General features: G+C 39.6%; 1 protein-coding gene across 4 annotated transcripts; it reads right to left on the reverse strand.

Annotated features, from left to right (window-relative positions):
• Positions 1–614: 614 nt before the first annotated feature.
• SLC12A2 (solute carrier family 12 member 2) lies at positions 615–55,617 on the reverse strand. 4 transcript variants are annotated; one of them, XM_053473699.1, is made up of 28 exons: positions 55,446–55,612; positions 53,644–54,313; positions 34,091–34,210; positions 31,807–31,882; positions 30,179–30,274; positions 28,433–28,572; positions 27,150–27,260; positions 25,897–26,005; positions 25,330–25,457; positions 25,104–25,188; positions 24,587–24,738; positions 24,049–24,156; positions 22,486–22,609; positions 22,292–22,393; positions 21,845–22,000; positions 20,254–20,353; positions 19,835–19,946; positions 19,598–19,738; positions 19,344–19,450; positions 18,365–18,444; positions 12,790–12,921; positions 11,705–11,752; positions 10,083–10,205; positions 8,949–9,060; positions 6,066–6,152; positions 1,769–1,904; positions 1,262–1,329; positions 615–1,079 (listed from the first exon to the last, which is right to left on the reverse strand). In XM_053473699.1, exons 2-28 carry the CDS (start codon positions 54,271–54,273, stop codon positions 944–946), a joined length of 3,519 nt encoding a protein of 1,172 aa, XP_053329674.1. In that variant the 5' UTR covers positions 54,274–54,313; positions 55,446–55,612; the 3' UTR covers positions 615–943. The 4 variants fall into 4 exon arrangements, with proteins under 4 accessions (XP_053329674.1, XP_053329686.1, XP_053329679.1 ...); XM_053473711.1 differs by lacking the exon at positions 11,705–11,752 and having other exon boundaries at positions 55,446–55,613; XM_053473704.1 differs by lacking the exon at positions 55,446–55,612 and having other exon boundaries at positions 53,644–54,421.
• Between the last annotated feature and the right edge of the window lie 16,472 nt (positions 55,618–72,089).

Genomic DNA, 72,089 nt, shown 5'->3' on the forward strand with positions numbered 1-72,089 from the left:
TGCAGATTAAAAGGGGTGCAATAATGTGAACCGAAAAGTGTTATTTTAGGCTCAAATGAAAAAACTCACAGAAACGTGCCTCCAGGCAGCTGCATATGCCGACTGTTAATCACAGGCAACACTACAGCGTTACATCAAAGGCCGGTTCCGAGTATAAGAGGAATGATAAATGCATAATACTTGCCGCATACCGAAATTCTAATTTTTCACCGGGTTAAAAAATATATTTAAAAAAATAAAATGTCAGTTGTTCACATACATCAATCGTGTTACTTGTGTATTTTTTTTTAGCTTTTTATTACTGAAATAACTGGCTTGTGTCAAACCCCCTTAGTATTACTTAACAGATATCATTAAGAACAAAGAGAACTAAAACACTTATGACATAAAATAGGCGAAAATAGCTTGATGGAAGACGGAAAAAAGCAGCATAAGTTATCGTCAAGGTGGAAGAGACTAGAAATTAGAAGGGTTTGAGCTAGAGTCCTAGTTGAAGGCAGATTGTACATTCTATACAAGTTTATAAAAAAGGGGTATGGATGAAGTTTGGTTAATTTCAAAAAGGCACCTCAAGGTCTAAAGGCTTTTACAAATCTAGAATCCTTTCACCGATCAAAATAAAAACACACTTTTATTGCTGCTGTTCAAGTAGCAGAGAAAATTAAATGTCCATGTATCCGAGTCCCATACATCGGAATCTCCCTTATGAAGCCAGGATCCACCGGTTATGTAACAGATGTCGTACACACTGTGGATTTCCAATACTGTGGAAATACAACAAAACTTTTCTTTGTGTGCTTTCAAGTCTGTGGAATCATGAAAGAAAAGAACAAAAAAAAAAAAAAGAGTCAAGTTCTGCCAAACTGGGATGCAGAGTATGTGATGCCGCTTGCACTCCAGCCGCTGAAGTACCGTTTTCTCGGGGCGGCGTGGCTGAGAGTGCTTACGAGTAAAAGGTAAGAACACTCTGATGGTTTCCGCGGACCAGAAGGACGGGGGGGAGATCTTTAGAGAGCGCCTCTATCCAAGCCATATAAAGTGCACTAGACACAGCCCCTTTCCTTGCAACGGGAAAGCTCCTGCAAAAAACCCAAAAATTAAATTATTTAAAAAACAAAAAAACAACCTGTCTATATATGATTGTGAACGGTGGTGCAGATGTACATTTAGCTAGATCTGTGCAGAGATGCAATTGAAATGACACGGTATTCTAAAGCCCGTTGTTAGGACCGTGTTGACTAATTTACTGTTTTAAACTTACATAACAATAAGATTAGCAGTGTTTGAATGCTCCTTCAGCAACTCGTTTAACCGGATTTGACGATGTGTCTAAATGCAAAGAGAAAAAAAAAATGAGTAAGTATACACAGACGCCAAGAGTCATTTTACACCATTCGTAAAATTATGCAAATAAGTCAATTATACGCAAAATACTGTGCAATAATAAAAAACGCATCCACACTATCTGCATATTTACAAATTTGATGATATATATAATACAACCTAAATACTCCCATATCTTAGTATGGTATTTGAGAGTATTTTGTCTGAAATTGTATTCCAAACAACATATTATAACCAGATAACCTGCATTGGAACTGCATTAACTAGTGCATTAAAAGCCCATTGATGTAATGAAATCCTACACCACATGGCATTTAAGCAAAGGCCGTAGTTAAACAGTTTATTCTTCGTAAATAAGATTTGTTTTAATTAGCCAACAGCTGACGCGAAATGGAGAACGAGTGTGGGGAAAAAACGCGGTTACCTTTGTCTTATAAAGTTCTAGCTCGTTATCTGTGATCCTCCATGGTTCTTCTTCTTTCATTTGATCGGCTACATCCTGTTCTCTCTCATCTTCACGCAGCCTGAATGGTTCGATCATCTGTTCAAAAGCTGCAACGCTGAAATGGAAACAAAATCACTTATACAGACGCATCCAGCATTAACCCAGACACGTATATACAATGAATTCACAAACGTATTATTATTATCTTTTATTTAGATTAGAGCTGAAACAACGAATCGATAAAATCGATAATAATCGATAACGGAAATCATCGATAACGATTTCCGTTATCGATTAATCGAGTGATCAATTCGTTGTTGGAGCACTCGGCTCCTTTTACTTACCTCCGCGAGCGTTCCCCGCTTCTGCTACACGCTCTGCAGTCTCCGCCTTCTAGCTACGTGACGGATGTGACGCGTTCCGGAGGTAAGTATTCTTCATGTCTATGTGCACGGATCGCACAGAGCCACTCGCACAGAGCGAATCGCTCTGTGCGAATGGAGCCACTCGCACAGAGCGGTTCGCTCTGTGCGAGTGGCTCCATTCGCACAGAGCGGTTCGCTCTGTGCGAGTGGCTCCACTCGCACAGAGCGGTTCGCTCTGTGCGAGTGGCTCCACTCGCACAGAGCGGTTCGCTCTGTGCGAGTGGCTCCACTCGCACAGAGCGGTTCGCTCTGTGCGAGTGGCTCCACTCGCACAGAGCGGTTCGCTCTGTGCGAGTGGCTCCACTCGCACAGAGCGGTTCGCTCTGTGCGAGTGGCTCCATTCGCACAGAGCGGTTCGCTCTGTGCGAGTGGCTCCATTCGCACAGAGCGGTTCGCTCTGTGCGAGTGGCTCCATTCGCACAGAGCGGTTCGCTCTGTGCGAGTGGCTCCATTCGCACAGAGCGGTTCGCTCTGTGCGAGTGGCTCCATTCGCACAGAGCGGTTCGCTCTGTGCGAGTGGCTCCATTCGCACAGAGCGGTTCGCTCTGTGCGAGTGGCTCCATTCGCACAGAGCGGTTCGCTCTGTGCGAGTGGCTCCATTCGCACAGAGCGGTTCGCTCTGTGCGAGTGGCTCCATTCGCACAGAGCGGTTCGTGAGTGTGGGTGCAGGGCAGAGTGGGGGTGCAGGGCAGAGTGGGGGTGGGGGTGCAGGGCAGAGTGGGGGTGGGGGGTGCAGGGCAGGAGACTGGGTGCAGGGCAGAGTGGGGGTGGGGATGCAGGGTGTGAGTGTGGGTGCAGAGCAGAGTGGGAGACTGGGTGCAGGGCAGAGTGGGGGTGGGGATGCAGGGCAGGGTGTGAGTGTGGGTGCAGGGCAGAGTGGGTGCAGGGCAGAGTGTGAGTGTGGGGGCAGGGCAGAATGTGGGGGCAGGGCTGGGTGCAGGGCAGAGTTAGAGACTGGGTGCAGGGGCACAGTGCAAAGTGCTGGGTGCAAAGTGCCAGTGCTGGGTGCAAAGTGCCAGGGCTGGGTGCAAAGTGCTGGGTGCAAAGTGCCAGGGCTGGGTGCAAAGTGCAAAGTGCTGGTGCAAAGTGCTGAATGCTGGGTGCAAAGTGCTGGATGCAAAGTGCCAGGGCTGGGGCAAAGTGCTGGGTGCAAAGTGCTGGGTGCAAAGTGCCAGTGCTGGGTGCAAAGTGCTGGGTGCAAAGTGCTGGGTGCAAAGTGCTGGGTGCAAAGTGCTGGGTGCAAAGTGCAAAGTGCTGGGGCAAAGTTTCTTGAACAGTAATAGTCCACCTCTTTTCAGAATGTTTGGGGTTATTTTGTTTCATAAATATTGTGTTTGGGTTCTTGTACTTTGAAAATATTGTTTTTTATTACATCATAACAAAATAAGAATGTTAATGTAAATTTTAAGTTGTTTTTTAACATCCAGTTCATTAAATTCTTTTAAATAAACGAAAAATTTGCATATTGTTTTTTTTTATCCGATTAATCGATTAATCGAAAAAATAATCGGCCGATTAATCGATTATTAAAATAATCGTTAGTTGCAGCCCTAATTTAGATAGCGCCAACAGTTTACGCAGCACTTAATACAATACATATATTCAAGGGGTATGACAAGACGAGAACTGACAGACTAACACAAACCGATACATTTGGTGGAGACAGCCCTGCTCACAAGCTTACAATCTTGAGGGAAATGGGGTGACAAACATAAGGCACAGAGAAAGGGTGAGAGGTAGTGTGGGGTTTGTATCAATGACAAGGAAGTTCTAGCAGCTAAGATGGTGCGGCTTCTCTGAAGAAGTGGGTTTTGGGATGTTTCTTGCATGTTGGGAGAGAGGGTGAATCCCAAGTTCCTTGGGAGTAGATTCCAGAGATATAGGGCAGCTTGAGCCCATGGGAAAAACATAAGGATCGAGTAGCAGAAATGAGGGCAGAAATGTATGGAGGAGCAGTGTAATGGAGGGCCTTATAGGTTAGTACAAACAGAACTACTTTTTATAGATACCCTTCTTTACAGAGATGAAACAATAGGGACTGCGTTGGGGCAGCAGCTGTGACACAAGCCCCAAAGTCCCTGCAGACTGCATTGATATTAACTCATGCATCTGAACCCATGGGCATGTAAACTATTGAACCTCATTTAGCTCAGATGGCCTAGGGCACTCGATGGAGTGGGAGAAAGGCAGTGCGAGGGGGGTCATTGGAAAAAAACAAACACAGAACACAATCATTTAGTGTAAAAAAAAAAAATAAAAAAAAAAAAAGGATTTAGAGGCTGTTTAAATCAATGTTACTTCTGTCGATCATAATTATACTGTCAGTTGGTTGTAATGCTACTATATTTAAGATATTTTAATCATGGGTATACTAATCATTTTTTTTTTTTTTTTTTTTTTTTTTTTTTTTTAAACAGAATTAAGACTAAAAGAGCATTTATGTTAGTTCACATTCATGGGAATTTCTCAATTCCCAGACAGATTTGCTTTGAAATAAAATCAACTTGATAACTTCAAGCTCCAGGAAAACATAAGGGAGTAATTTTTCAGAGGAATGAGCTCATTGAAGTGCTAAATCCCAGATCTGCCAAAAGTGATCTTACAAAAATGTGATGTAGCAATGCACTCATCTCAAAGACTTTATATAACGATCACGCGTGGAAAGCTACCTACGCTGGCTTAAAGTGGTAGATGAAACGTGTCGCTGTCAAATGTGACGCTTTTGTTAATATCGGTTTAATTAATGGAAGAAATAATAGCTTTTAGGTCACAATATTATTACAAGTCTAAATTGTCACAAATTATACATCCCAGTGCTTTATAAGTCACTGGTTACTAGCTGAGACTATCACCCCTTCTTTTTTTTTATATCCAATATGCATTTAGTTTTCTTCAGACTACTTTTTCCTATTCTATTCCCTCTGTCCCATCTCCTTAACCTTTACTGTTCTCTCCATTTTACTTCTTTAAACCTTTTAACGACCACCAGGCAGGCGACGGAAAACTGTCAGTTAACCACTGATGACGTGCCTGGAACGTCACGGCAAAAGTCTCTTTTGAGGCATTCAGCAACAACTAAATCTGCTTCAGGGACCCCCTGTGGCCCCTCTCTGGAGTGTCAACGCCCGGCATATAAAATATGGCGGAGGACTCTTGATTTAAAAGAGCCTCCTAAACTTAAACCTGTTTTTTTATACCAAATTATAGGAGATTAGATGATATGATCAAAAAGAAAGCCACTCTAGTTTTGAAAAAATATATACTTTTTGTGGGTACACAAAAAAAAAAATGAGAGAAAAGAAAATGACAGCTAAACCAGAGCACAGCAAAAATGTTAAAACAGCCTTGGCCGCATAGGGTTCAAAATGGAAAAAACAGCCCGGACCTTCAGCAAGTGTAATTGTCCAGAAAAGTACTGTCTGATCATTTCTTGAGGGAGGCGGTAGATAAGCTGCCTGGTAGTCTTTGCCTGTCTATGGACTTCATCGTTTCTTATATATTTTGTACAATGCTGCGAGGGTTCACTAAAACGTAATCTATTTACACATTCCGAAAAGTTGCTAATAAAGTGGAAAACGTGGACGCAGGTTCAATACTTAAAAACTGTGAAATGAAAAACGAGCCTCGATCTGCACACTCCCCTTGTTTTTGGTTTTATGAACGTGCGTGTACTTGCAGAACGAATGGCTCAACACACCCACGTAATGAAATAACACCGAGCGGCGGGTGATGTCTGGGAGGAAACCGCAGACTGCCAACAAGCAATAAGGGTTAACCGAAAGCCTGTCAAACAACTGAAACACGTGGCATGGAAAAAAAAAATACTGAGATACCAAAAATGAATAGCTTACTTTTCTTTTTTTGGTTTTGTATTGATGTCTCCAAGCACCATAATATCCGAGAAATCAATCCTGAACTTGCTGAGTAAGGTTGCCATCCTGAAAAGACATATAAAATATATTTCTTACACAGATACGTATACCTCCATTACTTACTACCAAGCATTCCAAACCAATGAAAATGGGATAATCCGGCTCATTTGTGATTTGGGTTCTAACCATTGCCGCAGTTTCTATTAGCACCGCTCACGTGGATTTAGAACCAAAGCTTACTTAATACTATTCAATTCAGGTTCCAATGTGCTGACAGAATCTCCTATAATCCAGCTATTCTAAGAAAGCATGCTTCCATTCTACAAAATCTTAGAACAAATAATGAAGGTGTGGGTGGATATCAGAATTTTTGAACCCCTTAAGGACAAGGCGGTCCCTAAACCCATTGAAAACAATGCATTTTGAACATGTACGGGCTTTGTCATGAAGGGGTTAACGTTTTCAATTGGCGGGGAATTTTTTTGCCCTAAGCTAGTTGAGAGGCACTTTGATTAACAGTAGACATTTTCTCACACTCCTCCTGCTAATGGTGATAATTGCAACTTCAACACTTAAACCGATTGACAAATAGTGATACGGAGTTATCTATTAGGCTAAGCTGCTGTAAAGTCTTCAATCATATCTGCCCCGACCCCCTCCATTTACGGGTCCTATTTATGGTTATATATAAATGTTTTTTTCTTTCTTTTTTAACTCAATTGTAATCCTGAACAATAATTCCTTATCTCTGGGATGTGAATGCTGCATAACTTTAACAAAGCTGAAGAATATCAGGGGTAACTGACACCATGTTTTCTGTATGTGGCATATTTATATAAAGGCTTGGAGGTCGCTAGCCACACAAATAGCAGAAAATCGTGACTAGATTAAGACAATAACTATAGGATATTAAAAATATGTAGGGCTGCAACAACTAATCGATAAAATCGATAATAATCGATAATGAAATTCGTTGGCAACGAATTTCATTATCGATTAGTTGAATCGATTATTATCGATTATAAAATGAGGGTTTTTTCAGAGCAAACGCTCTGAAAAATCCCCCTCATTATATAATCCGTTTAGTCTGACTCACCGTCTCACAGCAGCAGCTCCTACTTACTCCCCCTCCCTGTAATCACTGTGACAACTGGCCCCGCCCCTTCCTTCTCCAGGCCAGAACCACATGGCTGTGACACTCATCTAACTGTAAGTATATGTACATTATATATATATATATATATATATATAATGAGTATCTGTGTATATATATATATATATATATATATATATATATATATATATATATATATATATATATATAATGTGTATGTGTGTATATATGTATGTAATATATATATATATATTTGGGCTACTGAAAGTTAGGGGAGGTGGGGGTTAATTTAGGGGCAGTTATGGTTAGTGGGGTGTTTAGGGTTAATTTAGGGGCAGTTATGGTTAATTGGGTGTTTAGGGTTAATTTAGGGGCAGTTATGTTAATAGGGTGTTTAGGGTTAATTTAGGAGCAGCTGTGGTTAATGGGGTGTTTGGGGTTAATTTGAGGCAGTTGTGGTTAATGGTGTGTTTAGGGTTAATTTAGGGGATGCTGTGGTTGATGGGGTCTTTAGGGTTAATTTAGGGGATGCTGTGGTTAAGGGGGTGTTAAGGGTTAATTTAGGGGCAGTTATGGTTAATGGGGAGTTTAGGGTTAATTTAGGGGAATCTAAATCCTGGGGGCAGTGAAGTGACATATCTGGGGGTATAAGGCATATACAGTATATAAGGCATATGTTGGGAGGCAGTGTGGCATGTCTGGGGAGGACGGAGTGGTGTATCAGGGTGTATAAGGCATATCTGGGGGTAGAGTGGCATATCTGGGGGTAGAGAAGTGGCATGTCTGGGAGACAGGGTGGCATGTCTGGGGAGGATTGAGTGGGGTATCAGGGGATATAAGGCGTATCAGGCACAGTGGCATATGTGGGAGGCAGCGTGGAGTGGCAGATGTGGGAGGCAGCGTGGCATATGTGGGAGGCATTGTGGAGTGGCAGATGTGGGAGGCAGCATGGCGTGGCATATGTGGGGAGGGCAGGGTGGCATGTCTGGGGAGGATGGAGTGGTGTTTCAGGGGGTATAAGGCGTATCAGGCACAGTGGCATGTGGGGGGTAGAGTGGAGTGGCAGATGTGGGAGGCAGCGTGGCGTGGTATATGTGGGAGGCAGCGTGGAGTGCTGTGGTAGGCAGCGTGGCATATGTGGGGGGGCAGCATGGCATGTCTGGGAGGCAGCGTAGCAAGCCTGGGCTCAAATGTCCATATATTGGGGGGCTGGTTGGGAAATAAAGACAAGAAATGTATTATCAAAGTTTTTTTATTCTGCTGTTTGTATTTAACATCATTTGTTTAGTAAATTATTTTAAATAAATGAAAAATTTACATTCATTTTTTTTATCCGATTAATCGATTAATCGAAAAAATAATCGGCCAACTAATCGATTATTAAAATAATCGTTAGTTGCAGCCCTAAAAATATGGTAGGAGTACCTTTTTCTTCATATAAAGATGAAAAGTCTGCATGCAGTCACCGACTTTCCAGACAGTTTAGGAGCCAATGGGGGGGGGGATTTTACAAAAAAAAATATTTTACAGGGATCGGCGAAGCTAACAAGGTTTGATTAGTTCACTGAACGCTTTCAATGAAGTTTGAGCAGCGATTCAGTTTAAAAAGCCGCTGGTCCGCTTTCTGCCTCTGTAGTTTCACATAAAACTCGACAAACTTCACTTAAAACAACTTTGAACAAGAAATACTCATTACACGTTAATAAAAGGCTTAAAAGTTCAGAAAGGTACAAAAGAAATCCACGTACGCCCTCCTGTCATGGTCTATCCTGTTAATTTTTCCTCCGATGAACACTCTGATCTTGCAGTCCTTCCATTTCCTCTTTGTCGTCAGTAGATATGGTATTAGCAACGTCAGACCTGTACAAAGACGACAACAAAATGAAATAAATGGAATCTGCCATTTACAAGTACACAAAGCAAATGAAACCAACACATCTGAAGCTACTTATATCTGGGTTTGTCTGCTGCTGCAGGGATAACTATGGGTTAATTATAATAATATAATAAATAATAATATATCATTATTGTCAAAGTTTAGTACGAGGTTATATTCAATCACCTGGAAGAGCATTTGATTTCTTCCAGCTGTCATTTTTTTAAGTAGTGTAAACATTTACTATGTGGGCAGAAACATGGAGCCGCTGACTGTTGTTTATAATCTAAATAACGAGTTCAGAGGATAACTACTCTCTTTGACTACAGTTATACATTTGTTGTGAATCCAAACACCACAACGCCTGCTGAGTATTATGGCAGCCTGTGTCATCGTAACCTGCGAGAACGAGGGGCTTCGCGGCCGGCACGATCTCTTACAATAAAACGTTATCATAATACGAGCAGAGCTTTTCTGGTATGATTGTTTTGAGCTCCAGAGCATCTTCAGGCACATTACATGATTTATTGAATACCTGCAGATCTGTTAAAATTGGACATCTGGCTAGCGTTTAAATAGTTGCATGCAGATGTATTTACTAATTCTATCTTATAAATGCATACGTTTTCACGGGTTCACTAATTTTTTGGCATCAAAATAGCTTCTGCTGCAGGAAGAGCATGGCTGGCCAACCACAAGGTATAGTTACATCAATGAGTTGTCTGCAAGCTCTCCTTATATATTTAATTATACAGGGTCAGCTCAGGCCTTCATACAGGACAGACCTGCTAGCGTTTGTAGTTCATAATGAAGAGAATGGGTTGAGAAACATCTCTCTTGCAAACTCTATCAACACTCCATTTAGTGAATAAATCACATTTTGCAAATCTCAGAATTTTCAAACAAAAAATGTGTATTCTATTTAAGAATTACTGCTCACAATGTAATATTACCATATAATTCAAGTGAATCAACATACTCAGCAACATAACCAAGATTCGCTTACCGCCATCATCAAAAAGCCACCATACATCGATGGTTCCTTTCCCTTGCTTCCGCTGGAATTGCACACTAGCATCCATGAGTCTTTGGTCTGCTGTGTTCAGCGTAATACCTGGGTCTTTGGAATCTACAATTGGGGGGGGAATAATTTTAATAAACATATTTGTTCCACAAAATTCTTACTCTGAATGGACAGTTTTTCAGATGCAGAATAAGAAACACAGTAGTTAAACTAAATTGCTACATACAGAATAAATACAATATCCCTATCCCAAAGGAGGAAAAACACGTCCTTCAATGTTTGCTAGATCGGAAAATAAAGCATGTTCTTATGATAGTCACATACAAAGGCTACAGAAGCCACTTCTTCAGATGCAATCACAAACTAAAGACCTAAGACTTCCATACTTTAATTTAGATCTGACAAAAAGATAAATCTGAGGTCTTGTAAGTTATATATTATTTGATCTTATTCAAAGGGATCAAACTTCTAAAGACTCTAGTGCTGTGAAAGTATTTGACCCTTCACACCTTTTTTTTTGCATATTTGTCACACTTGAAACACAAAATGTTTCAGATCATCAAACCAACTAATATTGGACAAAAATAATGCGAGTAAATACAAAATGCAGTTTTAAATGATGGTTTTAATGTATAGAAGGGGAAAAAAAAAAGCTATCCAACCCTATCTGGCCCTATGTAAAAAAGTTATCCCCTTAGTTAACATCAGCAATTAAGCAAATGTAATTAATAATTGTATTCAATTTCACCAACACACCCAGACATGATTACTGCCAGCCCTGTTGAATCTAAACATCAATTAAATAGAACCTGTCTAGCAAAGTGAAGAAGGCTGAAAGATCTCAAAAAAGATGCAACAAAGTCTCTGACATCTATCAGTATAGAAAGGTTTACCAAGCTATTTCTAAGGCTCTTGGACACCAGTGAACCACTGGAGAAAAGATGAAACAGCGGTGAACCTTCCCAGGAGTTGCCGCCTACCAAAATACCTCCAAGAGTACACCAACAACTTTGGGTCCAGGAGGTCACAAAAGAACCTACACTAACATGTAACTAACCACAGGCCTCACTTGCAGTCAGTGTTTATGCTTCAAATATTTTAACTACAGTAGTTAACCCTAAATGTAAGGTGGTTTTCCATCCTTAGGAGTAGTCAAAGCTATAACAAAGATGCCAGTGACAAAATAAACTCAGTAATATCTAGATTTCTCGTTTAAAATTGAAATCCAGTGGTGCCCTATCCAAACCATAAGTCAAATTCCTTTCAATAAGGATTTTCTATTTGTTTCCATTTTGTCAATAGGTACGGAGAAAACAGGACGCATTCACCCCCTGACATTTCTGCTATTCTGAATACAACTCCACAAAGTAGAAAATTGATTGTTAAATACTTCAAAACAAAAAGTTTGGATTGGACACTCCAGAAACGTAGTTGGAATTCACAACACGCAAGATTTGTAACTAAAGTTTCTATGAAATGTATGGGTTTCATCGAGTTGGAAAAAAGGACACATGGTACACAAGAACAGAACACGAAAACAGAAGGATGAAAACAGGAAAAAAGTAGTAGGAAAGAATTAAAAATGACAATATGATAATGCCTGCCTTTTTTCAATAGTGGTTGTGTTGGAGTCTTGCCATCGTCTTCCTCATCTGTATTATAATGTTTTTATGAAAAAGAAAAATAATGTTAAAATGATTTAGTAATGATAATATAAGCAACCAAAAAAGAAATGAAAACAAAAGTACAAGGAAATCTAGAGATGATTGCTTTCCAGATCACTTCTCAGTCCACTGTGCACCCAAAGCTGGGTCACTGAAACAGGGAACACTTTCTGCTCCCCACAAATAAAATATTGCATATATAACACCATCCAACACCCAGTAGCCATATTTTGGCCACATAGTGAACCCAGATTGCCTGGAGAGAGCAAAACACGTGGGCGAGTAGCATACCTGGGAACTCTCCGGGTTTGACCCAGAGATTGCCGAGTGAGCACTGCTTCTTCGGGTCGCGGGAGGAGGGTCTTGGCACGCCCTGCTCCCCGCCCATTTTTCCTTTAAACAGGGGTGTTTCCCGCTGCCATCAGCTGGACCGCCCACCGACATCAGCGGGACCACCCACCGACATCAGTGCGCAGTCCTGGCCGCGTCCCGTAAGGGAAGGCTCCGGGTAGCCGGAGGCCCGGAAGTTCCCAGGTATGGTGAGTAGGAGACAATATGGCACAGCAATCATCTCTCAAAATGAAAACGTGGTTACGGATGATTATGGTTGTTGTGACACCGGCTCCTTACTACTTCCCTGAAGATCAAAACATCTGTAAATTTTTGTTTTTTATGTGGCTAACACTTAATCATACTCCAAACTAATACATATACCTCTGAAGTATATTTTACTAACAGTGGCATTGTGAAAATCTACACGTCATTTATTATGAGATACTTCTGTCTTCACAAAAATTGAAATTTTATTTTCTTTTTGAAGGCCTGGGACACCTTATAAATGAAAGCGAATACAAATACTCAACGACTTTTTAAACCGCGCCTACGTGACAGCTTCAATCACCCATTTACAGAACCCGATTTGCTTTTGGATAGACATTTGGCTGATCTGGCATGTGCAAAGGTCATTTCTAAAATCTCTGCGACACACCTACAGCCCCAAGCTCGGCTGTCGGCGCGGACGTTACCTTTTCTTGTCATAGGACTGCTGTCGCTGGAAAAGGGCTTCGACGACTCTGCTTCAGCGCTTTTGCTGTAGTCTACGTTTACTACAACATCTTTGGTAGCAGGAGATTTCTCTTGCGATGACAGCAGCTCTTCTGGAAAATAAACAAAACAAATGTTATTCACTGAAGCAGGTGCTACGATAGACATAACAGCGACAAAAAATACCGTATTTGCTCGATTATAAGACGACCCTGATTATAAGACGACCCCCCAAAATCTGAATATTAACTTAGGAAAAAAAGAAAAAGCCTGAATATAAGACGACCCTAAAGGAAAAAAGTTTTACCAGTAAATGTTAATTCATGTAAACTATTTTTTTTAATAAAAGCTATGATTGAGAAAAATATTTTTTTTGTTTTTATTTCCTTGTATTTTCCAACCTGCCCCCAGTTACGCACATCTGCCCCCAGGCTTGCCACACCAATATGGCACTGTGGCCCATGATATGCCTTTTAACCCTCTATATGCCACTGTGCCCCACGGTATGCCTTTTGACCCCCTATGTGCCACTCTGCCTCCAGAAATGCCTTATACCCCTATATCCCATTCTGGCATTTAGGGGGTTAAAATGCATATTATGGGGCAGAGTGGCATATAGGGAGGTATAAGGCATTCCAGGAGGCAGAGTGGCATTAAGGGAGTTAAAAGGCATTATATAGAGCACTCTGCCTCCAGAAATGCCTTATACCCCTATATGCCACTCTGGCATTTAGGGGGTTAAAAGGCATATTATGGGGCAGAGTGGCATATAGGGAGGTATAAGGCATTTCAGGAGGCAGAGTGCTCTATTAAATGCCCCCTTAACGCCACTCTGCCTCCTGAAATGCCTTATACCTCCCTATATGCCACTCTGCCCCATAATATGCCTTTTAACCCCCTAAGTGCCAGAGTGGCATATAGGGGTGTAAGGCATTCCAGAAATGCCCTACACACACACACACACACACACACTTACTTACCGGTGCTTCCAATTTCCTGCTGCATTGCCGGGGCAGCGGGTTGACGTCTCATTCCGCGGCAGCCGGGAGGAGGTGGAGTTGGCAGCGGGGGTTTGTATGCGTCCGTCGCAAATACCTTCCCCGGCTGTCAGCGATCAGGAACTCTGGAACTCTGATCTCTGACAGTCGGGGAAGGTATTTGCGACGGACGCATACAAACCCCCGCTGCCAACTTCACCTCCGGAAGCACCGGTAAGTGCGTGCGTGCGGGGGGGGGGGGGGCGACGATAGGAGGATCCAGGTCCCCTGCAGCGGTGCGGGGGATCTGGATCTTAGTCTCCTAATCAGACCTCTATTTGAGGTCTGATTAGAAGACGACCCCGATTATAAGACGAGGGGTATTTTTCAGAGCATTTGCTCTGAAAAAAACCTCGTCTTATAATCGAGCAAATACGGTAGAAGAAAAACAACATAAAACCCCTAAAACCTTTTTTCGAACGTGAACCAGTAAGGAAGAGATAATAAATCGTCTGTAAGCGGATCGGGAGGAGTGCGGCTGAACGCACGTCATTTGGCCAGTGTGAGTTAGTGTCAGTGCGGCTTGAGTGTTTGCTAGCAGTGTTGAGTGGGAGTTTGTGTTTCATTTAGCGTTGGTGAAGCTGAGCGTCAGCGTGAAGTTTGGACCGTAAGATGTTATCCATATTGCTGGGGTCTGCGCACGGCCCAACGATCAGCCCAGACACAGCAGTGACAAACACACATTTCAACGACAAACTGACAGACGTTCTCTAGTTAACAGGATTATTGTTATTCATTTATTGTTTTCATTTATCATCAGTAAACGATGATTGCTGCATCAAGCAGTATAACAAAGTGAGTGCGAGTAACGCATTATAAGGCCAGAACAAGTAAAGACAATGCAAGGAACAGGAACTCTACGTTATACCAACTCATTGCAATAAACAATGACACACTCGGGACGAGCACGGAAAGCGGCTGCTCTGCCTTACTTCTGCAGCAATGGAGATCTGGGCCACTGGGTTTGAACGTGTCCCTGACATCTACGCACTTGGGCAGCTATTGACAGCTTTATTGATCCTCTGATTTCCACAATGCAATGGAATTTGCACATTAAGAGTTTAATTAAAATGGTCGTCAGTGCGCTTAATCAGAACAAGAACAACAACAACGAATGCTGAATAATGTTAAAAAGGGATTTGTCACTTCCGTGGGTTTTAGCATCACCAAAAATGCCCAAATGTACCTAAAGCTTATTGTGTAATTGCCTTGATTTATATTTGAATGGGGAGCCAAAATGTGGCAAAACTGGTGGAACTAGCATATCAGTTTGTGTCTGGAGTTCTCTCCCTCCCTGACCTTATAAGTACTACAAGAACCAATCAGCCATGAGTCATTTGGGAGGTAAACCCAGCAGATCCAGAGTTAATAGATCCGAGGTGGACTTCTAATGCATGCACATAAATATATAGTAATGCAGAAGGTAAGCCCAAACTAATAACTCACTTTTAAACAGATTTATTCTTGGGTAAGAATTGCATTTGCACTGAGGAAGATATTGGTCCTTTCAAGAATAAAATCATGAAGAGAAAAAAAAAAAAAAAAAAAAACTTATACAAAAACAAATCTCAGCTTTTCATTTTATTCTTTGGTACTACGATTATATTAGCATGGCCAGAAATAAATATCAGCTCTTCTAAAGTAAATGGCCCAAAACCCGTAAAAAGAAAAAAATGCCTTGAAGAAGTAGTATTACATTTTCACACTTTAGTGATTAAGTGCATATTACGATGACATAGCCCTTGCCTTGTCTGTTATAGGAGTAATTGCACTGAAAAGTAATAAAATTGAATAAAAACCTATTTGAAAGTCAGCAACGGCTTCCTGAACAGCAAATCCCTACAGAACTGTCGAGCAGACAATAAACCGTGCTAACCACCAGGAAATTCCTTTGTCTGGGATGCAATTTAAAGGCCATTAATATAAAATGTAAATAATCTGCTGACGTGGAAAGAACTCAACTCAAACACTTCTGTACATTCTAAAAATAAAGGATCTGTGAATAGCTGCACTTAACACTACAATGACTAACAGAAAGAAGTTTAAAGGTAATTTAGAGGCAGGGACCAGAGAGGGATCTTAAGGAGTCCGAACGGATAATAGGAGTGAAGCGAAGAAGGAGTTCGGACTCCTTAAGATCCCGAAGAAGGAGTGAAGAAACCTACATTGAAGCAAAAGTGGTTTAAATATGTCTCGGCTTCAACAGGATAAAAAAAAAAAAAAAAAAAACGATAAACTGAAAATGGTTATTGAAATTTAAGGTATGCTAACTTAAGTCTGAAAAAAAAATGTGGAAAAAAATATATTAATTGATTTGAGGTGTCGCAAGAGGAAATAAAGTATTTTGACAGTGTTCCATAGTCCAGCCAAGAAAAATAAAATATACTATTGTAATGAAAATCAAACACTGACTTAAGTTCATTTTTATACTTACTGTTATATATATATAAATAAAAATTCCCCTAAGCATCTCTGACTAGACGGCAACGGGGAAAATGCATGTGGAGTACTAAAACAGTTGTAGAACTACATTCGTATGCCGTCAGATATTTTCCTTTCCTTAAAAATCAAAACAATAGATTTTTTTTCTTTAGCGGAAAGAAGCCCTTCCCGTAATAGTAGGCTCACTCTATAAATAAGTCAATGATGCAGCCGTTGATAGGGAGATGTCCCTCTGGGGAACCGTCTCCACAGAATGAGGAGGGACAATGCCAAACAGATTCCAAAACAAAAGCATTTCAATAAAGAAATCTTTCGTACGGCTTCAAAGCAACATTACTTTTTTTTTTTTTTTAATAGGTGGGAGATATAGGTGGGAGATATGAGGAATATAGGGGGGAAAAACAACTAGAAAGAAAACATTTTTTCTAGAAAAAAAAGATTGTTTGTGAAACGTTCATCCAGCTATTAAATCTGGCGGGCTGTATTCCATCAACACCAGGGGCATATAAGAGTCTATAGGAGGTTCCATTAAGGTTATGCCCAACCAACAAAGCTCAAGACTAATGCAAATGGTACTGCTTGTTTATACTTATTGTACTTTAAAATGCCAAGATATTCTGCATTGCTGCGTTATAGACATCCACCATAGTCTACCAAATTCTGAACATTATAGGCTGGGCTATAAGCAGAACCATCAACCTACTACTGCAGTCTACAATCTAGAAGAAACCGCAACATTTCAACTTCAAAGAAAAGGCAGCTATCAGCGAGATTCGTCTGAATATCACTTATTTAGTAAAGGGGTCAAAGTAAGAGGGTTACGTAGATTTTCCATGCGGTAAACATTCAGAACCTGTTACTGTCACTACTGGCCAGGGGCAACTCCTTCCTGCTGTAATACTCGTTATAGAAGGAGGTCCAAAACTGAGGTTACCTGCTTGTTAAAGTAAATGGTTTCTTTGAAACAATGCTGAACGTGAGAACAGGACCATTAAACGTATCTGCTGACAAACAGTCTGCTTTTTTAAATTATTTTCCGAGAATCCCTTTCTTCTACAACGTACAATGGAATTCGGTAACGAAGGGGTTCAACACCCTCTTGTGCTACGCCGTACATTCTTTCTATTGTCACACAAAGCCAGGCTGCTTACAGTACGGGAGGACAGACATATTCCAACATGTGCTATCAGTCAGCAAAATTGTCAACCAACTTCACCCACCCATGCAATTAGATCTTTTCAGCTATTTTGGCCTGGTCTCGGTTTCCTTTTGTTTGATGAAAGCTGTAAAATCCTTTGAATGGCTATCAAAAAGAGCAGCCCTCAAATAGTTTACTCTGACGCACACAACTCCTGCAATGGCTTTTCTTAACCTTTCAGCAGCTGAGTCTTGAAGGACTGTTTTTTTCACAGGCACAAAAAGACTTACTGCTACTTATTTTGGGGAGTTTTTAGTTAATTGTTTTTTTTTTCTGCAAAAATCAACACGCTAAACTGATCGTTGGCAGGTGATTCCTGCTTGGAGAAGCAACAGTTCCCTGAACAAAGGGCTTATAACAAGACGTAGCGGGCGGAAATTACCAATAGCAGATTTAGGTTAAGAATATAACCCCTGATAATTTGTGACACGCGAGCATACAAGCAAAATTAATTTGCCCTTAAAGATCGCCCAGGGAACACAAGACTGAAAACACATGTATAAGACGACATCCAATGTGAAAAAAAATACACATTCTGACATCAGCAGCATTTGGGAGCCGGATTAGGAGCCGGTATATTCAGAAAAGTTACACGGAAGGGGAAGTTTATGGAACCCTGCCGGAAGACTTACCAGCGAGCTATTTATCTCCAGAGCATTTGTGTCTGTGTTTAACTGACAAATTGTAAACACATAAGGAGCAGTTTAAGATTTGGGGGGGAAAAACCAAACGTCACCTTAACAAAAAATCCATCAAAGTCAGATATACAGCTACAAAACTGTAGCAATGGCACAGAGAAAGAATTCCACTCATCCAGTGGTATTTACTACCCAGGGATGCTTTCATTAATCAATAATCATTTTTTTTTTTTTTTGTTACCTTGTCCTTGGAGATGGGAAATGTCTAAACCTTCTCTCAATCTAATGACAACCACGCCATACTGGCAGTCAAAAGCATCACTGGAAAGAAAAGAAAAAGAAAAGTTTTAGGAAATTGCAGCTTCAAAATTAAATGGAACATGGAAATTATAAAATATATAGGTTTTAACATATATGTATATATGTTGCATCCACGCATTGGGTTGGGAACCAGTGGTTAGCTCTACAATGAAATAAGACTTTTTGGAATCTCGCTGCTTGTAAAACACATCAGGCTATATGGAAGTATATATTGGCCATCGCAGAAGACTATAAAATTATATTTTGATCATTTACCAATTAAAGAGACAGTCTAACATCCACACTGCATCACTTCGAAAGAATCCATATTAAAGTAATGCTGAAGCTTCTTTTTCACGTTGGGTGACTGGAACTCTTATGTGGCTGGCGGTAAGCCTGCACACGAGATGAGTTTGGGCAAAACACATCTATTGCAATACATAGCTTACAATTGGCGCTGGATTGTCCCTTTAACATTTCCTTCATGGGGTTGCTGACCATGTCATGCTTCCATTAAAGAACTAGGCTGATTATTGGTGATGTGACAATTTACCATATTTACTATATCATCTCCAGATCTGGCACAAAAGCCAAGCTTTTTTTTTTTTTTTTTTTTTTAACTAATTTATGGCTGAATCATTTATGTCCTATAATTGTTGTTTGGTTGTAAAACACAATTTCCTTTGCAAGCAATAGGGTGGTGGATGCTGTATTTACAAACACATTGGCTGTAGATATGCAGTTTATAGGGCCAGACAGCTCTTGAGATGTGATCGCATACCATATTGCAATAAGCCCATTCTGCAATGTGAGAAATTCCACACTAGATCTCAGATTCATGCCCTATCATCACTGGACGCTGGCACACACATGCAAACATTTCAGCTGCTATTCTCACGGCTTATGAAACCTCTACTTACTGAAATAGGTTAATGTAAGTATCCACTTCCTTCATATCACCCTGAAGCCAGTTGTTTTTAAAGCCAACCACCAGCGTATTTGGTCTCATCCGTCCTAAACCAGCAGCCTGTGTCATAAGAAAGACAAGAAATAATAAAAAAAAAAAAATTTACAGAGGTAACATGTTCACCCTTTAAGTGGTGGTCCATTTGTTCTAGTTTTGCCATGGTTATAAATGGGTGATAATGGCGCTTGCACATCGCATAGACTTCACCTGCATAAGATACTGTGCTCCGTCACGTAAATCTTCGGCAAGCACAGGTGCATAGAAGGCTTTCGTTTTGTGCTTAATAAGCCACCGTTGGTATTTGGCCTGATCTGTCAGCATTTCTTTCATAGCCTGTCTTCGAGGTCCCTTTCAAAAAAATAAATACAATGCAATATTTTTAGGCACGCAATTAATAGACTCAATCAAATGTTGCATTTCCATTGCCAGACACTACTTCCTTACCATATGTACGTGCCCACAGATCATCAGGCCAACGTTCTTCGTGAAGGCATGTACGAGGTTAAGGAGTGCGGGCCGAGAATTTGGCGCACCTATTAAAACAAGGCATTGCGGCCTACAACGGGAACAAAACACACATAGTAAGTGTCAAACATACAAAAAGGTCATTATTTCCTTAGATTTTCGAATAAACGATACCCTCAAGGTCAAACTACTCCATACAGTCGGCCCCAGCGTGAAGGCGACGAGACAAGATACCCCAACCAGTACAATGTGTGTGTATTAACAGGACAGGCGCATTGGGGAACAAATGCCCCTACGTGCAGATCACTGGGTCAAAAGATCTATATCAATTCAGAATATAGGTAAAAGCACACCAGCCCCTACACCACACAAACACATATAGCCTCCATTTAAATTACCTGAAATTTTTAACGTGATCTTCCACTCCAGCAAGGCGGATAGTGTGTTGCAACGCATTCAGATATGTCAAGGCTTGCGTTGAGGATCCCCAGTTCACATCTGAAAGGTTTTTGGTTGCATCGTTATTATAGTGAAATAGGAAGGTTTTATTTGTATTTTGTTTAATGATACTGTGCAGAAACAGTTCGGTGCCAGTAAACATAGAATTATTTCGAGTGGAAATGGCCTGACATTCAACAGATGAAATGTTTATTAGGTAAGCCGAGGACGCAAATGATGATTGATTTTTTTTACATAACCGTACAGAGGTATGCTCTGTAAAATGACACGGACCTTTATTTGCAAGCATAATTTTTTCTCTATGTGATCCTCATCGGCATCCATAGAATACCCCACCACACAATGGCTAACAGTTTTATAATGCAATCCAATTAAATGTTTCTTTTCTTATGGTGGTTTAGAAAGCTAGCGGTTGTATTTTTCAAAACCTCATTAACTTTAGAGTACCCTCCAGCACACGTCGCGTTAAACCCGCTGCTGCTTGGGCCCGTTCACAAATACCGGTCTACAATATGATGAACGCCCTTCTCCTCCCCCCACAGCTGTGCATTCACTTAGCCGTTTATCAATACAATGCAATGTACCCTGCTAGGCAAGAACACAGACAATAGCCCATGAAAAATGTGTTTGCCTTTATAGAACTATTTAAACAACTGCGCTGCTTTCTTTGTAAGCAACAGCGATCGGGGACCAAAATCTGAAAAGAGATATTCTAGAATAAATATATATATATATATATAAATATATATTAAAAAAGGAGAAAGCATCACAGTAAGGAATGATCTGGAGCGAATGGAGCTTTCTGTAAACTGCCGAGCAGCTTGACATTCTACAGTCAGTGACAAAATTTGACCACAAATCTATTCCTCTAACATATTTTGTCTGCTTTATGTTACAGGTTAGATTGACAGTAGCCAGAACTTCTCCATACACATTATACATAAAGATTGTTCAATAGCTACACTTGCAATATGTAAACAAAACATGCATATTGCACATACATAAAAAATGTACACACACACACACACACACACACACACACACACACACGCTTATACTCACTCTAAATTGTTTCTTTGTAGCTTTCAATTAGAGGTGGTCAAATTGAACTGAACTTTTTCTTTATCTCGGAAACAAGGCTTTATAGAATAGCTTAAGAGCTCTTGTATTCCGTCACAGCTTTGCAAATCTCCAGAGAGCGGATACAATTAAATGAGTCACAAAGCAGGAGAACTAACAGCAATATTGATCTGCTCTCTAAGTGCCTAGAAAACTATAGATATGCTATCCATCATGGTTATCTGTAGTTTATTTCCCACTGATAAAACGTATAAATGACTAAGCAGAGCAAGCAGCAACCTGTATTTATATAATATATATTACACATACACACACACATATACTTAATACACTAATATATCTAACAAAAGTGGAAAATGGGTTTAAAACTGATATCTTTATTGGGCCAACAAAGAAAATGGTGCAGTGTCACATATGCTTTTGGGACCTCCTTTTCCAACAAACACTCACCTGGCTTCTTGTAGGTGACATATATATATAATCCAATGACTATAACATAAGTCAAAAGGGCTGCCGACCAGTTAATGACAAACATGACTCCGCAGCAGAGAAGAGCTCCCACGAGTGACACCCACATGTTGTAGTACCTGAAGGCCGGGCGCCATCCTGTCAACGTAAAGCACAACGTGAGCCTAACTGCAAAGCTACGGACTACGGCAATGAATCCTGACGCCAAAAGGTTCTAGGCTGCGTGATCGGATTCAGCTTCTTGACATATATTTGTAAGCCGGATCCAATTCAATGAGAATTAGTATTAAAAAGTATGCCAGGGCATCATGGTTTCATTTTGAAACATTTCTGTGGATATTGGGGCAGTTCTTGAACAAATTGTATGTTATTTTTGGACTACACTTTCCATGACCATAAGCGTACAAAATATTCAATTAAACAGCTTACCCGGAGATTTGGCCAAAGACGCGTGAAAAACTGAGAAGTTTATTAAGGCATATGACGCCAGGAAAAAGTTGGAGATGATGGGTGCAATTGTGTTGAGTTCAGCTAGAAATGGAAGACAAAACAGGTAAGCATTAAGAATAAAATTAAAAAAAATAAACATACAAAAAGGAATGTAGTAGGATATAAAGACTAACCGATTAAAATGAATCCCAGGGCAATTATGAAGGTGAGGAGATAACCACGGAGGGGTTCGTTGTTTTTCCCGTATCCTTTAGCAAACATCATCAGACCAGGATAAATGTTGTCTTTACACAGGGCCTGGAAAAGAATCAATACATTTGTTGTTTGACTGCGTTATTTCCAGCTGATGGCGGACCGTTTAGGGAAAGGTTAAAGTAAAAGCCATAAATGAATGCATGAAAGAACCTGAAGCCATATTCGGGGAAACAAAAAAGGTGGGCCTCCTAAGCGTGTCCCGGCATGAGATTTTAGTTTCAGGTTTTCAGATATTTATTTTTGAGACATACAGGTGTGTACTTGTCAAAATATGAAACGGAAGACTCAATAACTGCTTATCACTATACAGATTTTCTTGTGTGAAAAATATGGAGTATTCTGATGTTTTTTTGAACCATTTTCACTCTTTTGGCTCAATCGATGAGAGCCGTCTCTGGAATCGGGTAACATCCCTGGAGAAGGATCAAGCCAAGAGACAAAAGCTGTCAAGACAGCAGCTTAGAAGAACAGATGTAACTCGAGAGAAATTGATCCACAGCAGACCATATGCAATCCAGGAAGGAAACGAAGGCAGAAATTGAGCAGACGCCAAAACGGCTGACAGGGCAGAGCTATCAGTTGACTTCAGAACGTACTTTAACTGCAGGGGTGGCGTTAAGTCGATTACGCCGCTGCTTAGGACCCGATACGGGGGGGGGTTTAGTGAGACGTGCTATGGTGATATAGATTATAAAACTAAACTTGAAAAACAAGGTGTTATTTTGCAGGTGGTAACTTTTCAGCTATACAATAATGCACTAGCCAGTTGGCTATAAAATGAACCTTAAATTTCTTCTCATTACTTCTATGTTGGCCTTAAGCTGCCATTGCGATAAAAACTACAAGCCTTGGCACGTGCAGCAATCATGTATGGGACAGAAGGCCATCTGAGTTAGCAAGCAGGTTTGCCCAGCACCCAGTCATACAGTACAATTCTACTTTATGGTAAGTTCAACTTTTTATAGATTTGCTAGCAAGCACTAATTATATATATATATATATATACATACATATATATATACGCGCCATACTTTCTTACAGTGGTCACACACATTTTAAACCAAGATTTGTGGTCTCAAACACTGTGCTTCTTATTTTATGTATAATTCTTGTTTTAGCATTGATATTATGGTGCCCACACTTTTCCCTTAGGGCAACCCTGATGTTTACCTAGAATTTAAGTGAAGATTTTTACTACATGCAGTTGTGTTTGTGTGGAGCATTTATGCTACTTAATATAAAAACACTTTATTGTTTCATGGGTGGAAACGGAGATTTGCCAAAAGCAATGTAGGATATTATTTTGTTAATTATACAATGGGGTACATGTCTAAAAATGTGATTCTAACGCAACATTTGGAAAGCAGAGTTGTCAACCAATAGGATGGTCCTTCTGAGAGCAATAAAGTCATAAAGATATAAAATATATAGATTATAAACAAAGCGGTATCTGCTGTCAGGCTGGATGTGTATATACATACCTGGAAAACCTTTGGCGCGCTGACCAAAGATGCAAGGGCAGATGAAAGAGTAGCAGAGAAGATCCCAGCAGTGATGAGGGGAGCGAACCCAGACACCATACTCATTACCTGTGAAAGATGGAATAAAAAAGGGTATACAATGGGTGTAACGTGCCGCAAACCATACTCTGCCCAAGTATCCTTCACAAAACACATTTTAACGGTAATATTTTACTGCCAACGTGTCGCCTCTACCAGCACAGGGAAAGGAGCCAGAAATTGCATAAACATCTCAATTTTACAGGAAAATAAAAAACTGGTATTTTTTGCACTCTAGCCTCACAAGAATCACAAAACATAAGCAAGTGGATCGCTGCCTCATTTACCCCTGCGGAGAAATCCACTAGGTGCGCGGAATAAACATAATGAACAAAAGAGGAACCTCTCAAAAACGTTACCATACCTTTAACAACAAGAGACATCCAACTGTATAGTAACAGAAGGGTACATGTATCTAAACCACTTCTTTTCTGAATAAAGAAAAAGCTAAACCTTTTACCTGGAAGTTGTTCATCAGTCCATATTTACAACTGCCGGAATTACACTCGGAAAAGTCATAATTGAGTTTACAAGCTGCCTCCGTGCAGTTTGAAAACATCGTGGAGAGGGTGTCATTAACATTCCCGGTGGCATCACGGACAACACACGAGCCTAGATGAGATAAAATAAGCAGGTGATGTGAAGACTCCACATTAACAATACATGACCATCGGTATTGGTGAACGCAAGGGGGAAAACAGGCATTCAGGGTTAGCGCAGTGACCGGTGGTATGTCCATTATTTCTTTCCCCTTCTTTACATGCCTCCAATTTATCAGAGAATGAAAAACACACAGCGATATCTTGATACTCTCCATTTTACCAGCATGGGCATACAACAGAGATGAAGCATCTGCCAACAGATGCACTGACCACCTGTCCCATTACAAATTATTCTCAAAACAAAGCATCATGCAAGTTCATTCTTTACGCAACCCCCAAAATACCACAGGACGACAGATTTGAATGTTTTCTTACCTACAGATACAGCAACGCCCATGTAGACCACAGTTGTGATAAGGATGGCTAACAAGGTTCCTTTAGGTATGGCTTGTTGAGGATCCTGAATTAAAACAACCAAACATATACTGATTGATAAAAAAAATATATAGTTACAAATTCAACTGCTAGCACCAGTAAAGTTCATAAAAAACATTTTTTTTTTTTAAAAAAAAGGCAAAAACAACAAACAGAAAACACTCACCGCTAGATCACCTGAGATATTAGCTCCTGCTAGGATGCCGGTCGCGGCAGGGAAAAAAATTGCAAAGACGGTGAAAAAGGTTTCCTCGTTCCGGAAGTTTGGCCCGAAGTTCTCACTGAAAATTTCAGCTGCCATAGAGAGAGAGAGAGAGGGAGAGATAGAGAGAGAGTTATTAATGTGGTGGCCGGGCTGGATAAATGTATCCATTAGTACATAACCATTTGGCTTCACTTACATGACACTGGTGAGACCACCAATAAGCAGAAAAATAAAATGAATTTAATTGAAATTGCGGTTTAGATCTACCGAATAACAGAGTCCTGGGTGAAAATGCATTGTAAAGAATATTTTATATTGACACTTTAACATCGTTTAAGAATAATAAGAACCAGGGATTTTGATTTAGCTTTATGCCTATTCCATGCATGTTATAAACAAGACCAAGGGCTGATTAAGTCTTGAGTTTTACATCAGGAGAAATGGGCAGACTAGATGGTTCTCATCCGCCGTCAGATTCTATGTTACTCCTGCATAATCCCGGGGTGGTGTTTACACTCGCCCATTTACCTTTATAACCAAAGAAGCCTTTAGGTTTCTTGTCCTCCATGGGAATGACCGATCCTATGAAAAAGTCTACGATGGCCAGAAGCAAAATTATCAGCAGCACGATCTGTGCCTATGAGGAAGGAGGGCACATGAGTACACGGATTAATATGGATTATCACATACTGGTCAACTGAGCCAACAAATACACACACACTGGCCAATATTCCTTTCACCACAGAAATAAAAAGAGGAACAATCTGATACATACACAGGCAGTAACAGAACGTGAGCAACATTATAACTCATTTTACTATTAGACCTGACAATCAACTTATAATTGTAATAATAATAAACCAGTCTAGGATCTGCAAGTATATAAATGGCATCTTATGTTAAGGTAAGAATTTCAAGATTTTGTGTTTCTGCAACTAAAAGTGATGTATATTTTTTTATATACAACTGAGTTGGTCCAGGAGATGGTTTAATATTATGGAAAATGAATATTATGGTCTAATATTAAAGAAGCCAATGAAGTCCTTGCTTTAAAAGTTGAATTGCAATCTCGCAGGCAACAAACATTTTATTTTTTATGAAAAAGTCTCTATAACATAACTGTTTTGATCAAAACATACACATTTATTATTGTTTACTGGTTTCCAGGTTTGAATATTTATTTTTTTGGTACAGGAACGCAACACGAGATTGATTTAAATGGGAACAAATTAAAACCACTAATGAGCTTAAGCATTTGGGCAACAAAACAGAATTCTAGTTAAGTGCCCTCACATGGCAGATATTGACGACACTGCGCTCGAGCGTCCCCGTAACCTCTTTTGCATCATTTAATTACATTGCAGAGCACTAATCAATGTCACGGGGGATGCTGCCCTATTTACAGAAGTCTTGATCGTTGCTCAAACATTGCAGTTAAACTAAGGATATAAAATATTAAACCTATATCAATATTTAAAAAAAAAAAAAAAAAAAAAAAAAAGGACCAGCTTGAAAAAGTTTTGGAAAAAAAAGTTGTGGATATGAACATCTTAACATGGAGAACGGATATATTTGGCTTAAATATATGATACGACACACATGATATGACAATCACTACAATAAAAAAGGAAGAATCCTAACTATTGAATGTTCTTTGACAGACATTTGGTAAAAACCTTCATTTAGTTTTGGAATACAGTTGATATTTTTTCATTTATAAAAAACGTATACATTTAAAAGTTCCTTCACCATCGCTGATCAAATCCAAATGAGTTACTTACTTTTGCTTCCCATTCCATCCCAGCGACTGAGATGCCCAATAATAGTACTATTGTGATCGCCCCTATAATCCGGGTATCATTTATTTCATCCACCATAATAGCACCATGTTCCTATTAAACGGATAAACAGGGAGTAAATAAACATAGCATTCTGCCGTTTCAAGACTCCAATAAAAAGGAGTAGCAATATATTAATGATCAAAATAACGTGTGGTTTATCCTTAAAGAAACAAACCCCATGAGCTCCTCCTGAAAGATTATCTTGGTTGGCCGTGTGTAATACATTGTTAAATAAGTAGCATTGCTTGAAATGATTGAACTATGCATGGCCTGCTCAGCCAATCTCGAAGGAGGAACGTACCAGGGTTGGCAAACAATGCAATATAAATGTCATTAAGTCATTTTCAGCCACCATACCATTATTGACAAAAGAGCAGATATGGATTATCCTTCTACTATGTATTAGAGCTATGGCCTTCATCAGGTGTCCATGGAAAGAGACGAAAGGCAACAGGAAAGTGTTCTACAGGTACACTTCTCATAATATAATAATAAACACTGCATTGCAGGTTTTGGGATAGCTCCTCACTTTACAATGGCGTGGTAGCGATGCATATCTAGTTCATGTACTTGATTACCCAAAGATGATACAGGTACAATACATGTGAAGTCAAACTATGATATATTCAACTTATGATGGGTCCGTATGTGAGTTGAGGAGTACATGTATACCAAAAAAAAGCTATTTATAAGACAAGGGAATGCAACTCATTTCATCAAGGGTACTCAACTTTCCAATCCTTGGGGCCCGGTGTACAAGATAGAAAAGAAGGTATCCATGAAATTGTTAATGATTAAGTCTCTGGTACTCCCTATTATTTGTTACTCACTATCAATTAAAAATATTTTTAAAGAAGAAAATCCAGTTATTTTCCAGTAATACATTTCCTACCATATTAGAACCACTTGTGGCATCTCACCTTGTTATATAAATACAGAAAATCCTATGTCAATCATGCTGCAGTGGATAATTGCATGCTGATACATATTGATATACATATATAACTGATGCAGAAAACAAGAATTAAAGTGGTTAGACGAGACTCCAAAATGACCATAAACTAATCAACTCTACCAGAGCTACACTGAAATGTTTTATTTTACAACATTTAAACGATTCTCTCTCTCTCTCTCCTAAAGTTTGTTGTAATATACAGTCACAACAAAGTGTTATGTACGTAAAATACTGCAAAGTTCAGTCAATTAGAGATTATTGTATTTACCTCGAGTAATTCAACCACAGTCTCGGAAAAGCCCACCACGTACATAGCAACAGCTACAGCATTGGCGAAGGCGAAGATCAGCCCGATCGCACCTCCGAATTCAGGTCCCAAACTCCGTGAGATTAAGTAGTACGCACCTCCTGCACACAGAATGTTAAACAATTAAAGCTGAAATATGAATGAGACATACATTTTTTTTACAAGCATTCCAAATGCTACAAGAACAGCTGGGCGCCAGCGGCCTTCCGGAAGGAGACGGACCTTAACTATGACCAGATCTCAACTATCGGCCATGTTTCCCTTGGTGGAACAGCAACTACCTTTATAGGGGCAGCCTATACGAGTTCCAACTTATATATATGTAAATCTTTCAGGTATGGTCACCATGATGTGAATTCTAGACATCTACTGGAAACACCAAATGGCCTTGGCTTTGACAATCCTAGAGGAACTATTTACATAAAATAAGTTTATACTACAGCATCACTTCAAAGCCATCCGGTGAAGTGGGTCCCTCCGTGCTCCATTATTCATGTCAATCTGCTCAAAGCTTCCTGTGCACGTGGTTAGGAAGGCTCTCATTAGACCCCCCCTGGAAATCTCTTGTGAGCCATTGCTGGAGCTGGCCGGCAATAAGTATGCTGCCCATTCAAAATAAAAATAAAACAAAAAAAAGCTACTCGCCTGGCAGGTTTGCAACGTACGAGGGGAATACATAAAAATGTATTGAGAGGTTTGCCTAAGTTACCCCCTACATAGGAACGCATGGTAAAGCAGGATTTGTTGGCACTTTATAAATAGCTAAGTATCGAAATAATAAGTAAATGCATAATGGAAGCAAACAAGAAGGGTAAAGATGTGACATTTTGGCTCCAGCCCGATACTGAAGACCAGAAATTGCTGATATGTTCTTTTCTTGGAAACTAAGTGCTTTTTGAAAGACAGGAAGTTTTAAATGGCACTGAAGAGAGCTATTCTTAAGATCCAAATATATAATGTATGAGTTGGTCTAAAGCAATACCGTTCGAAAGTGGCCCTAGTTCATTTAAAGGCATTAAAAACATGGGCAAAAATGACAAGCAAAAAACCCCCCAAAAAAACACACAAAAACGATGGGGGAGGCGACAATCTGGAAATTTCAGGTTTGCATAGTTTGTATTAAACACAAAAAGAAAAGTCATGGAAACCGCGTTTAAAGTGTAACAATCTCCTATAGATGGCCATGTCACGTAAGAGCTGCACGGTAATCTTGCATCACAATGTGACACCATATAGCAATGTTTCACAGTAATAATTAAGAATCAATTTGCATATGAAATTAATATTATTATTATTATTAATCGACAACTTGTAATTCTGCTATTACAATGCAAAAATGACTTTCAATAACCTATATTTACAATGTATATTAGGGGTTTCATGCCTTTAAAGTTCTGGGAACATATGCATAAATGGGAAGGATATGGGTGAGACAATGCACACAAACATTGTTTTATGGGTCTGAATATCTTCGATTAAAATAAATTATGTAATCTCTACTATACCAAAAGGGTTAAAGAAAATTAATCTAGATTAAACAGTTTCATACACGCGCAGACCATTATTTTTCTGTCCAGTATATGGAAACTTGAAATAAAATGGCAAGACATGCTAAATGTCAATGCCTACTTCAGCAAAAAACGCGGTTGTTCGTGTTAGAATACATTGTTTCACTAAGATACTCCAATAGCACCCAGGCTGACTTACCCCCTCTCACAAAACCATTGGTAGCAATAGCCGATGTAGACAGTCCTGTGATGGTGGTCACAACAGTAGCCATTAGGATTACGACAAGAGTTAAACCTGTCAGGAGAAAAAAAATATATATATACTGATAGTAATAGTGTCAAATTAGGCCCATCAAAGCCTATAAAGTAACACAAACAAAAGTAAACTTAACTAAACGACATTTTGTATCACTCAAAGTAGCAGAATGAACCTCTGTTTCAGCTGAATAACTAGGGCCAAGATTGCTTAATACGGTTGGTAATATATATATATTAATAGGCTGCCTATCAGGAGAGCGCTCGTGAAGAATGCTTCATGAAGTATGTGCCCATGACGCACTTATTGAGCAATCTTGGGAGGCTCAGGATCCCCTGGTATGAACCCACAACACCCAGGGGTCCACTTACATGTATTGGGAGACATTGCTTTTAGTATTACTGGAAAAAACATTAAGTGTGCTTTACAGCTCTCCTATCCAGAATTATTTTGAGTTCTGTTTGGCGACAGCGAAAATAATTGGTCCTTGAAGCCAAAAGAGCTGGGAACGTCTTGACTGGTAGTGGCAAAAACAATTTAAACCTGGCACCCTTGGAGTATGAAACTCAGAAACAGGTCTTCTTCACTTCATAAAGTCTCACTGCCTGGAAAATCACTGACAGAGACTCTATTGTCCGTCTTATAAAGAGGCATTTTATGAAGTTCCTGTAGGACATCGTTACCGTGTCTACCATAGTTTCTAAAATAGCAACATTTTGAATTGGCTAGGAGTTTAAATATACATCAACATGAAACCACCATTTGCTGGAGTTCAGAAATGCTGTTTCATGAGAGCTGAGGTAGCCTCAAACACCACCAAAGTTTGGAGTCACTCAGAACAGAAAAGCAAATTCCATCCAACATGAAATTGTTATTGTAGCTGGAAATGGCTAATTTTTAATGGAATATCTTCATAGGCGTAAAGAGGCCCTTTATCAACAACCATCGCTCCTGTGTTCCAATGATGGGTTGTGTTTGCTAATCTATGTTTACGTTTAAAAGGTTAATTGATCACTAAGAAAAAACATTTTGCAATTATAGCACAGCTAGAAATTTGCTCATTTCCCATGAGAACATCTAAGTGACCCCAAACTTTTGAACGGTACTGTATTTCTAGCCTGATAGTCCGCGCCACTTGGAAGAGAGATTTCAAGTGCACTCCATGGAACATTACAAAATGCTAATTCATCTCTCAGGAAGACATCAAAGCCGTCTTTACAGCACTTTGGTGAATATTACTTTTTCCATTCCTTTGGCCTGCCTGGAATTTCACAAGCAGGTTATACAGAAGACTAGATATGCACTCAAACGCTGACTTACTGTTAACCATGTGAATACCGAAAATCCACTGTATTTGATACAGATCTGTTTTTTTGCTTGTTTTTTGTTTGTTTTTTAGGACATGCTGCAGATCGTTGGGCACCAGTAATAAGTTTAGGAACCATGGCTACCTGGTTTATGCTTGTGCCTTGAAACGGTTCTTGGGAGCATGTTTCTAAAACGTTCAGAATTTTTTTCTACCTTCATCATAAGTTCTGGAGACAAAAGAAAAAAAAATTCCAGAAACCTACCAATGCCAGCCTGGCCAACAATCCATGATAACCGGATAAAGAGCATCACACCCCATATATTTAGCATGCATCTCACCTAGGCAGAGAAAAAGAGCAAAAAAGTACAAACAAAATATTAGTACAAACAGATGAAAGACCAGTGGGCGTAATGGACACTTACTACAGGGATTGCACTGAAAATGGTTGTACAGAAGTATGGATTTAACATTTTTGATGTGTGGTAAATAAGAGATTTTTGGTCTAGTGTCCCATAAAGCAGACACGGCCCTTTAAAACCAATGGGAGCCCTTTCCACACACGTGCACTGGGGTCCCACTAAATGAGCCACACGGCTACCATGCACGCATATGATGCTTACGTTTGTGACAAAGACACGGTTCGTTTATCAGGCGATCTTTAATTAACCCCCGTCATTACCGCTCAAACATCGCTACTTAGCAAAGAAGAAAGAATTTGTGTCATAGTAACGGGAAAACATCAGCAAAGTATCACAGATTAATGTATTTAAATGAGTGGTGAGAGCAACAGATCCAGCGTGTGAGAATGGTGTGAGAACGGCAAGCAACCGAGAAAGAAAAAAAAAAGAAAGTTTCAACATTGTTGCAAATAATATAAAATGAGCTTCCACCGCAGACGCTTGATTTATAATTGGTGAATGTACACAAATTAAAATGTATACTTTACTTGGATTAAAAAAAAAAAAAGGCTGAAGCAAAACGTGAAAGACTGTCTTCCAGAGACAAAGGAATATAAAAGGGCTTTTCTACCTTCTAAATGACTAGAGATGGATGATCATCAACGAGTCTCTGACTTACGTCCTTCTCGTTGCTCGGAGGGTCATCAGTTTCACCAACACACCGGATCAGGTTACCTGACCAGGCATCTGCCTCCAGTCTCCCTCATAAGGCTGGCCTGGACACCAATTACCCTTCTAACCCCTGGGCCAGCCTGCTACTGGAAATGCAATTTAAACCAACCACATCCTAAACCATTATCTGATCATGATCGGCTACACACCAGAAGATTTTCTCACAATGGCTCACTAATAATCTGTATAATCACACTGTATAATCCTGGGCCTCCTCCCCTAATCCATGATCCCATCCAACTTGCTTAAAATTCTTCTAATCTTTAATGAAAAGAGATATTCTAGGACATATCCTAGTCGGTTATTAATACCCTTATACGAAATAATTGAAGGACAATACTTAAACTGTTTTAAAAAGGAGTAATCCGGGGTAAAGGGGTAATTTCCTCTTGTGAAAAAGCTTGACATGGACTCTAGTGCCAATGCGGCTTTTAAGTATGTTTGCACAATAATAAAGTCAGCTTACTACAAGAACGATTCTTTCTACGTAGATATGGAAAACTAACTTCTTGCCAATTTCCCTTAATGGAAAAAGTCAATGAGTCTCCTGTGGGGAAATGCGTGGCAGGACTACAACGGCATCTAACGCGATTATAACAACCTTTATTAAAACTGTCTTTCAAATAACTTAAAACTGGAAAAGCAATACGTTACATGCTTTGAAACAATCATTCATCATTAAAGTGCTGTTCCACCTGCTCTGCCGAACAGTTTCACAACTAAATACAGCAGCATCCCTAGTACTGCGGCATAACCAAACCCTTCAAAAGAGATTATTCTCATTCATTATTTTTGCCGGAAACACTTAAACGTCACATGACTAAAAACGTAAACAAGACTATAGACAGCAGAATTTCCTTTAAGTGTGTGTTTTTTTTTTTTGTTAAATTCTCTTTTTATACCTTAGATCTGGCTCATATGGGGAGCTTACAATCTGAATAAAGCTCCAAACCAGAGCTTGGTGATATTCTGCATCATGTAATTATTATAACTGAAAGGCGCCTTCACAGATCCATGTTGACGGTAAGCGACGTCAACAAGAGAGGAGAACATTACTGACATCATTAAAGGGACTCTCCGGACGTCACATGCACATTTTTGCATGGTCGGTCTTGCAAATGTCTGGGGGCTTCTGCAGAATCCCCCTACATACAATTGCCCCTTTTGCTACCTCCAGCTAAAAGCCCTGCAGCAGATGCATTCGGCCAAAAGTACCTCCAGTCACATCCAGCACTGGCTCTGTCGAACACTCGATGAAGGGGTCTACTTAGACCCCGGAGTGCCAGGGAAACGAGTGCCTTTAACTCTTTAAGGTGAGCTGAAAATCTTTTTCACAAATGCAATGATAATGTCTTAAAGAAATCAAAACATTTCCGAAGAAAGCCATTCTAAAAAATGTAAACTAAACAGGCTTACCAGTACACCTTTAATCCAGCCAAACTTCACTACGCCTTTACTCTCTGCAACATGATTGGTGACCGTGTCACCGGTTGGAGTGCCTTCTTCTCCATTTGCGAAGCCATCTTCGAAGGGTTCCTAAAATATAGGTAGAGAAAATCAGACTTACTAAATGGGAAGGTAAAAGCTATAATATATATATATATATATATATATATATATATATATATATATATATATATATATATATATATATATATACATACATACACACATAGGACAGACTGGTCTACAAGAAACCGCCTTAATAGAAACCGTTAAGTCTAGATCAAAGGGTAGATGTTAAGGAAATTGCTAAGTGAATATGCATCAAACTTCCAGATTCCTTATGCCTTATACACCACTTTATAAAGCTTTGTGATTGAGTCACATCAAGGAATAACAAAGGCTTGGAACGGTTTAATCATTGCCGAACAATGATTACTTGAATCAAGTGCTTATGGAGTAAATCAAGGTTATTATGACTTCGATTGTATTTAAACAGAAAAGCAGGCAGTAAAATGTTGACGTGCAGCCTCAGGAGTGCTATCCCCTTACCACTTCATTTCCGAACTTGCCCAATGTTTTGAAAAATGATGCAAAAACTCCAGAGGATTAGAAGCCCAAGAATAAAGTCTGAGCTGCTTTATATCAACAAAACCTGCATATTTATTTTCACAGAAGGTATTTACGCAAAAGATTAGACAATTGCCACTATGAGAGGACTTAAGTGGTGTATTATCTTGTAAAAATGCTTTATTATTTGTTGAGGCTAATTGCTTTTACACTTTGCAGCTGAATAACCGTGCAAAAGCGTTCCTTACTGCCCCGTGGCAGAGAGTAGAAGCAGTGGCGTGTTCTGGCCTAGGCCGACTACCTCCTGAAGGCACCTGGCCCGTGTCTTCTTCTACATGGGCTGCAGCTTTATGGGCCAGCTGGGGATATCTGGTCAACCTTGTAAATGGCCTGTTGACATGACAAACAGGCCTCTGGTTCATCCTATGCCATTTATAAGGAAATGTATATGAATGGGACTGAGAAGATCCCATGAACTGGGCAATTTTACTACCAGCTCTTACATTTTGGGCCCATTCTAGACCTGAAACAACGAATCGATAACGGGAATCGTTGTCGACGATTTCCGTTATCGATTAATCGAGTGATGGATTCGTCGTTGGAGCGCTCGGCTCCTTTCACTTACCTCCGCCAGCGTTCCCCCGTTTCTGCTGCAGAGCTCTGTAGTGTCCGTCTGCTTGAAGTTACGTAATGACGGATGTGACGCGCGTGAACGATGAAGATTTGAATAAAGTTTTGCGGTTGAACGTTGTAAGTGGAACGATGCGGTAGGAGAGAGAGAGAGAGAGAGAGAGAGAGAGAGAGAGAGAGAGAGAGAGAGAGAGAGAGAGAGAGAGAGAGAGAGAGAGAGAGAGAGAGAGAGAGAGAGAGAGAGAGAGAGGAGAGAGAGAGAGAGAGAGAGAGAGAGAGAGAGAGAGAGAGAGAGAGAGAGAGAGAGAGAGAGAGAGAGAGAGAGAGAGAGAGAGAGAGAGAGAGAGAGAGAGAGAGAGAGAGAGATTGATTGCCGGGTGGGAAACTGATGGGGCAGAGTGTGGGTGGGTGCAGGGCATTTCATGAAATTATTACATTTTTTTTATCCGATTAATCGAAAAAATAATCGGCCGATTAATCGATTATTAAAATAATCGTTAGTTGCAGCCCTAGCCCATTCAATACTAAATTTTATATAGATGCTACCCTTTTCGCTTGATCATCACGGTCTATAAATCGCCATAGATATAAATGCATATTAATGGAATCCAATATGATTATGTGTGCTGCCGAGAATAGTCACAATTACCACCACCACAATAATAAAGCGGCAGGGAACAGATCGGACACTATAGCTTTAAATCTAGTGACGTGTTACAACACATTTCAGCGATGACATGCAGAAGATGTCTCTGTATCGCTTTCCCATGGGAAAGGCTTCAGTCGGTGTCAGCTTTGTGATGAAAGGTCCAATAAAAGGCCAATAAACCTTTCATTGTGACAGTACTACTGTCCATATTCAGTTGTATAAATATATTTTTTTATTATTGTTTTTAAGAATGAGTATTAATATGGTGTAGAACATTTCGTAGGAAAAAAAAAAAGTGGAATCCCCCAGGAATATAACATCCGGTTCACTCGGCTCCAAGAAGTTATGAACGCAGATAAAACACATAAATAGATGACATGCGTATGTAATATATCAAATTCAAGATGAAATAAATTAACCATTTGATGCAGGTTTCTCTCTCACTGGGCTGCTTTAAGGATTAGGTTTTATATTTGAAGAAATCAAAACTCAGCCGCCAGAACATTCATAACTTGCTATCCTGTCCTTTAATGCTTTTAAGTACTAAAAATACCTTTTACTGGTATTTTACATAAACTATTAAAAACATCAACTGTTCCTTCAACACGTAAAACAAAGACTTGATCACAGACGAGAGACTTGGTGATATATTTTTTGCCTTCACGCTTGTTAAAGCGATGGAGCTCACTGGTGGTGAGTATATCACGTATGCATACTGGTTTGACCAACTGCACCACACTGGGGGGGCAATGTAAATTCATTGGGCGAGGGGATTCCGTTGAGGCTATATGTATTAAAGTGCAAATGCTGACCAGAGGGTCACCGTCCATCCAATCAGAGATCATATTTAGTTGACTGGTCTTTTTGGTTAAGGCGCATGTAAACTAAATAACAAAACAATACCCCCCCCCCTTTCAGTGCAAAGAGCTCTGAACCAACATGAGCGCCACCTCCCCGGCAGAGCGGGGGTTTGTTTGTTTTGTGTGTCTGGAGACTGTTGATTGAACAGTAGAGAAAAGCAGCTGTTTTCCAACAGGAAGGAATAACTATTCAATCTGTATCTTAAATCTCAATATAAACTAAAGTGTAATTATCACAGCCAGTCCAAAAATTATTCTCAACGACCATTTCAAGCATTTCTCGCCGCGTTTGGGAAAACACAGAAAAAAAAAAAATATATAATAAAAGGCATAATCAAAGCATCAACATAACATCACTTACAAGAAAGCACTCTAATTCTACAGTCATTCACACAACTAAAAAAATTCAGAGTATAAAGCCCTTTTAAGAAATCACTGAAGTGCGAGGCTGTATCTTCTGCACATGGGGCACGTCGTCTGGGCCATTGGCATTCTAGCTTGGCGAACACGTAGATGTGTCATCTGGCCGAAAGGGGGAACGTCAAGAAATTTTCACACCTGGGAACGTCCCAGGGCAGGATACCCAGAGCTCCCAACATGAAAAAACGTTTTAGGAATGGGAGATTAATGGGGAGGGATATGAGCCTCGCCACAGGAGGAGGCTGGAAAAAAAAAATGTAACATTTAGGAAGCCACATTGTGCTTATCTAACACACCAGCAGCCTCAAAATCTATTTATGCCCTCGTCAAAAATACCGTATTTGCTCGATTATAAGACTAGGTTTTTTTCAGAGCAAATGCTCTGAAAAATACCCCTCATCTTATAATCGAGGTCGTCTTCTAATCAGACCTCAAAAAAAAATGTCCGCTGGGGCCAGGCTGCTTACCGGTGCTTTGTTCGCGAGCAGCGTCTCTTCTACTAGCAGCAGGAGAACAGGAAGCTAGCAGAGTGTCACATAATTCTGCCTCCCCCTTCCTTTTAACCCCCTATATGCCACTCTGCCCCATGATATGCCTTTTAACCCCCTATATGCCACTCTGGCATATAGGGGGTTAAAAGGCATATCATGGTTGGCAAATAAAAGGAAGTTAAAAAATATATATTTTTCTCAATCATAGCTTTTATTAAATATGAAAAAAATGTTTACATGAATTAATATTTACTAGTAAAACTTTTTTTCCTATAGGGTAGTCTTATATTCAGGCTTTTTTTCCTAAATTAATATTTAGATTTTGGGGGGTCGTCTTATAACCGAGCAAATACGGTACATGCTGGGAAAGTTTCTGTTTTTCCCCCGATTACTTTTTTATGATCACAGCTGTCAGAAAGCCTGCTATTTTTTTTCTCGCCAAGTAGGACATTTCACACGGGTATAATGTGGGCAGGTGTTACAGACTATATACGATCTGATCATGGACTTGTCTCAGCTTGAGCTCTGTAGAGACAGGATTTGCTTGCGAGGGAGATAGCTTGTTTAAACTTGCCGCACAGTAATTACAGTGATAAAGTCTACACACTGTCGCTAAAACATTTAGTATACAATAATTGTTCCTCGTTATATGTCAAATGGTCACTACAGCAGGGCTTGAGAAACCACTTCCCGGCACCCAGGTTTCCGCAGGGCTGCCACCATGAATCCGGCACCCTATGTTTTTCCCTGGGGGCACGGTGAAGAGGGTGCCTGAGGCTCCCAGCGCGGGGCCAAGTAATGCACGGCACGGGTGTGTGTAAGGGGGTGTTTGTCCGCTAAAATGGGAAATCTTCTCCTTTGTCAACTGGTAGACTTTAAAAGGGTCCTAACACCCAAAGGAATGTTTCTTTCAGGGATAATTGAAGCGTTTCTCTCCTTAAGTTATAGCTTTTCTTGTCACCGCACCCTTACACACACATCTATAAGATTTAAGTTCTTCAGTGCATTTTCCCTCTATTCCACGCTGTTTATATTGTATTGTTAAGCACTCCGACAGGAAATAAAACATTTCGGTTGTTATATCCCTTTAAATCGGGACTAAATAGTGCTTAGCTACGCAAGAGGTGTCAGCATTTTATATGTCAACAGCATGCAGTAGGATTCTGCTTAGGCAAAGTGAATACAGTCACATAGAAGGGAAAGTGCAGAACTACAGATAGTGAAACTCTGAATTGTGATAAAAGGAACGCAAAGCATAGCCCTCAAAATTTGAATTTTAATTTAGGAAAAAAGAGGAAGCCTGAATATAAGACTAACCTATAGGAAAAAAAAGTTTTACTAGTAAATATTACCGTAATTCACATATAAACTATTTTTGTAATAATAAAAACTTTGATTGAGAAAAATGAATTTGTTTTTAATTTTCTTTTATTTGCCAACCTGCCCTGCCCCCTGTTATGCACATCTGCCCCCAGGCTTGCCACTCTGCCCCCTAGATATACCTTATACCCCTATATGCCACTCAACCCCCCCACCTTATCAATGCATCCCCAGACTTGTCCCCCAAGCTCCAGAGCCCCTGGTGTCTAGCGGGACAGCGGGTAGACGTGTGGCCGATGAACGTAGACAACCTCTGCTGCTGCCCGGCACTTCTGCTGGGGCTTCTATGACGGAGCGCAGAAGGTCACGGCAAGCCGGCGTTTCCCCGGAGGAAGTGCCGGGCAGCAGCAGAGGTTGTCTGCCAGCATCGTGCAGACGTCTACTGCACCACAGACGTACGGGCAGACTTACAAAACTCAGCGGCCGAGGGACAATGAGGTAAGTGGATTAACACACACCCCCAAAAATATGAATCGGGGCATCCTAGTGGAGGGTATGAAGGGTAAATAATGTTGGGTGAAGAGATTGAGGGGGATGATTATCATAGGGAATGGAAATTATAGTGAGGAGGAATATGATGATGAGAGGTACGAGTATGGTGGTTGGGGGACAGGACATGAATATAATGATGGTGGGTTTAAATATATGGGTCTGGGGCAGCTCTACACATATACAAAAAGCCACTCCAACACCATATACTTACACATACATACATGCACATGCTCTCCAAACACTATACACGTACGTATCATTTTTATTATTGAGGTTGTAGATCTTGCTCAATTGATCTATACCTTCACCGCAGGCTTTGCATGTGATGGTCAGTTGATCTCTCACACACTGCACATTACTGTGAATATGATTGCTGTGTGATGCTTTTTTCTCAATGAAAAAGGAGTGCGGCGCGCGCACACGTACAATTCTGAGGAAGTGGCCCGCTGCAGAAAAAACGCAGCCGTTTTTTGGGTTTTTTGTGTTCACATTACATTAGGGAAAATAAACCCTTTTTTAATTCTAGATCCAGACACAGAACTGTAGGAATTTAATACAAAGGAATTATTTCCTATTATTCACGCCTTTATGTATGTGTATTATAATAAGCACTCAGGCTAAAGGTAGTTTATGATACAAGGCATTTGAATAACAAAAGTATTCGCCAACAATAAGCATGAAAACACCTATGAATTAAATCACTTATTCGCAGGAAATGAGATCAAGCCTCTTCAGAGTTGGCCGTAAAGATTATGCAGCTTCAGGAGGATTATAGAATATAAAAGCTGCGTTTCATACGGCCTCTCCAAAACCGAACTGTACTTGAAAACAGAAAACAAACAATAAAAAGAAAAAAACGGACTGAAAAGCCTATCAGATGTCATAGGGAATCCGAAAAGGAAGAATTGAAAGGGATACTAAAAAGCCAGCTTTATATCATATAGCAACATTCCATATTGCTTGATTTTCTAGCATAAAGGTAAGCGTAGGGATGCGATAGTTGACTTTGAAGGGACACACCAGCCATTATATGCACTTTAATGTGTATGGCAGCTGCACGGTTGCTTGAAATTCTTTGTGTGACGCAAACGCTGCCATTGATTTTAAGGGGGTGGCTTTCTTGCCACTCACTGGCTGCTCCAAGCAGCCAATCAGGGTTAAAAATCTTTGGACCATGGACAAGGACAGCTGCAGCTTCTACTTCAGGTAAGTCCTTTATATGTGGCTGTGACAATGGGAAATACCCACTTAAACATAGTGACCAAGAACAAAAATGGAACTCTACAGAGGTTCATGCAGGGTCATGAACACTTTCCGATTATTGAAATGAAAGCAGTGAATGTAATTTATCTGACATTTGTTTTCTCTACCTAAAGAAGGCCCTTTTTTCCTTAAACTAAGGCATGTATTGCTACATTTTTTTAAATATATATACTATTTTTAATATGTCTTAAATATTAAAAAGATCAAAAACGACAAAAACAAAACCTTTAATTTATATAACTGGACTGGAGATGCTAGATACGCACGTGGCAGGTTTCAAGCCTGCCTACGTATAGCAGAGCACAGGTGTGAGTTAAACTGCTGGGATCCCTCGGGAAAGTGCAGAAGGACGCCTATTTATAAAACGCAGGATGGAGGCAAAGCACACAAACCATTACACAATCAGAGAAGAGTAAAAAATAATAATAAAAATCCACTTCACTCACACATTATGTACATAAGTTAAATACGCAAAGGTTTTTCTAATTCACATTCTGAAAATGTATATAAATCCCTAGTACACCTGGAAACACCATGATTTGGCTATGATGATAATTCCAGCCATGCCAAGCAGGAAAATCTGCGCACTACATTCAGCGTGGTGGAGCTCTCCGGGGAGAGAAATATTAGCATTACTGAAACACGGGGTTGGAATGCCAAGCTTCTGTTACAATGTCTGGCGCTGCTAAACGAACAGAGCTGGACGATGAATTTCTCGAGGGGGCTCCATATCCCACGCAAGGAGTGCAGCCCAAGAGGAAGAATGGATCTGGTCTCTACTGAGGGGTCCTACCCTTTCCGGAGCAGCTCTTACACATGACGAGGGAGGCAAGTGGTCTCTCGAGCCTCTGGGATAAATAATATGAATAAATATTTGTCAATTTTTAAAAAAATACCTTCATGCACTGGATCTTCCCTTGCTGATTTGGTAGCTTTCCAAAGCTTTAAACCCCCCCCCTCCGCATTCTGCCAAAAGTAGACCAAATATATATATAAAAAAAAATAAAAAAAAATAAAAATTGTACGAATGCCCAGAGTCTCACACCTGAAATGCTGAAACGTTTATTCTTTTTACAAATAAACTCGAATAGCTTCTGATAAGAAAGCAGTTTATACATACAATGCGGTTATTGCCAACAAGTCCTGATTTGCACACAGGAAACACTTGCTGATGACGCTAGTGATGAATTAGCGGTGGCCCTACGGATTTATAAACCAGGAATATACGAGCAACTAAGCTCAACCCACTTTCACCAGGAGTCGGTTTCTTTTAAACAGGCAACGTTTCAGCCCTGTCAGGTCTTTCTCAGCCCTCGAGTGTTTGTTTTTGGTGACAGCTTAGTATAAACTCGCACGAGTAACACGCGGGAACTCAGCCGAGCTGATGAAAAAGGGCTATCAGGCTATAGCCTGATTACCATTACAGGCACCAGGGCTGTTAAACTAAACATGGTTTCATGACTACGTACATGAAATAGATATATTTATCACAAGCTGTTTAAAACAGAACCAATTTGCTTCTGAAAACGATCATTTCCAGCCAGTAGGAACACAAAGACCATCAAACATCCCCGCAGGGCCTTGCTTCTCGCGGAAGCTATGTAAATATAAACGATGACGCAGGTTCCTGGCTGTTTAGTAGGCATATTAAAAACATGTCACTATATGTTTGGTGAACATTAAAGAATTATGAAAGCTTTTAAAATAGAACACGGATTTGTAAAGTGTATGGAATCCATTACCCGGATATGTACTTTATTAAAGCCACCGCCTTCTGTAGCTTTTTCTTGGGAAAATAGGAGGTAAATTTCAAGCGTGGCCACAATTCTCAAAGTACGTCTAGCTTTTTAGCAGCTATCAAGGAACCTATTTTTAGAGCTTTTATATCTGCTCTATATGAGTATGTGAAAATTCTGAATAGCTCATTGTGGTTTTCAACCTCTATGTCAAGGTTTTATTTCTCTATAATCTTCTGAAAGATGAGTTATTACAGGCGGACATGCATTATAATGATACGGTTCCACTGATTAAAGGCATTAGATAAATCTTGAATGCCACCATTTGTAATGATTTCAGCTCCCTTTCCAGCTACACCATTGGCTTTGGTCCCTTTTCCAGCTACATGGAGAGGTAATAGTCCATCGGTGTTGGGCAGAGACCATGGTATGGGTCATTGAGGTATAACATGTCTAACGGTACCTTTATAAAGGTAACAATCAGGCAGTGTAGACCAGAGTAGAGCCAAGTACTACAGGACAGATAAAGCTACATATGTATATATGCAACTACCAACAATTGAAGATGTAAGTAAAGATGGATACTAATTAAAACACGTATACCAAAGAAACTGCAGGATTCTCTGCATCTCTATAAACTCTGTCACCTCCATTGTTAAAACTGCTGTTCCACTCTCTAGCACCTTAAATGAACCTTCTCTGATCTGTTTTATTATTTCGCCTAGAGGTTAAAAAACTAATTTCTAGTAAGGTATCCTGGTTCCTGAAAACAGAACTACGTATACTATAATCATGGCAGGTTCTCAAAGTGTAACTTAATTTCTTAGCTTTGGTAGACTTACATTTAATCCGGAACCATCATTTTTATTCAGAAGATTTCTTGACAAAAGTCCCAAAACATATTAAACGAGTAATGAGAGGCCAAGTATGAATACAATAGGATCCATTAATGGCAGTGTTACTTTGGGTATTTCAAGTTATCACTCCAGGTCATATGAGACAAGGAAGCATCCCCCTTAGTATATTCTCATGTGTGCACTTTATTGTTAATGACCATGACTTCAACTTCTCCTGCAGGGCTTTTCACAAGAAAAACGCAGAGAAATCTCACATTTACATATCTTTTGAACTTTTTCTCAATGCGTTATTCAGTATACCATAGGCACATTTAGGAAAGACGATTCCTTTATTGCATTAGATCACATGCTCCAGACGTCGGAGAGAAGAGATGCGTGCTGCTAGTGCACACTGGCACCTCTCTTCAGAGATCGAGTACTCGGAGACTCAGATTTGTTGTTCTTCTCATTCTACATACAGAACAAGGATTTTAAATGAAAACAACATCCAGAAACATAATTTGGAGTATCAAAGACATCAAAGACTTGAGGACAAGCTTCTTTGAAAATGCTCCTCGGTGTGAACTGGTGACCAGCGCAGCACATTTTGAACAAATCGGGTACAAAATCACACATTTATATACAGCACACAAAGTACGCCAATAATAGTTATGTACCGTTAAATCTCTGATTGTATAGAGATAACTACTGTATATACGCACAATTAGGACACATACAATTAATCTGAAAACAATACATTTTCCCTTCTTCTCGGATTAACTATCTCCATTATATGGCAAATCACTTGTATTAAAGATAATTTTAGTCATAAAGCAAATACAAAAAAGGATGCTGGCTACAAAGGTCAGCCAATAGGAAGCTGCAAAGGCATGCCCTGATAACACTGCAGCTTCCTATTGGACGTTGGAAGAGAGCTCACAGGTCAACGCATTTTGTTGAACAATCTGAATTGATTCCTGCGCTCCATCAAAAGCACTGCCGGGATGCTTCGTGGGATGGAAAGAGACTGCCAGCCATGTACAAAGAGGCAACATTAACGGGAAAGTATTTCACTGCATTGCAGCCACAATAAAAATATAAAAAAAAATGAATTAAAAGCATAATAAAAAATAGAATGTCGGCAGATTAGAACCATTCGGTCCATCTATTTCTCCTGGTGATTAAGACTCAGATGCTAATAAGTCATTGGTCTGATTCGGGACAGACATCCGTCTATGCCATGTATGTTTAAATTCCCTTACTGTATAACAAAAGAGAAAATACTTTTATGAGACGGACAATTTCTTTCGGTTACTGGAATTTATTTTTCAGTGTTGCCCCTACTACATAAAAAGTAATATTTTGTTTCCTTAAACGCCATGCACCACAAAAAAAGTATGGGTTATTTTTAACAATGGCACGCAACATGTGCAATTTATTTTTATCATCACATAACTTTTGTCATTGTTGAAATATTTTTTTTTAATCCATTATCCAAAAAAAAAAAAAAAAAAATTTCAACTCACAATAAGAAATTCCAGTCATTCTCTTTTGAAATCATTGGAATGCATATGAATATTCATTTACTAGACTGCTTCTGAGGAGACATGCAGTCATGAACAGAACAGGAAAAATAACTATTAAGAGAAATACTAACCAAGATATGATGATTTCTAAAGTATTTCAACTATTGCTTCCCCCCCCCAACTGGAAATAGACAAAGTAATTTGACGTTGTCCTCATGTTCCCTCAGTATCGAGACGACATGCTTAGACCGGATGCTTCCTTATGCGATTTCTTTCAAGCAGCACAAATTATTTTGTTTCCGTGGGCATAATGTGCTTGCGCAATAAACACTATTTTACACACGGGACAAAGATAAAACAAAACAAAAAAGTGTTAAGGATTCGTTTAAGGAGTTATAGAATAATTACAAAATTGGGTGTGAAGTCATATGTCAAATAACATTTTAACAGGGGTGTGTAGACTTTTTATATCCACTGTACATTCCTGCAGCACATGCGCTGCAGTCTTATCGACATCAGCGGGTGAATAAGAAAAGGTTACTGCTGAGAAATGCTGCTCGGAGTGCAGAAAACAATATTCTTGGCATCAGTGGCCCATTAATAGTATATGTTCTGGACTAAACAAAAAGAAAACACTAGCCCTACTAAACAAAGCTACAAGAACATTCCGACCTCCAATAGCTACGAAACAAAGAACAGCGTACAAATAACCTTTCATTAATTACACAACACCTAATTTCGATACAAGTGCAAAGGTTTAAATCTAGAAAAGAAAAAAAAAACATTATTTTTTTTTACACGCTGGCTGCTATTAAATCTAAAAGTCCAAAGTCCATGGGTGTTATTAAGTAGTTCAAATGTTGCAAACAAAAAAAATTTAGAATATATTTTAATCAAAATAATAATAAAAAAAACAGGTAGAGAGTACTCTGAGTAATGATGTCAACAACTGCACCCTACACTTCCTATCTGTGCCATGGGGGTTGCTGAATTCTTTCGCAGGTCCCAAACCACCAGCCTAAGCTTTCAAAACAAAGTATTGTTTTACAGAAATCTGATCTGTCTCTTGTTAACAATGCTCTATTAATATCCACGGCATCAATGCAAAGCTCAATTCACCAGAGCTACAAATAAAAACGGGATAGCCGGCCCTTGTGATTTACAATGTAACCAGTCACAAATGCTGAGCGCGGTGAAAGGAGGGTCATCCAGCATTGTACACCTGGCGTATCATGTTCCCCCCCACACACATGCTTCAGCGAATCAGAGAACACGGCTCCTGACGTCCGTTCAGGTAGGATGGCGCTGTGACGGAGTAATACCGCTTCCATTTTCTAAGTACGTAAATTAATAGCACCAGTACCCAACAAGTACAGAGCATCACTAGTCTAGCATCAATAAAATGATCGTATCTGTGGAGTTCCTAAAAAGTTCGAACATGAAAGAGGGACTATAAGAGACTTATAAGCGCAGAATCCAGAAAATACAATCCATACCATAGGAGCTAATAGCCATCACAAGAAAAATCTACATGCAAGCGGACTGGCTTTAAAAATGTTAACGTCCGTCACGTGATTCCAGAGATAAGAGAACCAGTAGCCATTTTAAATGTATCTTTTTAAATACATTTAAAATAACTGCAGATCGTGAAGATGCGCATATCTTTGTTCTCCACAAACACTTCAGAATTTCCTTCTCGAACCCTGTACTGAAATCCGCCAAATGAGCTGAACTGAAACCCAACCTTGTCATTTAGTTAAGCCACTGGGGAGGGGTTTGAACGTGTATGACAGATAGGACCTCAACTCTTTTCAACCGCACATGAAAATGATGAATGACCTTTACATTTTCTGCTAGGCAAAATACTTACACATACGACTAAGCAATCCCCACACTGTGCGTAGTAAAAGACTACTCTCCACAGGCTCACTCTTAAAGCTAGTAAAATATAATATATATATATATATATATATATATATATATATATATATATATATATATATATCTTATCTGGGTATCTCTATTCTATCATGGCCCACAGTGCTGGTCCCAGAGAACGTAGTCTACAGAGCTTGGCAACGCCTTGTACATTACATTTACATTATGCTGCTTTACATCTTATCCTATAACGGAATTGACCATCTAAAAAGGTAGCAGCAACAAATACAAGCCCATTAACATAAGAGTATATTTGTGGGTTTCAGCTTTATGTTACCTCTCGTTTGGTCAGTGTGTACCCTCAGCATCTAGAAAAGGTCAAGCGCTGGTTCCCTGGCTGCAGTCCGGTGTCTAAAGTTCCTACCGCTGACAATATTCTGCTTGTTTAATGTACTTTGAACACATTATCATGGAGCCCCATCACAGATGTCAAGGTAACATCAGAAAGGTCATTTTTTTCCTCTTATAATTCGGGAACAGAATAGGTGTCTTCTTTTTATTTTATAAGAACAGACTGTAGTATGTCTCTACAGAGGATGAACAAATATCCTTTCACTAAAAATATTTCAATACTGAGGCTTAACAAACAAAAAAAAAAAAACAAAAAAAAAACACAAAAACATTTTCTTCTTTATCCTTCGGCTTTTAGATGCTTGTGTCACGCAATGGGAGTTATTTGCGCATCAGACTCTCCAATGGTTTCTCTCCCTCCACCAAAGGCACCAATTTAAAACAGGCTCTTTAATCTATACCCAGAGCAAATACATAGCAAATGTATAGCTCAAAATAGGTGTAAAGCTTTTAGTTTTCAGTCAACTGATGTTGAAAGGTATGCACGCATTCCCACAACGCAATTCTCTTCTCCGTGGGTACGTGCGCACCACGGCCACCAGCACATCTACAACATATTACACCGCAAACCAAAATATTGTTAAATTAACACAGCATCTGAGCAGCAGGAAACCATTGGCAATTCTTTAGTTGTGAAAGTTTAGATACGGACACAGTATGTACTCTTCCTTTATCGCAAAGTGCTTCTGCTTCTTCACTTGTTTTTGAAACGGAGGAAATTACCACATAAAGTTGGCGAACCGGGCCTCATATTATAAACAAAAACCTATAAAAGCTACTACAGGCATATATTGTGGATACATTTGTCACAGAGGTGGAGACAATTGTTTATTGGCTTAAAGCAACAAACTCAGTTATACTACACGGTTAATATAAGTAAGGACTTAGTGGATTCATCCCCGGATGTTCTCCAGCTATGGAGAACATCCGGTACCATGTCCTTATCATACAAGTGGGTGTGCCGCAGGACCCTCTGACTAATCGGGAGTCATTGCTACCCGGCTCCTGAGATTTTGTCATTTGCATATAAAGAGAATGAGTGTTTATTTTTGTTTACATATATTTTTTATACAGTATAATGAAGTCAAGGTCCCGGGAAATTAATATTTTTCTGTTCTTTGTCTGCAGGTACATCATAAATCATGCAGGTAATGGAGGAGACACTTTTGTATTTGCATTCAGTAACTCTGAGCCGGATGTGCCAGTGAATGCACTCGAGTCCAAAGCCAACGGGTACTAACTTCGCGGTGAGCTACCCCACCGACAAAATAAAAGTAATTGTACTATAATAATAATAATAAAAAAAAACACTATAATGTCACCTGGCTGTCTGACCATCTCGGAATCACAAAGCACAACAGCCGGAGCCCTGGAGACTGCATAGTCTGGACCAGAATATTTCAGGATGGGAATACTAGTGTACAATGTTCGTTATACATTCCACCTGCAAATCATAGACTGGTTTTTTTACGTAATGGAAAGGACAAGCCCGTCCTAGGGCTTCTAGAAGATAAGCTGCGTGGCATCTTTCCCAGCCAGACACGAAGTCAGAAACATTGTACATGACACCAAATTATTGGTGTAAACAGAAATCATTTTGCTATTTTTAAGGCAATATGTGGCTACTATAAGCACTTAAGACAGAACGCAAAGCGACGGAATACACTGAGAAAGTAGTCTGTAGGTGCCAAATTTCTATGTAACGCAATTACAGGTTTACTCCGCGCACAACGTCGCATGTAACACAACCAGGTTCCGACGTCCAAGAGGAGTCCAGGTCAAAATAAAAACTTTACAAATGTGGTAAGTAATCACAAAAGCAATAGAAATATATTACTTAGCTTCTCCTTACATGGCACTCATGTCCCACACAACCCCAGGTCAATAACAAAAGAATACGTAAGTATCAGAACTCTTTATCATCGTGCCCTAGAAGAAAAAACTATAATGCTAATGCAGGTCAAAATTAAGACCAACATTTAATATTACAGAAACAAAAAAAAAGAGGGCAGATAAGAACCATTTGATCCTTCTAGTCTTTCCGATATCTAATATTACCTGGCAATTTCTACACTCCATGGTCATATTTTTGCAGACCAAGTACCATTTATACCCACAGGAAAACTTCACTACACCCCCCCCCCAAAAAAAAAAAAGAGCACTATATGGATTATTATAGAAGGGAAGGGGAAATCATAAAAGCAGGTTTGTCTAAAAGTCTTCTTGAACCCTTATACCTGTTGACTCCGTGAAGGACCCAGGAACATTCAAATTTTAATCAAAACAGAAGGCTTTGCAAAACACGGGTGAAGGTTGAAGAGTAGAAAATGAAGAAGGCTCCCACGACGTGCCTTTCAAAGCAAACCAGTCTGAAACTCTGCCCACTTATTTTATGGATTCACGTCTTTTTAACTGAATAACTCAATTAAGAAATATTTTGGGATTCTAAGATAAAGCACCTGCTATTATGTGTCACAACCGTTAGGGATAAGAAGGATACCACTTTTACATACAAAAAAAAATCTCTTTTCTTTGGCACACACAGCGTTGGTAAAAGGAGATTCACTTGTCTACATTCTCTGGAGAGAAAGAAAATTCTGATGAGGACCACAGATTATACGCAAAACAGCGATGCTGTACAAGCTTATAGATCTAGATATCAAATTTTAGGTGCAACTCGTCGTTTTACGTGTGCAATAATAAACCCTTTTGCATAGTAATCCGATGTGATTTGCATCCACTGTGGGTTTCTCTATTTGCATGAGTAAAATATATGTTAAACCCTGGTGAATTAGACTTCGACGTGTAACGTGGCAACGCTAAAGCTTGCGTAATCTGGAACTCAAGGTCATGCATGTTATGTACTGGTAAAGAAGCCAATGAGACCTCTTCAACATAGAAACAGAGCGCTGTGACCTCCCTCAATGCATCTACCCCGTTTTTCTTCCTTATTTTATCATGAAACAAATCTGCTGATGGCTTGTTGAGATTGACGATCAATTCGGGTAACGTTGGAAGATGACTGGCTTCTATGCCTTGTGTGAATTACATATTAACATGCGGTTTATGTTTATCCTTTAGAACAAGCCACAAGTAGGCAGCAGAAAATACTTTTTCTTAAAAAAAAAATAGCAGGTTCCTTTTTTGGATTGATGGGTGTTTGTAAAACATGTCCGGAAGACAGAAGACTTCCTCAAGCTGTAATAGCGGAAGACAAGTAGTCAGAGCCTTTAAGGTCAGGAAATTGAGGTCCTCAGCTGTACGCATTTACATTTTTTGTGAAGGCAAATGAGAAGGAATTATCCTTTTCAAAAACAAGGTTATTCCCTTTTGAATTTAAAGGGCCAGCTCGGCCCCCATAGGGTTTCTCTTTCATTCTTATCTTTTCACTGGATGTTTGTATTCTACTGGGAAGGGGGTTCTCTGTAACCTGGGGCAAGTTGAATTACCCGTTTAATGGGCTGGGTAAATTCCCAGAGCACTGTTCACACTTTCAGCACTATGGTTGTCCATGAGCAGACTTTATAGTATGTGTGGTTACAAACGACACAAGGGGTTAAACCTCCAATCCTCCAGACAAGGGTGACTCAGCTAGAAGGAAGCCAGATTTCCTTCTTCTAGGTGCAGAGAAATCCATTGCCAAAGTTTAAGGAAATCTGAGAGACTAGATGACAATCTTAAAGACGAAGGTATTTTAAGATCAAACATCCTCAACGCGCTGATATTCACAGCCGCGCTTCACCGCGGACCTTGTCAGACCCAGCTGCCGATACCTTTACCATGACTAACGTTTTTGCTCTTGACCGATAAGTGTGTTTGAACAAGAGATGTGTGCTATTGTAAAGCTTGTGAACTTCAAACATGATCCCCACCTGCCTCAGTAAGTCGTCACAAGCTGTTTTAATCATAAAATATTAGTTATATGTTATTGTATTAAAAGATCAAACAAACCGGGTGATGTGTTAACATTAGCCTGGTACTAATTATGTGTGCCAGCTCTCCATGGCACAATAAACATACGGAGAGTCATAGAACCTTTCGGGATAAGTCATGTAACGTCATTTTTACAAATTTCAAGATATTTCATGTCGGCTCAGTTTCCTTTGAGTGCTTATTGTTGAAACCTTTAAAAGGGGTTCCTTTATGAACTCACAAAGATAAAAGCAGTGCAGATGGGCAATTTCAGCAGATGGATCACATGATGTCAGACTAGTAATGCGATTCTTTAATGCATGTGACAGCTGCGAGGTCCCTTTATATTTGTGTCTCCCTTGTGTCCCCCATATGCGTTTGCCCCATCCCCAGCTATTTTGTGTTTGGTCAATAACCAGTTCCAGCCCAGGCAGTTGCTTTTAGTGGCGTCAATGCTCATACTCCTCTGATCGGAGTTTCAGGTGGTAACAACCTGACGATCTGTTCAGAGGCCGCCAACATCTCTGTTTTTTTTTTTCTTAAAAAGACTAAAACAATAAACTTAAATTATCAATCGGGGCTACTGCCTAGTTACAAGAGAGATCCTAAACTTCTTTTAATCTCTCTTTAAAGAGATTAAAAAAAAACATAAAAGCCCAAACACCTTGCACCTCTTGCTCTAGAAAAATAAAAATCCCCAGAGAAGGAGACACGCTCGACATATTATAATCATATTATATAGAACTTCTTAGCTCGTAAAAAAAACGGCTGGCTTTTGAATTCTACATACATTAGTTTACCGTTCTGTAATATAGTTTCACTATAATTGTTCAAAAGGACACATTAAAAGTTATTAACACATGTATGTTAAACATGAGATAAAATTATATTCCCATTTCCTGGAATCAAATAGGTTAGATATGTCAAAGTTATGGAGAAGAGATATCTATATACCTATAGTTTTTATTTACTCTCGCGCTTTCTCTTCCGAAGAGAAGATATATATATATATATATATATATATATATCTTCTCTTCGGAAGAGAAAGCGCGAGAGTAAATAAAAACTATAGGTCTGCCAAGATATTAATCTTAAAATGTTATGGGCAGTTTTGGACGCTCTGTTGATTAATGTCTGGTTTGTTTTAGGGGACAAGAACATTTAAACAATAAAAGATAAATGATGTAATGTTTCAAACGTGTAACAGGATAGACTCTCTCAACAACAAACAAATATCCTCCAGAGTTTACAATTTCCTCCAGAAGAGAACAAAAAGAAAATCAACAGGCTTTTCTGCCATTATGCAGCATTGACAGGATCGCATTTCACAACTCCACAGATGTTTATCTTGTCTTTAATCACAACGGTGGCCACTAAGAGGACATTCCTGATTTATCTTCTCACTGCTCAAGTCTTTTGAGATGTAGATAGAATGCCACCTATGTGTGACATGTAAATTGCCTGCGCAACCTAGTATGGCAACCGAGTTTAGATCAACACACAGATATGTGCCCCATTAAATAAAGTATAAGGATTTCTGCACGAAAGGTTCAAACTGGTAACTTTTGAAACACATTGTGTTCTAGGTGGCCCGACTGGAACAGTGTTCCAAAACAAGCTTAGACCCTCTTGTAGGATGGTCACTAAAACCCCTCCACCCCCAAGAGCTCTTTGTAGTTTGTAGATGATAATAAGAGCTACAATATTACTACTACCACTAATATTACTATTACTATTTTGCCATATAGGGACACGTACATAATTTCCCTCAAAACAACATATACCATTTGGGTTCTCACTGCTGAAGTCTTTTGAGATGTAGATAGATTGCCACCTGTGTGTCATATGTAAATTGCCTGTGCAAGCAGTTTACTGTATAGCAACCTAGTTTAGATCAACACACAGAAATGTCCCCCCTTAATTAAAGAATAAGGATTCCTTCACAAAAAGGTTCAAACTGGTAACTTTTGAAACACATTGTGTTTCCAGAACAAACAGACCCTCTTGTCACTAAGCCCCCCCAAGAGCTCTTTAGGTAGTGAGGAGACGTATAGTTTGATGATGACAATAACAGCTACAATATTACTACTACTAATATTACTGGGGTTTTTGCCACACAGGGATGGGTGTATAATTTCCCCAAAGACAACATATACCATCTTGGGTTAAAAAACAACAGTATTCATAAAATGTGAAAACCACTTTTTTTTCCTTGCTACAAGAAATGCAGTGCTGGAAGTCTTCCAAAGATAAAGACATTAACACTTAAATGAATAAACTGTATAGATGGCAGTTCTAAAAGATGAGAGCTGAAGATATCACTTTACAGAAGCCGTTAGGTCTATCGGCATCCTTTGCCGGGTGACATCTGATGTATACTGCTGCAAGAATAAAGTCTATAGAAATTTGTCCTAAATCACGAAATTATTCTGCACACTGGGTCACAACACAAAGGAACAGTAGTTTTCTTACCTTGTCTAGCTCATCATGCAACTCTGCCAAACTTGGTCTCAGCAGTTTCTCCCCAAGGTCAGCGGCTGTGTGCCGGTAATAGTCTATCCTGGGCACAGCATCAATTGTGTTATGCCCAAAGGTACGCAAATAATATGTATTGGTATGGGTATCATAGTGGTAGTGATGTCCAGCTCCACCAGAGTGCAGACTACCTTCACTCAACACAGTATCCCCGTTTTGGAAGCTCACTCCACCGCCACCTTCACCACCGGCCCCCTCTGGCGAACTACCTTCAGGATCTGCCGGATCCACAAAATTCACCCTGAAGCGGCCTTTAGCCTCCTCTCCACCTGAACCTCCTCTTCCCCGGTGGGTGATGCCTTCTCCTGCAGGATGTGCTTCTTCACGCCCTGCAGCAGCTGCCTCCCGAGCTCCCTCACTGACCAGATCCACCTGAAAGCGGCTCTGGCTTGGGGTGGGTCCCAGAGGTCTTCCCAAGAGTGCATCATCAACTTGCAGGTCTTCCGCGTCCTCAGCCGACAGCGGAGGAGGAGGAGGGGACGATCGTGATCCACGATATAGTGGAGGGGATTTCGGAGGCTTTCCTTGCTCAGCTTGGGCTGAGTGTATTTTAGCTTTCTTCTCCATGTATTGCCACCAGTCAAAGACGAGGCCGACAATTCAGTTTCTGAAAGTAACAAGAAAGCTACAATGTCATTAAATAAATCAAACGTCCTTAAGACTCCTGTCTGGTTCCTCTCTTGCTCAGAGAGAAACTGCAATAACAGCACAGCAGAGACTACTTTGGTATGTCACAGATCTGCCGCCTCCTCCTCATAATGTATGATACACCTAGTCAAGTCACCGCATAAAGCCATCCCTCCCGACCACCTCTCCAGTGCTAAGGAATGATGAATGTAACTATTGTGAGGGGAAAGGGGAGGAGATCGGGCGGGGATAAACGCCTCTTTACTTCCATCAAGGGACAGTATATGCTCTATGTGCTCCAGATCCCAAATAAAAGCAATACATCAATGGAAATAAGACAACAGGCGGAATCCTCACGCAGTACAGAGAACAGCATCTGGAATTCTACCACCGCTCACTAGCCGGAATGCGGATTACTAGAGAGCCATTAACATGCTGTTACTGGGCGAATGGCATACTGTGTGCGAGACACAGACACCGGTCTCTCGAAAGCCGATGCCATCTCTCTCTGTGACCTTGGGATGTTAACCTGTCACATTCCTCAACATGATTAATTTCCAGTAAGTGGTACCCGAGCATTAGATTCTCGCAGTGTATCAGGGAGCGTGATACTCCACAATACACAGATACTAGGACACAGTATTATTGCTGGGGAGGCTGGGGCCCTTCAGCTGTTGAAGGATGCTGGGAGTTATAGTCCACCAACAGCTGAAATGTAGAACATCCTACCAATTGTCATCACTTCCAAGCTATACCCCCTGACAGAGCAGAGGTTACCCATCCTGCCCCCTCTATATTACCCCCAGGGCTGGGTAGATGCCTAGGAGGTGAATCCCCTTTAGCCCCTCATTGTTAAAGTTATTTACCCAGCGGATGAGTGAGATGCCACCCCCATGTGCCGCATGTCAGAGCTCATCCAAGTGCTGCAACACCCCTCCCCCAGCCCGTGCCATGTGCGCTACTTCTGCCTCCCCGCACAGACATCATCTAGTCGGGATGGGGAAGCCAGCGCTCGCCCGTGGCTTCCTCAGCCCCCTAGATACAGCGAGCTGCCCGTTACAGAGTATAAGAGGCTGCTAGCTGCCCCGGGTATCTGCCCTGACATTTGTTACCTGCTCCGCCGCCCCTGGGCGTATATCCCCCGGTGTCCGCAGTAGAGAGCGCTCCCTGTTCCGGGGTAATGATAATACTGAGGAGAGGAGGAGCTGCTGCTGCTGTCTGTCTGTGCAGGGAGCCCGGCTGCCTCTGCCGCACGATCCTCAGCCCGTCTCCGGCTCCCACTCTCCCGCAGCACTCACTGCCTGAGAAGCGAGGCGCATGCGCTCCAGGCTACTCCCTTCCCACCACGGCACAGATGGATAGTAGGATCCGAGTTACAGCCCCGAGCCAGAAGACGAACCAGCGCGCGGAAAAACACGCCTCACTGAGAGAGAAAAAAAAAGAAGGCGCGTTCCGAGCTCCCCGGGGCTTTCTGTGCATGAGCGAGCGCTATAGAGACATAATACGCTTTCCTGAATGCGATCCGGGCGCCGCGGGACGTATTACATCAGTGTGATCCGGATCACAGGGCGCCCGCTCCTATAGGCTGCTCTGCCCCTGCCGTTTGTCATCACAGGGTATCAGGCTGAATGAATGCCGAGTGCGGGCGGGGGCGACAACAAAAAAAAAGAAATGGGCGCGAATTCATCATCTCCAATGGTGAGGGAAGGAATAAGTGGCACTGGAATGTTACAGGGTGATGCTCCCGTGGGGGGTTATTACCCAAACAGTGATGTGGGGAAGCGGGAGAGAGATGACGCCGGGAGGGCCGGTCCTCGTGTTTCAGATAAGGTGTCATCGTGATGCATCAGTGAGTTCATATGACGAAATGCTTCAGATGACCTCAACTCACCGACAGCCCCGCTGGAGAAAAATGCACATTAAACGATGTGAATACTTTAATGTGCATTCTTCAAAAATGCCTAAATAAATAAATACGGCACGAAAATCAGGAAGAAGGTGCAGCTCTACAGCTGCTTTGCTCCTTCATAGTCCCACTGTTGATTGGCTGCTCCAAGCAGGCATAATATACTGCAGAGTTTGAGCGATTTTAAACTAAATAAAACATAAGAAAAAACAAACAAACATACAAACTGCTATTTGAATAAAAAGAAAAGTAAGCTTTAGACCAGATATCTGATGGATATCATACTATAAAATATGTCAAATAAAAACAATATTTAATCATACCCATAGGTAGTCTGCTCGTCCTTTGCACCCAAACAGCTTGTCTGTGCTATCTTTGTGCCCCAATCTGCTTTTCTGTACTATCTTTGCTCCCCAAACAGTTTGTCACTGGCCCCAAACAGTTTGTCACTGGCCCCCAAACTTACAACCACAACCACATGGATGTGGGTTAACCTAACTAGCATAAAGTTTACATAGTACCGAATCAAAGAAGTAAATGAACAACTCGTATGAATGGCAGCATTTACCTGATGGTAAAGTAAGTGGGTGCCTATGAAACCCATTGATAGTGACCTATTGACATCTATTGAGGAAAATAGTGTCAGCCAAGTCATAAGGTCCAACGTACTAAATATTAAGTGCAAACTTTCCAGTCCCTATATTAGTCCATGAAGAATGTGCTAATTTATTTGAGGTTTATCTTTCCTGTTTCCTCCACTGAGCAGCACAAGAACTGTAGAAATTTCCATAAATTTGTTTTTTTTTCTCCTCTCTTTTTTGATGGTTAAAGTCAACTATGCCATGTTTAATTTAAAAAATGGAATATGCTAAGTTGACAGCATATTATATGACCACAAGCTCAACAAAAATTGAGCATCTGAATGGTTTTGGATACTATCGATCCCAAGACCACTCATGTGGAATAAATAAGAAGACATTTTTTTTATTCACAGCTGTCTTGATATGCAGGTAAAAAAAAACTGAATATCCACGTGCCACTGAAATGATGTAAAAAAAATCATCTAAATTTTGAGGTTGATGAGTAGTAACATTAAAATGTGACTATAAATCTGGTTTCTGTAGAAGAAGCCGAATTTATTTTTAATATGCCACAGGAATTTTAGGAAAAGTGGTTTCTCACTGCAGATCAGCTGGAGGCACATGGTGATGCTATCAGCACAGACTTCAGTGTGAGGGGAATGGGAAAAAACGCAATGGTTTCACAGTGACGTATTCTGGGGTGCAGGCCTCCATAGTCTGCATCCATTGCTGGGATAGGACATCATGTCCCGATGCTCCACAGTGAGGATGGTGGCCTAGAATGGGGCGGCTGGGGAGCTGCTGTGGGTCAGGCTTAGGCCAGTGCCAGAGGTAAATACCTACTATAAGAGATGCCAATTTTCACTGTAAATTGGTAATCTATTTGGGATCCTCTCTATTGCATACCTCCAAACCGTCTTGTTTTTTGTGAGGATCATAGGCTACTTATGATGTCTGATCTCCCTAAACTGGCTAAGGGAGCTTTAAAATCAATGGTGGAGTGTGGTATTGCAGAACGGACCTCAATCACAGCTTCCACAAGGCCACCTAATGATGCTCGAAATCTGTCACGGTTCCACCCTGCTTGTCAGGCTCCTGTATGGGTATATCGGTTTAGTTGCTATTTCCACTTTCAGCCTGTAGTGGCCACTCTACATAGTTTGGAATTCTTGCTCCACTCTGATGGTGGAGCAAGAATGGCCTCGTTATCAGCTGGCCTCGTTATCATGTGCAGCCCTGATCTTTAAATACCTGCTGCTTATTGCAAATGGTGTCTTTGTATTGGGTTTATGCCTTTTGGTTGTGGCCTTCCTGTTTGGCTGTTTTCCTGTCCTCAGGCCATGCTGCCAAGCACCCTATCCGTAATCTTCCAGTCTGTTCTGCCTGTCTGTGTCATAGCCGCAGCCTGCCTTGTTGCGCAGCCCTTTCTTAGTGCTTTGTCCTGTTTGTACTAACAAGTCCTATTGGTCCCATCCAACATTGCCTGTACCAACCAACCGGTCAGCCTGTACTATCCAGCTCTGTCTATTTATCATCCACCCCTGTCTGTACCTTTAATTCATTTGTCATACATCATGAGACAAAGTCCATTGTATCCCCTGCAGTGAGGATCCTTCCCAACCAGGTTGTGACAAAAGCTGGGCAGCCCTGCCCCGACCCATCCATCTATGGCCCCTACTCCTCACTTAAAGCACTGCGCCTGGTGACTATCGTTGACCGGACCTAACTCTGCAAGCAGACATTGCTGGTAGATCAGAGTGCCTTGTGGTATGACCTGCTTTCTCAAAGTTTAGTGGCATTTTAATCATAACTTCTATCGAGGCTTTTCATGGAAGCCCTCCAAAATTAAGATGATGCTATGTAGCATTTATGGACTTCAATCAATTAGTGAAATGAAACCTACTTTTAGTTACTATAAAAAGGGTATGAAAGGCTCTCCTGAAAAAAAAAACACCATAAGGAATTGGTTCTGTAACCCAGAAATCCTTTTTCATAGCAGGTGAAGCGAGGTTTTCATCATCATGCATTTTTTTACCCTCACATCTATGAATTGTGCGGGGTAATTGGGCTGGTTATGCAGCCAATATGCACCTTTTCCCAGAAATATCCATTTACACAAAGGCGTTGTCCTAATATGAAAGCAGCCAGAATAGAACATAGTTTCCTATACTGCTAATTTGTCCTGTCTAAGAAATTCAACTTATACTACCGGTATTTTGTCCTTAGGAGAGGCTTTGAAGTTGTATCATATTTTAAGATAATACATTATTTTAAATAAGAATAAACCTCAAAGGTAATTCTATCCTATCTGGCAAAGCAATGTTAACAGCCTTTACCAGTGCCAACATTCTTTTCTTGTTTTAGCTGTGACTAATACCACGCCCTATATTAATTTAATAGTGTCCTGCCATGTGTTTTAGGAATATATTTTAAATATATTATTTTAAACACTTTATTAGTTACACATAAACCAGTGAAAATTGCCAGTGTCAATACAATCAACTCTCAAATTAAATATGTAAATTTTGCTGAAAGTAAAAATATCATTTTGGCAGTGAGATAACTTCATAACCTGAAATGTTTGAACTAATAATAATATAAAACATAATGTTAATTGCCAAAGGACTATTTAAAAAGAATTGCTGCTTCAGCTTTCAAAAAACATAAGTGATACAGTATATATACACTATATAGACAAATGTTATAACAGGGACTTTTATAACATTCAATTCTACATAAATAGGCATTAATATGTAGTTGGTCACTTATCTGCAGGTATAACAACTTCCACTCTTCTGGGAAGGCTTTCCACAAGATTTTGGAGTTTTTCCTGTGGGAATTTTTACATCCAGTAGAGCATTTGTGAGGTCAGGTATTGATGTTGGATAAGAAGGCTTGGTTTGCAATCTCCGTTCCAGTTCATCCCAAAGGTGTTTGATGTGGCTGAGGTGAGTGCTCTGAGTGGGCCGTCAAGTTATTCCACACCAACCCCATCCAACCATGGCTTTATAGACCTTGCTAGGACAGTCATGCTGAAATAGAAAATGACCTTTCCCAAACTCTTCCCACAAAGCTGAAACATAGCTTTGTCTCAAATGTCTTGGTATGCTGAAGCATTAAGATTTCCTTTTACTCAAAGGGGCCCCAACCCATGAAAAACAGCCGCATACCATTATCCTTCTTCCACCAAATGTTACAGTTGGCACAATGCAGTCAGGCAGGTAACGTTCTCCTGGCATCCGCCAAACCCAGACTCGCCCATCAAACTGCCATCAAACGCCACTCCACAGAACACGTACAATGGCAGCGTGCTTTACACCACTCAATCCGAAACATGGCTGCTCGGCTATGGAAATCTATGCCATGAAGCTTCCGCAGCATCGTTTTTGTGAGGATATTAATGCCAGTGGAAGTTTGGAACTCTTCAGCTATTATAAGCACAGCGTTGGTGACTTTTATGCATGGGCCTCGGCACTCTGTGACCCCGCTCTGTGACTTATGTGGTCTTTGCTTTGTGGCTGAGTTGCTGCTGTTCCTAAACGCTTCCACTTTCCTATGATACCACTTGGCCGTGGAATATCTAGCAGGGATGAAATTTCACAAACTGACTTATTGCTAAGGTGGCATCCTATTACAATACCACGCTTCAATTCACTGAGCTCTTCAGAACGACCCATGTTCTTCATAAATGTTTGAATTCAATAATTAAGGAGTGTATACCAATACTGTTGTCCAAATAGTGTATATATGCAAATATATTTAGACTTGATCACCATGTAAGGAGCTAGTTAACTTGTGAATATATGTTGATACTTTCAATTCCATGGTGTAGTTGGTGGTTTAACTTTAAAACAAGTTGCTCAAAAATATGGTTGTTTGGAATAAGATATAAGGAAAAGGGGCTACTAAGATGAGAAAGTTTGATTGTAGCAAGCATGATGTAGAGAAGTAAGAGTAAGTGGCGTGAAGATCTTGAAGGTGGAGGGGCGTAGATAGATTCTTTCAGGATGCAGGCAGTGGGTATTAGGAGGGTAGTCTGTGTGCTTCTGGAACTAGAGGGGTTAACAATGGAAATGGGAAGAAAAAGAGCAGACTGGGTGGAGAATATATTTACGTCATCAAAATACTCTTTCTTAGGGTTTTTCAAATGCCAGGTCTTGGTTACTTCCCATGCCAATATACTGACATCACATTCAAAATAATTTTCCATTGCAAGTAAAGGTATTGTTGTTATGGTAAGTTTGATTCCAATAGTTATATGCTGCCATTGGACAGGTTTACTGGTTATAAACATCAGTAGAAAAAGCCTTTTTCACTTTTACCAGGTTCTTAAAATAAATAACACACGCTGCTGTTGTGTATACTTATTCATTTATTTGAACATTTCTACTTTTCTGCGAAACAGATGGAATTTACAAGTTAATCATGTAGACAGTCACTTTCTCACCACTGAGTGAAATTTAGCTTCTGCTTAGAACAGACATTCTCACATAACCAATTAAGGCATAAGTGTCATTTTAAAGCAAACACTAATGTTCAAAGCTCACAAATATTAAACTCTCATGCTATCTGTTTCTGATTTATAAAAGGGGCTCTTATTTTTCTTTAAAGGGAATCTGTAGCTATAACTACCTTCAAAGTTTTTATATACAATAAAATGCTTGTGACAAACATTTAAAATAAGTCTATATTAAAAGTTTTGAAATCTTCAAAATACAGATCAGGAAGCACTCATCTATCAAGCTTATAAACACAAATTGTGAGTGCAGCTGAAATGACAAATACTTAACATAACAAAACAAGGAATCGGCACACAGGTATGGCAAATTGGATACATGCTGCTTAATTGTTTTTTTAACATAAAATACAGTGCTGTGAACAATAATGTAGATTAGCATTGAAGAAGACTTGTTTTTATTAAGTTTTTTCTTACAAACAACTTCATGTATCTGCATATTTGCCATCATGATGTTTTGAGTGACTCACCCTACTCAGACACCACACTGAGCTGATTCTTTATGGCAATGCTAATGAAGTCATTCCTCCCCTTAGACTTTCGTGAGTTCCTCTGAATGATTAAGAGTGAGCCATTCTCTTTTTATGTTAATCGCAAGGCAGTATGATGAGTTATGGTTTTATCAAACTATTAGATTGGGTTGAGGTTACACATACAAATACGTACAAATGACTTATATGCAGGTGCCTGAAACATTATACTATGCAAAAACTAGAACCGTTTTAAAGAAAACGACACTTAATTTTTTAAAACATGATTGGCATTCCCCTTTACAGCAACCATCTCGGAAATAAATGTTGGGAATTCAGTCATATGTTATTGTCATATGTTGCTTAGCCAACCTTACTCCTATGCCAGCACAGCTATGTTAGGATTAGATGAGACTCAATATATGAGTACTTATGCTTAGCTACAATTCAGGAAATGTGTGGACATATAGTGAATCTGCAATCTATTTAATTGCGATAGATGTTTTTATTAACCTCACAAGGAACTGCAAATATCCTCTGAACAATAGAAGTGTATCAACACAACAAGGCAACGACAATACATTAGAACAATTTTTTTGCCATTGTAAGAAGATACATAGAATTTAATGGAAATGAGAACCATTCAGCCCAACTAGTCCGCTGAAATAATAATTTTAAGTATTTAATTGTGGTGCCGAATGTTGTTAATGTAACTGGTGCAATGTATCATATTGCATACAAGGTATGCACGAAAAAAAATAGCTGTAAAAAAGCATAATATACCGTATAAAATATTGAAACGAATGGTTATAATTATTATTCCAAATAAGATATTTCCTGAGTTGGAACCCTATTGGCCTTCTGGGCATGTTCTGCTGTAAACAAAAAGTACTTTAATTAATTAAGTATCCAGTTATACTGGATGTCTTATTTAGATAACTTTCATGTGCAGTTAAAATTAAATTCCAATAAGACGTGGGACAGCTGGCCTAACAACAACAAATACCTACGAGCTGACACCTAAGCCTACCGTATCCTCAACACCCACAGAAACACCTTGGCGACCACAAGAAGTTGCAATAAGCCAAGTTAAATATGTAAGAAAAACACTACTCCTCCGTTTCTCCAGAAGCCTTGGCCAAAACACCCCTGCTTTAAACAAAATAATTCAAGTCATAAATATTTTCACTATGTTAAAATGACCTTATAAATATATGTATTGTTGACCTTATTTGCATTAGCCTACCCAGAATTCTTTGTGGCAGCACCATGGGATTTCTGGAAAACAACAAGCATTCTGGCTTTTCTGGTAGATGTGGAAGAGTGTTTAATAATGCTTCTACTATATATATATATATATATATATATATAGAGAGAGAGAGAGAGAGAGAGAGAGAGAGAGAGAGAGAGAGAGAGAGAGAGAGAGAGAAATGCAGAGAAGTCCAACTTATAAAGGGCCATGGAGAACAATTGTGTCCCTCTCCAATTAGGGGTTTTCATATTAAAAAACAGTGAGTTGTTAGATGGAAAAGCATATTTAAAATGTGTGATGCAATTTGTATTGCTATAATTAATGGTATACATTTTATGTCATTATATTGCCATTTTTGAAAAATATGTAATTCATTTTGTTTACACACATTTTAATTGAATAAGACCCTCCCCCATTATAGCTGGATACAGTCCCCAAACAGGCTCGAACTGGCCATGTGACACCTCAGTGCGCCTCCAGTGCTGCAACGTATAGACCACACTTACGTATTGGCCACACTTACGTCATCAGGCTGGCCATGTCCCCAAATATACGTGAAATGGATGGGATAGTGGGTGGGTGTAAGTAGAACCAAGCGCTGCCACATAAAGATCAAATGATGCCCTGGAAGCCAGTGCTCAGCTGACACAGGTCACAGTAATGTGTGAGAAGGGGTTTGAGGTACTCCTTCGGACTTGCATTCCTAACACCAGACTAACACGACTATCATCAACAATGTAGATAGATAAATAAATCGATATTTATGGACCACTCAAAATACAAACTTTAAAATCAAGAACCTTAATAGGAATTTCAATAACATTCAATAAATAATCTGCATAGTTATTGTGATTATTATCTCTAGCACAGAAGTATATACATGGACATTTGATTATTAACACACTTGATCATTTTTATAACTATGTTCTCATTGTTTATGGCTATGTTTATTTTTCTTCCCCGTTCTCTCCAACTGGCTGTGCCGATTCTTAAATTGCTACCTTGACTGATATATTTGTTTTACACAAGCAAGTGGAGCTCTTAAAAGTTTTTATAAAGTCTGAACTGTTTATCAAAAAAAGGTATTTATTGGATACCGGCCCAAACCCTGTGAAAAAAAGGCTTATGCAAGTTTGGGGCCAGGAGGCAAATCCAAAGCTTAGCTTAGTGAAAACAGTATTAACTATTTATCAGGGCTAAAGATTTTATGTAAATATGCATATGTACATTGATGACTATATACATCTACAATAGATATTTTAAGCTCAATAGAGATGGTCAATTTCATGAGAACTTCTGGATTTTGCCACAAATCTGCTGTTCCCAATTTACCAATTGACTTTTGTGCAAAAACAACTGAAACTTTATTGATTATTAATAAGTAAGTAGCAGATCTAGATATACAATAATATAAACATACGTATTTGGCTAACTTGTATACTGTGCTCAGTGCAATAACATGTTTACATGAGTAAAAATGTTTTGTGTTGTAGTGTCAACAGGAAATCAGGCTGATGGTTCTCAACTGTTGAGGCTACATGGAGAAATTATTTTCTCCAATTCACACAAAGTAGTTGATCAAAGACAACTTTATACTGTATCTTGTTTGACTGACATCAGTTAATGAACTTAGGAAAAAGTTTATGGGATGCTGCTGATTAGTGATGTAAACAATCTGGAAAAGAAGAGAATGAAGCTTATCAGATATCCGTTTGAGAAAATGAATGACATGCCATCATTTAAAAAACAGCAGGACATTGGAAAATTATTGGAACTTCTAGCGACCCTTCTATGGAATGTCTTGTCTATGGCGTGTTGGTCACACCCAATATTATTTGATTTAGATTTTTTCTACTGTTCACTCACTTTGCATTTTGTTAAATTTTACAAATAAGCTATTTACATGTCTATTGTTACAGCATTCTTATCTTACAGCATGTTTTTCACACCTGCCTAAACTTTATATTATATATATATATAGTTTATTTATTGAACATCAAGTTGCATACCTGGGAACTTTCTTTGTTTGATCGAGAGTGTTCAATATGGACAAGAACAATGCAATAATTTCTGTATTATTAGTTAAAACTGATTGTGTTTGTTCGTTATTGTAATTTAGATTCAGCGCATAACATAAGTTAAGACAACATTTTTAAATTCTGGTAATTCCCAAAGGTTCACTTTCTTTTTCTTGCCTCTGTATATGAAATGTATATCTGGTCTCTGTGAGTATACAGGAGGTACTCAATCAAACAAAGTTATGTAGTCATATATATGCAATTTCCTATTGGAATTTTTGTGATTATTGCTTGTTGTATATGAATCTCTAATACTTCATACAAGCAAATTACAAGTTTCCAACACGTTGGCTAGCAGTTGATGAGTTTCCTAATGACACAGATGGCTCCAAATTACAAATCAGTAACACGAGAATGGAAAAAATCAAAGAAGAATAAAAAAATATTAATTAGCCAGTGATTTAAGCCATCGTTTCATGTGGCAGATGGCAAAGGCTCTATAAAGCAGATTGGCAGTTTAGATGAGTAGGAAAATACTATGTATAAAATAAGGATGACTGCATTGGACTGTAAAACCACAGATGAACTACTTTCACTAGATGAGCTCACTATGAAAATTCAATTCCTCATGGCGTATATGCAAGGCTCATTCTCAGCTAGCACAAAATGCTTTAATGCCAAAGCTTAAAAATGGGTGCAGAATAAACATGAGTGGGTAGAGCTACAAACTCTAGCTTATGACCCGAGCAGGCCTAAAAAATGGGTCCCTGGTTGGCCTTAATCCAGCACTGTCGATATAGGCTGCTCTCTCTTTAACAACAATCATTTCTTAGTGTTAGTGCAGGCCTATACCTATGATTGCCTGATCAAGCAACAGCGAGAGCACTCTTCAGTTTGTGTATAGATGAAGAAGTAGGGCTTCCCCTGGAAACTTCATTGTGAAACTCATAGAGTTCCGAGGTATCCTGATGACTGAGAAAAGTTTGACTTGATGACATTACTCTTTTTTTCCATGAGCTCCATGACAAAAATCAGTGCTCATTTGATACATCGTGCTACAAATGTTTGGTCATAGAAAATACTGACAAAATATATTGCGGGTATATGTGATAATAAAAAAAAATTCACAAATGTTTACAAGATGCCTTTTCACAAATTACAGATTAAAACGTTAAGATGGTTATAAATATACAAGTTAAGATTAAGCACAAAGTCCTACTGTATTTAATACATAAATGAAAGCATTCAAAATGAAACATGACAAAGAGTCTCTGTTACTGATTTAACAATTCATTGTACAGGACCAACCATGGTCTGCAGAAGCTCACCGGTTCGGCCCTTTATTATACTTATACCAGCAATGGCTATATTACTGATTTTTATTTCCAAGGATTCAGTATCCTTGTGCTCAGAACCTAAAGCTTTACATAATATGGCTGCAGTATCTCAATTTAACAAGCAAAGTATTATTCACAGGCAAATTATATGGCAGAACATGATAATCCATGACCCCAGAAGTTTGCTTATTTTCTTATCTTCTTTAAAGCATCAATCATATATCATTACTGGCATTAATTTATACACTGCAGCCTAGTATCCATCATCAGTTTCCCATATTACATTAGACCGTACAGATAATGCCAGTGTTGATTCAGCCTTAATTAAAGATAAGGAAACATTATTAAGGAGAAAGACTCATGGAAAAATAAGTATTTTCTTTGAACATTGGTACTTTGATAAAGATCTTTTTAGCAGGCTCATACCAGTTTGGGGGAAGGTTTTCAAGGTGAGCCAAGAAGTAGTTACCTCTTATAATTCCACCTATATTTATACCAGTCAGATATAAGTCACTAGACAGGGCCATAAGGCAAGTGCAGCAGCTGTCCATATGCTGCAAGGTGAAGGACACACTTGAGCTACCTGGCAGCAACGTCTCTATTCATCATTGTGCTTCCGGAAGCAGATGAGAAGTCAGCCGGGATTGTGTCAGCCGGGCTTGCTCCCTACTGTAAAACAGGCCAGTCCCCTTCTAGCAGGTGTGCATTGTCAATCTGTAGTAAGGGAAATAGTAAGAACAAATGATGTTCTCAATTTGTGTTAGAACACACATAACTGGGATCCACTGAATAGCAGATAAAGTGCTAGGACATGTTTCTTAAAATGTTTACTGGCTGAAGCTAATATTGCAATCTAGAATGACATCTCTTGTACATTGTCTGACAACATAAGGTAGGCAGAGCACTTGTGGTCCCTATCTGGTTTCCAAATAACAGTCAATTAATTAGAGTTTGACAGTACAATTGGCAGGTAGTAAAAATCCAAAGTGGATGAGATTGGACTCCATGGCTCTCACAAGTATTTTGGAACACTTTGCAAAGCATCTTCTGAGATTTTGGGCTGCAAATTTTGGTGAGCATTGTTGATGACAATAAGGTGATGAGATTGCTTACTTTGCTAAATCAAACCTATTGCACAAACCTGTTTTTTTTCCTTCTCTCTGTGTACTTGTTTGGCAGACGTTTGCTCTAAATGTCACTATTTACTGTACTTAATTAGATATCTGTGGCAAAACCTTCTCTTTTCTTGTTCACCTCTTTACTCTCTGGGGCTGCCAAAACCAATATATTTTCATAAAGAGGAGGAATAATTTATTGTGGAATAAAAATTAGACACAAAATGTTGACGACTGCTTGCTGTTAGATACACGATTTTTATACCCTTGTTATGATTATTTTTAGATTTGCGCATTCATTTTCATACAAATGTGTTTTTGTGCCACATTTTCCTATTTCGTCTATTCACCCATATAAAAAAATGAACAAATGCGGTTTTGGACAAAATAAGTGAATGTGCGCACATGAAAATCATAGCTCATTTGCTCTGAGGCCACCACTTTAACTATACTAAGAGGAGGAGAATCTTGCCATCTTGCGTAAGAGGAGGGACCATGAGTGATCTTCGTTTGTCCAATCAGCTCACTCCTGTCTCATCATGCTGAAGGCTTGTGCAATGGCTGTGCTGCATCTTTCAAAGAACAAAAAGCAGACTAGTAATGAAGAGAGCCTATATAAGAGCAGAGCAGGCAGGGGATCCGTTCATTTCACTGTGACTGCTTTATGTGACACTGCTGTGCTGCATCTGAGCATTTTCCAAAATTAGATTCTTCTGTGTGAGACTTAGTGTGCTTCAGCCTCTAATTTCTCTAAGACTCTCTCAAGTTTTGATCTTTGAATTGATTTTATTTAATTAATAACACCTATTAAAAATTGTGATCATTTAACAGTCCACTACTATCCTTAACCTTACAAATGGGATTTCCGAAAATGAAAATGTTGGACGAATTTAGTCTGAAAACGACCATGAATTTCCAAGTCTAATTATTTTAATCTTCAAACTCAAGTTTAAGTAACTGTACTTAACAGTAAAAAAAAAAAAGAAGCTAAGAAAGTAACAAGTCGACAATCTCCTCCAAGAGCCATCTAATGCCCAGTCAACGATCCCTGCTGGGTAAAAATCACAAATCCCCTTTTCATGACAATCCTCTGTAAAAATATGCTTTTATATGTCACAAAGCTAAAGCAAGTTTAAACAAGGACACTAAAATCCGAAAAAGAGAAAAGGTTTTATGTTTCAAAGCAAGATTCGGTTTGCTTACATTAGACAGGAGGTTTGTTTAAGGAGATATTACTGTATGTAAATATGTGAAAGGTCACTACAAAAACAATTCATGGAAGATTTTTATTCTATAAACTGCCTAAATATCATAAGATCATCTCCGTAGCTAAAAGAATATTATGCAGCATCATCGGAAAAAATAGACAATATGTTACATAGTTACATAGTTACATAGGCTGAAAAAAGACATGCGTCCATCAAGTTCAGCCTTTCCTATATCTGTTAATTTATTGCTGTTTGATCCAAAAGAAGGCATATACTGGTTACCTATTTTTTAACCAGATCCAAGTAAAATTGAGAAATATTATTCACCTATTAATGTAGCGATAAACATGTATTTCATAATCCATTATGCTTAATATGCCATATGGGCAAATTCTGTTTGTTACACTTACTTATCCTAAAAATCTGATTAAAGTAAGGACTTATTGTGTATGTAAAGTATTTATATGATGTGACAGGCCCTATGTCATGGTAATGCTGATAAAGTTAACACAGTCTGTCCCCAAAGCTAAGCAAAATCTATGCCTATGCAGTTGGAGTACTCACTAAATTTGTCCATAGATGAGCTGGTCTAGTGTTAACTAAATGATATGAAGCCGATTCTCTACTGTTTGCAAACTCAGCTCAGGACTTGAACCCAGAAAAAAAAAACAGAGCCTTAATCAGTGAAGTATTGTCCACCTTCCTCTATAATGAGAGCCAGGGTTTTATTTTCTCAAGTGGCTCATAGTGTAGTGGGGCATAGAGGGGGACCCTTGATTTCTTAGCGGAGGGATCTGCCCCTGTTATACAACAGAGAGTCTGTCTTTCTTCCGGACCAGCTGCCCAAGACCTAGTCACCTAAATGAAGAACATGACACTGCCCCCAGTAAAAGTATAAACAAATTAATGGATAATCATACAAACATTTTATAATATATTCATGAATATACTGTGTGTTCTGTTGACTGTTAACTAATGAATCCTAGTTTAGTAACATTATGTAGTAAATATGGGCCACACTTATAATGACATAGGTCAAACTTGTCGTCCAACGTCTATAAATCTCCTCCCTTAACATGTGAGATCTGCAAGCAGTTTATAACGCTGTTTTATGGTAGAGCTAATTGTGGGTTTGTATAAGTATATCTTTATTTCCATTTATTGATCTCAACATTCAGCTTAAAGGAAAAAAACCTTAACAAAAGCACCAATGCCATTGTCAGAAGATCCATTAATAAATAGTCCACAGGTAAATCCAGGCAGGCAGTTCTTTCTACTGAAGCCCAAAAATCTATGTGGCAGATATTTTATTTTAACAATTGTATTTTCCTAGATTCAGGGAACTTCAGTATTGACCGAAACCCAAGTATCTATTTATTGTGCCTCTTTCTCATAAAAGGATCACAGATATAACAGAGATAAATTTGGATATTCTCTTCCTGTGGGGCCAGCGCCGTCACTGTGGGAAGCAGTCAGCAAAACAGAGATAATGCAGGGTTTGTACGAAGAATTGGCAAAATCACTGAAACTGCTTGCATGTCTAAGGGGTTAAACAGTCTGGAGCTGAACACTTTCTGAACAACTGTTTACAGCTGAGGTTCTTATATGATTACCAACAACCAAATAGACATAATAGTGCCCAGCATGCTCCTTTAACAGACCATGAGTGGCTACAATCAACAGTAATCAAACCTCAGCCCTTTGAAGATCGGGGCTGAACCCTGGTAGTGGGATGGAGAACCACTTCCACTCCTCTACTCCAGAGAAACAAAATACTATACAAATTAGTCCACCTACAGCTCATCACAAGCTCTCCCTGGAGCTGTACTTACCTACTATCCAGGGAAGGACCTGTTGGATTCTAGGTCCAACATACATATCATCCAGAACCATACCTTGCATTTAGATTTATGGACATGATAAATGTATAGGCGCAATTCCAGTGCCATACAACGCATCTGATTAAATATAACACAAACAAAAATGTATTTACAAAAGGCTGGAGTACAAGTATAAAACAAAAAAGGTGGACATCAGTGTTTGCTTACTTTAGGGAGTGTTAGGTATGATTCACTTTGTTTGGAAAAATAGCATCCTAGGTGATTAAGTGTACACAGCACTCATTACCTCTGATTTCTTAAGTACGGTGCTTATATAAGTGCATTAAATAAATAAAAAAGCTTTATAAGCAATCAGCTTAATATGTTGTTTAGTCCCATAGACAGTAAAAAGGGAATGAGCCGTCAAATCATTTGCAGCAGTGGCTTTCATACTCATTTGAGGAAGAAACGATTTTTCCGTGAAAAGGACCTGATCCAACAAACAGATCATCAAGCCTACAGTGTACGGCCTTCCTTCTGGGATCCTTTCCATTTTTATATTCACTTCCCATCCATCTAGTGTCACAACTTAACTTGGAAGCAAATGTCATAGCAAGTTAAATTTTCCATCATTTAGAATGAGAAAGCTGCAGAAAACACACATCCTAATTCATCCCTGTTTAGGAATTATAGTCTCTCTTTGGGATTTGTGAGGAGTTTTCTGTGACAGCTGTCAATAATTAAGAATAATGCACTTTATTTATGCATTTTAACTTAAAACATATTGCTGTGTGCACTATTGTGATTCTAGGAAGATGTTGTACACAGGAAGGAAAGAGGCATTTCGGTCCCAAAGAGAGACTATAACTCCTAAACAGGGATACCTGGCAGGTATGGTCCACTCTTATCTAAAGGTAATACTTACAAGCAGTTATGTATTGTGTGCATGCCACTTTTATACTAAATTAAATAAATTACCTTTGCATAAATTAACCCTTTTCCTTGCTACTGACCCCAGAGTTATGACATAAAACCAAACCCCTCACTACATATCACATAAACACCCAACCAGACCAGGCAATAATAGTTGGCCCCAGTTAATATATACACGTATTTACTTTTGGTTTAAAGCTTTTGTACCTTAACGTTGATAATTTCTCTGGTATAAGAGACAGTGTTTTTTTATCACAAAGACTTAATAGTCAAATTGTGCGGGTTGCCACAAACATTGAGTACAGAGATTATTTAACGCAGCATATAGTTAAAGCACCCATTATAACGGAGACTTCGTCCAAATTGCACATTTAAAAACCAAAACAAGAAAAACAACAAAACCCTACCATTTACTTTAATTGTTTTGTTAACCTGCACTATAATTTTTTGCTACACCGAGGCTTAAGCTCACAACAGAGATAATTTCCATTCTCTTGTCACCGGCTCCAGAAAGCAATCATTATTCACCAAAACTAGACAGAGCCAGAAGAACCTGGGAGAGTCAAGCACTTGGACCAATATTGAAAAATAAAATCTTTC

The sequence above is a fragment of the Spea bombifrons genome, chromosome 1, assembly GCF_027358695.1.
Source record: "Spea bombifrons isolate aSpeBom1 chromosome 1, aSpeBom1.2.pri, whole genome shotgun sequence".
Classification (NCBI taxonomy): Eukaryota; Metazoa; Chordata; class Amphibia; order Anura; family Pelobatidae; genus Spea; species Spea bombifrons.

What these genes read in the sequence shown, in the direction of transcription:
- SLC12A2 (XM_053473699.1), bottom strand. Translation starts at nt 54,273, where the DNA reads ATGGAGAAGAAAGCTAAAATACACTCAGCCCAAGCTGAGCAAGGAAAG. An exon ending in AGGCTTCTTTGGTTATAAAG is followed by an intron (nt 25,458 to 25,896) that starts GTAAATGGGCGA and finishes TCTCTATGGCAG; the next exon opens with CTGAAATTTTCAGTGAGAAC. An exon ending in ACAACCACTATTGAAAAAAG is followed by an intron (nt 10,206 to 11,704) that starts GCAGGCATTATC and finishes CCCCAATTGTAG; the next exon opens with ATTCCAAAGACCCAGGTATT.